Below are 72089 nucleotides of genomic sequence, written 5' to 3'. Positions count from 1 at the left end.
ACCATCGAGTCCAGCCCCATGCCCCAGGGGCAGGAAGTCAGCAGGGATCATAGGATCCCAGCAAGATAAACATCCAAATGTATCTTGAAGGCATTCAAAGTGGGTGCTTGAACCACCTTCGGCGGCAGTCTATTCCAAACCTTGGGGGCTTGGACAGTAAAGAAGTTCTTCTTTATGTCCAGCCTGAATCGGTCGCAGCAGAGTTTGCAACTGTTCGATCTTGTCATCCCTTGGGGCGCTCTGGTGAATAGACGTTCCCCCAGAGCCTGGTGAACATCCTTGATAAACTTATAGGTGGCCACCAGATCACCCCTGAGCCCAGAGTCCCAGGGCTCTCAGCCTCTCATCGTAAGGTCTGTTTTCCTGACCTCTGATCATGTGCGTGGCTCTCCTCTGGAATCTCTCAAGCTTTTCCACATCCTTTTTTAATCGTGGAGCCCAAAACTGGACGCAGTACTCCAGCTGCGGCCTCACCAAGTCCGAGTACAAGGGGAGAATGACGTCCTGGGATTTGCTTGAGAAGCATCTATGGATGCAAGCCAGCGTTTTGCTCACTTTACTAGCTGCAGCATCACATTGAAGGCTCATGTTCATCTTGTGGTCAATCATGACCCCCAAGTCCCTTTCATCTGTAGTGCTAACCAGCATAGCACTGTCAAGCCTATAAGGATGCTGCAGGTTTTTCCTCCCAAATGGAGAACGTTGCATTTTTCAGTGTTAAACACCATCAGGTTCTCATCCGCCCATTTCATGAGCCTGTCGAGATCTGCCTGGATCACCCTCCTGTCCTCAGGTGTGAATGCTTTACCCCAGAGTTTAGTGTCATCAGCAAACTTGGCCAGCCCACTTCTGATACTAATGTCTGCATCATTGATGAAGATGTTAAAAAGTATAGGCCCTAGGACAGAGCCCTGGGGGACCCCACTGGTCACTGCACACCACAACAATTGACTTCCATCAACCACCGCCCTCTGGGTCTGACCGCGGAGCCAATTCCCCAACCAGCGGATTGTGGCAAAGCTGAGGACACAGTTAGCTAGTTTTGCCAAGAGGTGATCATAGGATACCAGCTGGAAGACTTTTTGAAAGTAAAGATATATAACATCAATCTGTTCCCCCTTGTCCAGGTGATAGGTCACCTGGTCGTAAAAGGAAATGAGATTAGTCAGGCAAGACCTACCCGCAACAAACCCGTGCTAGATATCCATCAGACTATTGCCATCAGCTAGTCTGTTAAGGATGGGCTCTTTGATAATCTTTTCCAAGACCTTCCCCGGGATAGAGGTCAGGCTGATGGGCCTGTAGTTTGCCGGATCTACTTTCCTCCCTTTCTTGAAGATGTAGGCACCACATTCTTGAAGATGTAGGCACCAATGTAGGCACCACATTGGCCTTCTTCCAATCTTCAGGCACTTCACCAGAGCACCAGGAGCTCTCGAAGATTTGTGCCAGGAGCTGAGCTATGATGTTGGCCAGCTCCTTGAGTACCCTTGGGTGTATACCGTCAGGGCCAGCTGACTTGAAGGTATCCAGGCTGTCAAGGTGTTCCTTCACAAGGTCAGCTTCGATGGAGGGTAAGGAATCTCCCTCACTCGGGCCTCCCTGACCCACAGTGGGCAGGGGTGTCCCATGGGACTGGTGAAAAACTGACGCAAAATAACTTGCTAAATGGGTTTCTTTTTCATGGGCATTGGTTGTCCATTCTGGTTTAGCAGGGGTCCAGTGTTGCCCTTGCTATTCCTCCAGCTCCCCACATACCTAAAAAAGGACTTCTTATTGTCTTTGATATTTGTAGCTAGCTGGAGTTCCATCACAGCCTTGGCTTTCCTGGTTTGCTCTCTGCAGGTCCGGGCCAGAGCAGAATATTCCTCCTTGGTGGTGGTCCCAGTCCTCCATCTTTTGTAGGTCTTCCTTTTAAAATGCAGGAGGTCCGCTAGTTCCCTGGAGACCCAAGGGGGCTGCTGTGCCCTTTTGCTGCCTTTCCTCTGAGACAGGATAGACTTTGCTTGCGCATCCAGAATTGCTCCCTTGAGGAGTAACCACTTGTATTGAACTCCCCTCCCCTTTTAGTTGTGGCCCCTTAGGGCCTCACTGACAAGCCTCCTTAGCTTGTCAAAGTCAGCTTTCCTGAAGTCAAGGATTTCTGTATTACTGACTGACTTGCCAGCTTTACAGTGGATGGTGAAGGTTCGTGGTCACTGTCACCCAGCTTCCCTTCGATCTATAGGTTGCTGATTAGGTCGTCCCCAGTTGCCAGTACCAAATCAAGCAGCGCTTTACCTCTCATCGGCCCATAGACTTCCTGTGTCATAAGTCATCCACACACGAGAGAAAGCTTTGTGACCGCTCGGATTTGGCTGAGCGCTCCTCCCACGAGATGTCTGGGTAGTTAAAGTCTCCCATGACAATCATACACTGGGAGTGCACGACCTCAGCCAATTCTCTGGCAACCTCCTGGTCAAGGTCTTGACCCTGGGTATGGGGTCTGTAGTAGACACCCACCATAGTATCCCCTGTGCCGTGTTCCCCACAGATTTTAACCCAGAGGGTCTCAAGTTGTCCACCATGGGTGCCAATGTCGGCTTGCAGGAATGTGTAGCTTTCCTTGACATAGAGAGCTACACCCCTGCCCCTTTTGTCCACTGGATCCCTCCTGTGCAGGGTATAGCTATCTATACCTGTGGCCCAGTCATGGGTGGAGTCCCACCAGGTCTCTGTTATCCCTATGACATCATCGTTATTTGTGTTTAGCAGGAGGACAAATTCCTCCTGTTCGTTCCCCAAGCTCCTGGCATTTGTGTATAGGCACACAAGTGTCCTGTTGGGGGCCCTAGTATTGCCTACAGTTCATTCCAGGGCTGGGGCAGGGGTGGGATCCCTTAAGTGCCTTGGCCTGCTGTCTTTGCAAGGGTTGCTCAGCGGGCCAGCAGTGGTTGTAGTCCCCCCATCCCCCGGCGGGCTTAGTTTAAAGCCCGGTGGAGCAGGTCAGCCAGTCTGGCTGAGAAGAGCCTCCTCCCCAAATCAAGAGCCTGCAAAGCAAAGAGTTGTTGGTTGTAACCGTGTTGGTCTGAGGACACAGGTAGGCACAGTTCTTTGGGTAGGTGTGATATCTTTTATTAGACCAACTAAAGAGTTGGAAAAATTGTTCTTTGCAAATTCTCGGGCACAAATGCCCTCCCTCAGACATAGGGAAAGTCTGGGCCCGAAGAAGGGCATTTGTGCCTGAAAGTTTGCAAAGAACAATTTTTCCGACTATTTAGTTGGTCTAATAAAAAATATCACATCTACACATCTACCCAAAGAGCTTTGCCTGCAAAGCAAAATGAGTTCCTCTATCTCCTCCCGTATTGCTAACAGCAGTGCAAATTCGCATGACAGCAGGGAGCAGATGCTGGCACCAGTGGCGCTCCCTGCCTGCTGGGAGCCTTTTGAAAGCCCAGGTCTAATTTAATCATTCACAGCCCAGTCCACAGGCTCGATCTCTGTAGTTGGATGGTATGAGTAATCGGAGCATCTTTGTCATCTTGCTTCAGAAGTCTCTGACCAGTGCGCAGTCCATTTCTGTGCCCACAGCTTGGGCGCACAGTACTTCTTGCCTATCCCAGTCAGTAAGAGGCCAACCACTGGAGCATTTTGTCCAAACTCCCTCACAAAATGAAATCTAAAGGCTATTAATGGGGGCCCAAATCTGGCCCACTCTGTTCTGCTGCCTCTGGTTTGTTTGCAGTGCAAACTTCTGACAGATTGGCAGACCCCAAACTACACCAGGCTCCACCAAAATTCAACAAAACTCAGAGTCCAAAGTAGAAGATAAACCTAAAGAAAAGCATCAGCCACTCCAACCACAACCAAAATGTCAGGATGGAATCTACACAGACACATTGTGAGTACGTGTAAATGCCCTCATGACCCTTTTTAGCAGAGTCATCCTGCCAGCAGTTGCCAAAGTGTATTTTGTATGGAGACTGTTTATGGGTGCCTTGTCTGCCTATGTCCTTAGACCAACATGGCCATAACCTACACCCCTGTATAAATGTATATCTTAGTTTTCCTTCCCCTTCCATTCTAGATGCATTTATGTAGCCTTAAAATTGTTGGGGTGGTATGCTGAGAATTGCAGTTTCCTGCAAGTTAATTTCTCTGTCATCTCTGTGAAATGAGAATTTTTAATGCACAGCGAGGCTAAGCAGAGAACTGCATCAACTAGCCAAGAGGAAATCACAAAGACAGGTATGTCTTTAAACTGATCCTATCCAGGGTTTACATCTTTGCCCTCTGTTGCCCTTTGTTTGGGATTCAGAGTTCTGAATCTTCTTCTGAAGGTAGGAGCTTCTACCCTTGGGAGCCCGTTCCAGACCTTGGCCACTAACTGTGAAGAAGTTCTTCCTAATGTCCAGTCTAAATCTGCTCTCTGCTAGCTTGTGGCCATTATTTCTTGTAACCCCCGGGGGCGCCTTGGTGAATAAAACCTCACCAATTCCCTTCTGTGCCCCCGTGATGAACTTATAGGCAGCCACAAGGTTGCCTCTCAACCTTCTCTTGCGGAGGTTGAAGAGATCCAGGTGCCCTAGTTTCTCCTCATAGGGCTTGGCCTGCAAGCCCTTAACCATACGAGTGGCCCTTCTCTGGACCCTCTCCAGGTTATCCACATCCCTCTTGAAGTGTGGCGCCCAAAACTGCATGCAGTATTCCAACTGCGGTCTGACCAGCGCCCGATAGAGGGGAAGTATCACCTCCTTGGATCTATTCGTCATGCATCTGCTGATGCACGATAAAGTGCCATTGGCTTTTCTGATGACTTCGTCACACTGCTGACTCATGTTCATCTTGGAGTCCACTAGGACTCCAAGATCCCTTTCCACTTCCGTGCCACCCAGCAGGTCATTCCCTAGGCTGTAGGTGTGCTGGACATTTTTCCGCCCTAGGTGCAGCACTTTGCATTTCTCCTTGTTGAACTTCATTCTGTTGTTTTCTGCCCACTTGTCCAACCTGTCCAGGTCTGCTTGCAGCTGTTCCCTGCCCTCCAGCATGTCCACTTCTCCCCATGGCTTTGTGTCATCTGCAAACTTGGACAGAGTACATTTCACTCCCTCGTCCAAGTCGCTGATGAAGACATTAAAGAGTATCGGTCCAAGAACCGAGCCCTGCGGGACCCCACTGCCCACACCTTTCCAGGTCGAAACTGACCCATCCACCACGATTTAAACTCGTGATCTATCAGTTGGATAGCTCTGGGGCAGACCCTGAGCTGCCTAGCCCTGTCAAAACTGAGGCGCCTCTGGGTCTGCTCAGAAATGAAACTGTAGATGCCACTGTGTTAAAAATGTAGAGACCAATGGCCATGAAGCACTTCCAGGGTTAGATGGCAGTTGACTGGGGAGTGTCAAGGATGTAAACTAGTGTGGGTCAACTTTTCTGACAGATGTGCAACAAATTAAGCTTTGCACCCTGCCCAAGTGCCACTCTTATTTTCTCCTCTGCTAGATCTGTTTTCTGCTCTGTGCTCCCTTCCCAATCTACTGCTCTGTCATTTGTTCTTTGCACCATCTCTCACTGTGTTGCCTGTCTCCTCCCAAATTCACCATACGCAGGGTGCCCCTGCCGCCTATGCCACAGGTTGGCCACCCATGATTGAACCGAGAGGTTATCAACCTTTTTAGACTCAAGGAGCCACTCAGGAAGTGCCAGTTCTTAGCTTTCACTTGTTTCTTGACTATGGAAAAATATTAGAGACACTTTTTTGTTGGAAAGAACTCAGAAAGACTGCAGCAGGTCAGAATATTTTGCACACTCTGGACGGTGCCAGTATTACATAAGACTCCACAACACCCTTGGAAGTTTCTTGCATCCCCCCTGCTGAGAATCACTGATCTAAACTTTGAGCTGAGGCACATAAGATCTTTTGTGGATCTAGTACTGAGCTACATCATCACCCGCTTCCTTTCCCTTATTTCCTTACATTTTCCTTCATATTCTATGTACACTTCTGCACTCTAGTTAGTAGGTGTCATCATTCATCAGTCAACCATTTGGAGCAGATGTAGCAAAGCTACTCACCAGCATTTTGATACTGCGGGTATCAAATTATGTAGATGTGGCTGGTTTCAGTGACCTCTAGTGACTAAGTAAGAGCATTACCAGTTTGTTAAATTGTTTTGGGTTATCTGTTAAGGAAGGTTTTCCCCATTCTCTGACTTTGAAATATTGAATATTTGTGCTCATTTTTTGTGGAGGACAAATATAATAAAAAGAATTTATTACATAATTGATTTTGTAGGTGGGAGTGGGGAAGTTTGTTTGCTTTTCTGGGGGAACTAAGTGAAGAAATAATTAAGGAATTATTTGTTAGGTTTGAAGTGGATATTTTCAGCTGGAGAACACTGGGAAAGATGGATGCTAAAGAAGCTGAGTAAGGGTTGTGGGTAGTTTGTGGTGGTATATAGGACTTTAGGGGCATGTCCAGATGAGCGCACAGGTACAGTATGTGGCACCACAGACTTGTCCATGGTGCCACATGCCACACATGCAGGCATTCCCCACATTGCTAATTTGCAGTGGGGGGGGCGTGTTTTTTTACATCAGGAGATGCTAGTGTCAAAAAACCCACTCCTGAAAAAAAACAGGGCAGCACACATAGCAGCAGTGTGCACTTCCCAAAATCAGAGCCTGGCCTGCTGAAGCCATGTTCCAGCTGCCAGCCAGGCTCTCTGCTGCCAGATTGTTGCTGCTGGAGTCCCGGGAGGCACCCAGAGCCCCAGGTAAGGCTACTGGGGGTGAGCCCAGGTGCTGGCCTCAGCCTCCCGTACCCCAACCGGGGTAACTTGCCACACACCAGAGTGCACGTGCATTCACCAGGGACAAGCAGCAGCAGTACATACTGTGCTGCTGCTGTTAGTCTTTGGGGAAATGCATGTGTGCACTCATCTAGATGCACCCTAGGTATTTATTTTGAAGATAGCAATGGAAAGTATTTTTTGTATTGCAAGGGGATGACCAAGAAAAATGTACGTTTTGCTGCACAGGAGAATGTTTTCTTATAGTGTGTTATTCTCACTTTGGGAGGAGACTGATAAAGTTATTTTGAGCTGTTTCTGCACTGAATGTGCAGCAAAAGCACATTTTAAAAAATGGACTCTCAGACAGAAATTCTAGTGATTTGTAACAACAGTTACTAATTTTTGTTGCAGGTTTGAGCATTGTAGCCCACCACAGATATAGTAGTCCAGTGAGACTGCAATTTATTTAATCACTTTCCTCCCTGCGATTCCTTACCTTACACTTTGCATTGTTAACAACTATAACTAGTTTATTCTTTCAGTCTCTTTATCACTTGCATTGGGAGAGTGCATCTACTACAATATATTTTTCTACTCAGGGAAGCATAGCTCCTTCACTTATACCAGAGAAAACATAGAGATGAACTTGTCTCTCAGGGTTTGTCTCAATGGCTCCCGTGTTCTTAGATATATTTACTTATATAAACTTTACAGACAAATAGCAAAGCAATTAGTGTCTTTGAAGAGAAGATATGTTACATAGTGTAACCAGTTTCATTCTCTCCAGCTATAAGCTCCTCAGAGGAGACTAATCTTCTTGTAAGGCTTCAGCTAACAAGCCTTTTTGCTTTAACAGTAAAGCTCGGTTACCTTCCCCCTTTTCCAGGCATTTTGGTCCCTGTTTACTCCTCACCATGTTTGGGAGGTACCTAGTTATATGTTTTAATTTTATACTTTACATCTAGAAATTATTATGGATGCAATAAAAGAGTTTCACTCGTGAGGTTACCCTGCAAGTCAGCTAGAACATAGGGACTGAGAGCAAGATTGATTATGAAGCCTTTGATTTCTTGGGAACATACCTTCATATTGAGATCCTACCTGTTAACTTCCTGACATCATCTGCAAGAATGGTTTTAAATGACAGAAATTTAAAACAGGAAGAGCAAGGTAGGTCTCATATTTGTGTCATTCAGTGATTCCCTAGGTGTTTATCCATCCTGTTCTATCTTCCTGCTGACTATGGGCATTTGTATGTGTGTTTCTGGGTGGAAGGGGGGGGGGGTGCTTTAATTAGAGTGGCTCTGAGAGCCACTGTAATTAAAGTCCCTGCAGCATCATGTGTATTTAGTGTCACATGCTTCAAAATGGTGGCAAGGGTGCTTTAACTAAAGCTTGTTCAATGAGCTTTAGTTAAAGTGCCCCCACTGCCATTTTGAAAGTGGAGACACTGAATATATGTGATGCAATGGCTGCTGGAACGCGCTAATTAGCACACTCCAGCAGACTTGTAGCAGACTTGATTAATCAAGTATGTTCTGATGCGTGCTAATTAGCATGGGTTGGAGCAGAGGTCAGTCACATGTATAAGTGCCCTATAAGACTAGGTACAGATGTTCCCAAAGTCCAAGGCAGAATCAATCTAAGTTACATGGTTTTCTATAAGTGGCATAATTTAGATCAGTAGTGAATAGAACACAGGATGCTGACAGATGTGCAGCTCCCTGCTACAACTCACGGTACTTCACAGGAAGTGCTATGAGTTACAGCATTCCCCACAACCCCACAGAAATTGGCTGTTGGGTCCAGGATGGGGGATTGAGCTCCAGTTTGGAGCGAGTGCATGTCTGCAGCTGCTCTCCCCTAGCCCTGCCCCTCCCCTTTTCCAGCTCCAGTGTTGTCTTCAGTGTGGAAGGCAGGGAAGGGAGCATAGGAAGCTTAGTTTGGGGTCTTCCCAACCTGTGTTGGAAGATGGGGCAGGTGGGTTGGAGTCCCCACTTCCAATCCACCTGCCCCACTCTCCAGCACAGGCTAAGCAAACCCGAAACAGAGCTCCTTCCCCTCCCTTCTCCTTGTCCAATTCTGACGACAGCCCAGCCCAGTGCGTGCTGACAGACATTAATGAAAGTTCTGCATTGGAGCACCTTCCTGTGAATTCTCCTGTAATGAGGGTTCAGATGGTTGCGTGATCACAATCAGGCATTTTTAAAGCACCCTGCAGCTGTGCTCTTTTGTCAGTGGACAGGTGTAGAGAGCTTCAGGGGACAAACTGTCACTTCTGTCAGTGCCCATACATTTACCCTTTGGTGCAGGGGCAAATCTTAAGACCAGATTCTGCCATTTTTAAACCAGTCTACATGTGCTGAATCTCTGTTCTGTTATGGATATAGGCTGGTTTTGTGGGCTGAACTTTTGTTCTGTTATGGTTTCCAAACACATTGACCGGTAAAAGTGTAATGTCTGTACCTGGCCTAAGGGATTAATTTTAACTAAAGACTATGTTGTTTAGTTTATTGTTATTAAACAGTAATAGTTTTGTATCAGCATGAAATAATCAATAACAAATGTAATACTGAAACTGAACAAAGCTTATGTTTATAATGCCAAGAAAACCTCTGAAGGAATCTTTTTATGTACATAACTTAGTGTTGTTCCTTTTTTGGCAATTAGCTTATAGTTTTGACACTGCCCTGTATACTTGTCTATTCTGCTGAAAAAGCAGCAAATTCTATGGAAGGAGGAAAAACAACCAACGTGTTTCAGCTTTGACAACTCAGCTGCAAGACATGCAAGGGAACAGGCTTATCTTCTGTTTCACCACTCTTTTTAAAGTTGTATAGGTTTTGATAATTAGTATCTAAAGAAGTGATTCTCAACCAGGGTTCCTCAGCATCGGTGCTGTGGGGTACCATGCAATATTAGCACTGTTAGGTGTGTAAACAAGATTCACAAGATAAAGTTTTCAAATAGGAATCCATAGTGTTAAAAAATTCTGACCTTTCAGAGTTATTTGCAATATAATAATTGTTCTGTTATTTTTCTGTAGTCAAAAAAGTGTGAAACCTAAGAGCTGGCATTTTCCAAGGTATGCCTCAAGTCTATTGAGGGGTGCCTTGAGTCTAAAAAAGATTGAGAACTACTGATCTAAACAAACAAACCACTCCATAAAACTCTATTAGTAAGGGAATTAAATGTGTTAAGATAAAACAGGTCCTCAGTTTGCTCCGAGAATATATTTGTTTGTCTAAAATGAACTCTTCTCATCGCTATAAGCTCTTATTTAAAAAGGCATTTGGTGAGAAGTACCTCAGTATTCAGGGACACCCCCTGTCCTCCAAACCTTTGTGAAACATGGAGTAAAATTTACCTGATAGTATTTGTGTCCTTGTAAAAAGCCTAACCCAGAAAAACTCAAATTTCTGAAAAACAGTATAGGAAGAGTTGAGGAATGCACCAACACAACTTTAGTTTTGTTTCCAGCCCCATCTTCACTCTCCCTACCCTCAACTAAATTAGAAAGCTGCAAACTATCCAGGTGCTACAACAGGGGTGGGCAAAATGCAGCCTGGGGGCTGGATGCGGCCTGCTAGGCCATTCCATCCGGCCTGCGGGGCCCCTAAAAAATGTAAAATTAATATTAATCTGCCCTGGGCTGCCTGTCATGCGGCCCTCAATGGCTTGCCGAAACTCAGTAAGTGGCCCTCTGCCCAAAATAATTGCCCGCCCCTGTGCTACAAGAATTATTAAGTGCTACAAGATTTAACAAAACAGAACTCAATACATGTAATATATTTATTTGCATTCTATTTTTAACTAATGATGACAATTTTAGGGGGAAAAAATCTAAAAATGTGCCGAAATGCAAACTGTTGAGAGATCTATATGCCATCTATGGTTGGGTGAAAAAGAATGCAGTGACCCCAAATCCACATTTTTTGTGATTTAAATGAAACACCATCTATATCTCTACATATATAGATGGTGTATCTATATCTAGATATCTAGACAGATCTCCCACGGGCCGTATTTTGCCCACCCGTGCCCTGACCTCTCTCTGTGCCTATGTTTGTTTGCTATGCATACCTCTCTTTTACCACATGCACGTCTTGATTGGTCTTAGTATTTACAACTGTTTCTTTGGATGTCTTGTGATTTGGATAGTCTAATGGCTTTTGTAATATCAAATTGTCCTCCACATAATGATAAAACTTATACTTTAGAGACACTTGATAGTTTAGAAGAGTCGGTAACTGAGAGATGATCCCTCAGTTAGGTAGTAGCTGTTAGTGAGAGGGCCTTGTTACACAGTAATTTTGGGTGGCTTCTGGAGTTTTTAACCCTGGATTGTCCGCACATTAACACCTTGAAGTGGCTTAAAGCACTCGTTACACAACTCTCAGTTATGCTACTCCAGGGCAGGGTTATCTCTGATCCACACAACCCAGCTCCTGTTCTATAAGGTGTGGCCACTCCACACAGATGTATTATTCAAGTTGAAATCTTCCAGTATCCCAGGATGCACTGGTCTATCCCAGGGGTGGCTAGAAGCAGCTGTCCCCCACCCGCACCCAGCTCCATCCCCTGTGAACTGTAGCCAAGTTTAATACAGGTAGTCCTCTGACTTATGACATAATTGGGTCCTGAAAACCATGTCTTAAGTTGAAACATTGTAACTCAGAACTGATTTTCCCATAGGAAACAATGTTATAAATGGGGGATTGGTTCCTGAACCAAGGCCCAATACCCTGTTTTCACCAAAAATAACCCAGAATTTTGTAGTCAATCAATTATAGATGAGTAATATAGCTACATTAATGTATTTATATTGTAAATAGCAATCATATTGATTTGGAAAGACTTCTTTGAGGTGACTTTGCTGGACTTTTTGAAGGGCTCTTGGTTGGACATTTTGAAAGGTTCTTGGCTGGAGTCTTCCAGGAGTCTTGGCTGCTTTCTTCATAGTTTCATAGTTGGTAGGGTCAGAAGAGACCTGAGTAGATTACCAAGTCCGAACCCCTGCCATGGGCAGGAAAGAATGCTGGGGTCAAATGACCCCGACTAGGTGATTATCTAGCTTCCTTTTGAAGACCCCCAGGGTGGGAGCAAGCACCACTTCCCTTGGAAGTTGGTTCCAGATTCTAGCTGCCCTGACTGTGAAGTATTGCCTGAATCTACTCTCAGTCAACTTATGACCGTTATTCCTTGTTACTCCTGGTAGCACGCGGGGGGGAACAGGGACTCTCCTATTGTCTGCTGGTCCCCCTTGGCCAGTTTGTAGACGGCCACCAGATCCCCTCTCAGCCTTCTCTTATGGAGGCCGAACAGGTTCAGGTCCCATAGCCTCTCCTCGTAGGGCTGCCTATGAGGAGAGGCTATGCTGCCCCCTGATCATGCGAATGGCCCTCTTCTGGACCCTCTCGATGCTGGCCACATCCCTCCTGAAGTGCGGCGGCCAGAACTGGACACAGTACTCCAACTGCGGCCTGACCAATGCCACATAGAGGGGGAGGATCACCTCCTTGGACTTGCTCGTGATGCATCTGTGGATGCATGACAAGGTGCAGTTAGCCTTCCTGACCGCGTCCCCACATTGGTGGACCATGTTCATCTTGGAATCAATAATGACTCCAAGATCCTTTTCTGCCTCTGTGATGACAAAAAGGGAGTTCCCCAGCCTGTAGGTCTGCTGCTGATTCTTCCTCCCCAGGTGCAGTACCTTGCACTTGTCAGTATTGAACCCCATCCTATTCTCATCTGCCCACCCCTGTAACCTGTCCAGATCTAGTTGTAGCCTGTCCCTCTCTTTTAGTGTGCCCACTTCTCCCCACATCTTAGTGTCATCCGTGAATTTGAACAAGGTGCTTTTCACCCCCTTGTCCAAGTCGCTGACGAAGATGTTGAACAGTGCGGTCCTGAGGACTGAGCCCTGGGGAGTGCCATTGCCCACATTCCTCTAAGTCGAAAATTACCCATCCACCACCACTCTCTGGGTGTGGCCCTCCAACCAATTTGCAACCCATCGGACTGTGTAGGTATCGACGCTACAATCGCCTAATTTTTTAATGAGAATGGGGTGAGAGACAGTGTTGAAGGCCTTCCTGAAGTCCAGAAAGACTATGTTCACCGCGACACCTGCGTCCAAGGATTTTGTGACCTGGTCGTAGAAGGCCACCAGGTTGGTCTGACAGGACCTGCCTGTAATGAACCCATGTTGGTTGCCCCTAAGCATGATCTCCCCTGCTGGTCCTTCACAGATGTGGTCCTGGATAATTTTCTCAAAGAGCTTCCCCAGGACTGAGGTAAGACTAATGAGCCTGTAGTTTCCTGGGTCCTCCTTCCTCCCTTTTTTGAAAATGGGGACCACATTGGCCCTCTTCCAGTCCTCTGGCACCTTGCCAGAGCACCATGAGTGCTCATAAAGCTGTGCCAGGGGTCCTGCAATGACCTCTGCTAATTCCCTCAGCACCCTGGGGTGGAGATCATCAGGACCTGCTGACTTGGACATGTCCAGCCCCACCAGAAGTTCCCTGACTAGGTCCTCACTGACCCTGAGCCTGGCAGTGCCTCCCCTGGGTCCATTGGGGATCCCATTGCGGGGGATGCCTTGGTCCCTGCTCAAAAGATGGAGCCAAAGAAATTGTTAAAGAGGTTAGCTTTGTCGTCTGGTGTGACCACCAGATTTCCAAGCATGTCCTGCAGAGGCCCTATGTTACCCGGTACCTTCTTTTTACCCCCATGTATTTAAAAAAGGACTTCTTGTTATCTTTGATCCGGGTCACTAGTCCCAGTTCTGTCTCTGCCTTAGCCTCCTAACCACCCCCCTACAATTGCGTACAATGGAGGTATTATTCTCCTTGGTCATGGTCCCTCCCTTCCATTGGGTATATGCCTCCTTTTTAGCTTTGAGATGTTCCTGGATGCCTTTGTTGAGCCATGGGGGCTTTTGAGCACTCTTGCCCACTTTGATCCGCATAGGGATTGTCACCCTTTGGGCTTGGAGGATTGTCTCTTTAAGGAACGACCACTCTTCTTGGACTCCCAACACCTGCAGGAGCTCACCGTGCCCCCCCAGCCTCCACAGGCACAAGGCATTCATGTTGGCAGGTGTACAATCATAGATTCATAGATTCATAGATGTTAGGGTCGGAAGGGACCTCAGTAGATCATCGAGTCCGACCCCCTGCATAAGCAGGAAAGAGTGCTGGGTCTAGATGACCCCAGCTAGATACTCATCTAACCTCCTCTTGAAGACCCCCAGGGTAGGGGAGAGCACCACCTCCCTTGGGAGCCCGTTCCAGACCTTGGCCACTCGAACTGTGAAGAAGTTCTTCCTAATGTCCAATCTAAATCTGCTCTCTGCTAGCTTGTGGTCATTGTTTCTTGTAACCCCCGGGGGCGCCTTGGTGAATAAATACTCACCAATTCCCTTCTGTGCCCCCATGATGAACTTATAGGCAGCCACAAGGTCGCCTCTCAACCTTCTCTTGCGGAGGCTGAAAAGGTCCAGTTTCTCTAGTCTCTCCTCGTAGGGCTTGGTCTGCAGGCCCTTGACCATACGAGTTGCCCTTCTCTGGACCCTCTCCAGGTTATCTGCATCCTTCTTGAAGTGCGGCGCCCAGAATTGCACGCAGTACTCCAACTGCGGTCTGACCAGCGCCCTATAGAGGGGATGTATCACCTCCCTGGACCTATTCGTCATGCATCTGCTGATGCACGATAAAGTGCCATTGGCTTTTCTGATGGCTTTGTCACACTGCCGGCTCATGTTCATCTTGGAGTCCACTAGGACTCCAAGATCCCTTTCCCCCTCTGTGCCACCCAGCAGGTCATTCCCTAGGCTGTAGGTGTGCTGGACATTTTTCCTCCCTAGGTGCAGCACTTTGCATTTCTCTTTGTTGAACTGCATCCTGTTGTTTTCTGCCCACTTGTCCAACCTATCCAGGTCTGCCAGCAGCTGTTCCCTGCCCTCCGGCGTGTCCACTTCTCCCCATAGCTTTGTGTCATCTGCAAACTTGGACAGAGTACATTTGACTCCCTCGTCCAAGTCACTGATGAAGACATTAAAGAGTATCGGTCCAAGGACCGAGCCCTGCGGGACCCCACTGCCCACACCCTTCCAGGTCAAGACCGACCCATCCACCACGACTCTCTGGGTGCAGCCCTCTAGCCAATTTGCCACCCACCGGACTGTGCAGTCATCCACATCACAGCCTCTTAGCTTGTTCACCAGTATGGGGTGGGATACCGTATCGAAGGCCTTCCTGAAGTCTAAGTATACGACATCCACCCCTCCTCCTGTGTCCAGGCGTTTCGTAACCTGGTCATAGAAAGAGACTAGATTGGTCAGGCACGATCTGCCTGCCACAAACCCATGCTGGTTTCCCCTCAGCATAATTTGCCCTGCCGGGCTCTCACAAATGTGAGCCTTGATAATTTTTTCAAAGACTTTACCAAGGATGGAGGTGAGACTGACTGGCCTATAGTTGCCCGGGTCCTCCTTCCTCCCCTTTTTGAAAATGGGGACCACATTAGCCCTTTTCCAGTCCTCTGGGACTTGGCCCGTGCGCCACGAGTGTTCGAATATTCCTGCCAGTGGCTCTGCAATGATGTCGGCCAGTGCCTTCAGCACCCTCGGATGGAGCCCATCCGGGCCTGCCGATTTAAAGGCATCCAGTTCTTCCAAATGACTCTGCACCACCTCAGGATCTACGCATGGAAGTCTGGCACCCTGCTGCTGCCTCTCTACAACCCCAGTGAGAGACTTGTTGTGCCCCTCACTTAGGAACACTGAGGCAAAGAACTCGTTGAGGAGTTCAGCCTTGTCCCCCCTGTCTGTCACCAATTGTTTCTGCCCATTTAGCAGGGGTCCTATTCCTCCCTGGGCCTTCCTTTTACTCCCAATATATCTATAAAACAATTTCTTGTTGTCTTTTACTTGGGTTGCCATCCTCAGCTCCATGGTAGCTTTGGCCCGCCTAACTGCCTCCCTACAAGCACGAGCAGAGGAGGTATATTCATCTTTAGTGATCTCACCCTGTTTCCACTTTTTATGTGCTCCCCTTTTGGCCCTTAGGCTGCCGTGGATTTCTCTGGTCAGCCAGGGAAGCCTCCTGGCCCCTTTCCCTTTTTTGCCTCGCTCGGGGATCGTCTTGCTTTGTGCCCGAAGGATCGTTTCCTTTAGGCACAGCCACCCTTCTTGGGCTTCCATCTCTTCAAATCTCCTACTCTGCAGTGCGTCCTTGACTAATCGCCCGAGTTCATTGAGATCAGCTTTCCTAAAGTCTAGCACTTTCACCCTACTAGTTACCTTACCCACTCGCCGTCTTATGGTGAATTCTATTATTAGGTGATCACTGTCTCCCAAATGGCTACCAATCTAGAGGTCCCCTATCATGTCATCCCCTGTTGCCAATACCAGATCCAGTATGGCATTCCCCCTAGTGGGACCATGTACCTCCTGTGTCAGGTGGAGGTCCTGTATACAGGTTAGAAACCTGCGTGAGCGATGGGACCTTGCTGTCTGCGTCTCCCAGCAGATGTCCGGGTAGTTTAGGTCCCCCATGACTACCGCCTCTTTAGCTTTTATGGTCTCCGAGAGTTGCCTCAGGAGCCCCGCATCTATTTCTTCCCCTTGGTGTTGGGGTCTGTAGCAGACCCCTACCACCAAATCCCTTTCTCCCTGCCCCCCATGTAGCCTAACCCACAATCCTTCTACTTCCTTAACCTCGGATTCTGTCTTGATGAGGGTTGATATATATTGCTCACTGACATAAAGTGCAACCCCCCCCCCCCTTTCTTCCCCGACCTGTCCTTTCTATACAATCTATAGCCCTCAATATGTACCGCCCAGTCATGGGATGAATCCTACCAGGTCTCTGTTAGCCCCACTAAGTCATAGGTGTTTAGTGCAAGCAGGAGCGCTAATTCATCCTGCTTGTTCCCCATGCTCCTAGCATTAGTATATAGGCATTTGAGCCCTGCGACTGGTGCCTTTGCTGCCCCCCCGCTCCGAGTCCCAAGGGGCCCATTGTTTCTTACCTTCTTGTTTCTTACCTGTTCTGTAGTGCTGGTCTCCCCATGGCTCATTATCCAGAACATGTAGAAAATCACTCCAGAAGACTCATTAGCTCTGTAGGCTGAGATCAAGGCTATTTGGAAAAGACATCCTGCAGAAAAAGGCTAGTACGTTCTCACCCCTGAGAAAACGCCAGGCAGATGCATCTGGAAAAGGAGGAGGACAGAGTCTGGGATGAGTCATGAGAGGAAGAATATGAAACCACAGGATCATTGTCATATTTGTATGACAATTTCAACCCTTGTATGATATACCATCAATAACAGTAAAAGTGTTCAAGATGTACAATAATTTTTGAGACAGCTCATTGGTATAGCATATGCAAAACCCAAGCCACTCCCGGGGAGTCTTAACTGACTTTTGGGCCTGCTGTCAGCACTGTCTTATGACCAGGGATCCTGGTTTTCTCTAATAACCAAAAATCCCAATTTTTTAAATGAAACACCACGATTATATATAATAATAGTAATATATATGAGCTAGACTGTTCTTAGTGGTAGCAGATGACAGAAGCTCTCAAGCTGCAGCAAGGGAAGTTACGGTCTGATATTACGAAATATTTTCTCACTAAGAGGGCAGTAAAGCACTGGATCATGTTACCTAGAGAGGTTGTGGAGTCTCTATTCTTAAGACCCAGGTAGACAAAGCCCTGGCTGGGATGGTCTAGTTGGGGATGGTCCTGCTCTGAGCAGGGAGGTGGACTGGATGACCTCCTGAGGTCCCTCCCAACCCTAATTTTCTGTGATTCTAAATACATATAAATAAACTGGTCTCTATTCTGTGTTTGGCTCAGGAATGAAGTAAGGAAGAAAAATGTGAACTCTGGCTGAATTAATAGCTCCTATATTTGTGCCTTGACACTCTGTGACCAACACAGGATGCATATAGCCAATCATACTACCAACAGAGCAGGCTTGCCAGAACAACAGAAAGTGATGTAACACTGGATTCGAGTGGTTTGGTACAATGTGGTCCCTGTGGCAAAACTTTTTTTGACCATTGAAATCACTCCAGAAGAATCATTAGCATTGTAGGCTGAAATCAAGGCTTATTGGAAAAGACATCCTGAAGAAAAAGGCTAATATGTTCTTGCCTCTGAGAAAACATCAGGCAGATAAATCTGTGAAAGGAGGAGGACAGAGTCAGGAATGAGTCATGAGAGGAAGAGGAAGTTCTAAATTACCAATTGTATTATTACCACAACACTTAAGAGCCCTAGCAGATAAGGAGTACAAACAGTGGAAAGAGTTGGTGCTTGTCCACAAATGTAGTTTCTGTGAATTGCTGAACTGGTTCTCACTTAAGCTTATATTCCTCCTGTTGAAGAGTACTGCAAAGCAAAAATCTCATAATAAGAATGACATGTGATGTACACATTTCTGAATGTTCCTAGTCTGCTCAAATATGACATAAAATTATGTTTGAAATGTTCCTGCAGTAACTGCTGTGGTCAGAGTTACTGAGCATAAAGCAGCTACAGAGCATAAAGCAGCCCAGGGCAGCTGTGACACGTGGGGCCAGTGACAACATCTGGCTGATTTTCGTGACACCAACATAATGATGCCCTGCGATGGCAGCGTTTTTTTCTGCTTTTGCCTTCCCAAGTTGGATCCTGGGACAGCTCCCCCACTCTAGTTACAATACTGGCTATGGTATCAGAAGTAAGCCTTTGGCTGAATAGAATTAACATAAACTTCTTCAGTCATACTGTTTTGTCGGACTTCAGTTTATGCTAGAGGGATTTTTTAGTTTTGCTACAGCTTTTTGGGTAAAGAGTAAAGGAAGCTACAGGAACAATTGAATCCTGACAATGAAAGGAGAAAAAAAACCTTCCACATAGCACTACTAGTAAAGGTGGCTTATGCCCATAATAGATAAGAAAGGCTTGAAACGTTCCAATGGTTTTGAACAGATACTGATACTAACCACAATATATGATTAAGAAGTTAGGATCTTACAAATACCTGAGAGGCAAGAGAGACTTAGGTAGTAGAACTATGAACTGAAGATTACTGAGATTCAACTTAAAAAGTTAATTAAGTTATACAGAAACAGAGGTAAATCACTGTATAGTTCACAATAAGAACTAAATGTAAGGAAACAAAAACATTGTTTGCAATGTTTAATTAAAAGTGATAAATTAACAACACTTAACCAGGATATACATTGTATCAATTATGAAATTAAACCAAAAAGGTTCAAGTAAAGGAATTTTTTAAGGCCACATAAAAAGAAGCTTTCTACAGTGAAATGCAACAGGGCACATCTACACAAAGCACTTTACTGTGCAATAAAACTGATTACTGTGCAGTAAGTGTCTGCATCTACACGTGCAGATGCTTACTGTGCAGTAACTAGCTCTAATCATGAGTAAATTTGCTACCTGCAAATGCAAGCAGAAAATTTACAGGGGCTGGGGAGTTTGGGCAGTGAACAGGCTCTCCAGCTCCTGCCCTGAGATACAGAGTGAGGGCTGGGAACTGTCCTTGTCAAGGGGCAGGTCTCAGTCCTGTGCCCCAGTTGGCAATCAAGATGCAAGGCTTGGAAAGAGTTGCAGATGTGGGGCAGGTCCCAGCCCTCTGCCCCATCTGCCAGTGGGGCACTAGCAGTGAGCCCCCAGCTGGGCAGGGAATCTGAGCCCCCTGCCCCCAATAGGGGAGCTGGGACTAGGAACATTGTCCCCGCCCTGGCAGCAGGCAGCACCCCTGGGGGCATGAAGCAATGTCCCAGCCCCTGCCAGAAGATAGCTGTCTCTTTTCCCAGTGCTTGCTGCCAGATGCATGGCCAGAGAGGCAGGAGCAGTTTGCTGCCAGGAGCATAAATCTGCTCCCGAAACTGTGCATGTGTCTGTAGATGCCTGCCCAGGAGCATTTACTCCCAAGTAAACTTTTTCCAGATCAAATGCACATGTAGACACACCTGCTGCCAACCTTTATATTCATGCAAGACAAGGGGCATAACACTATACTAATTTGGTATAGGCTCAGAATGAATGTGCTTAAAGGATAAAATGTGACTATTTAATAACATAAGCATGTAGAACAAAAGCTAAACCCTAGCAAAGGGTTTTAAAATCTTGAAAGAAATATCTAGGTGAAAGTATATCATCTAAGTTAATTAGCATAACTATTTCTATGAATAAACTGTTAGCACATTCACATATAAACAAGTATAAACACTAACAAGCTACAAAAACCTTTCTTCTTTTAAGGTCTTCTTAAACCATGTTAAACCTATTGGGATCTGTCTTACCACAAACAAATTAGAATGAAAATTGTGTCAACATTTGTAGGAAGTGTTCACACACAGTTAGGATTTTATAAGGTTAATGATGCTAGAGACAGAGGCACAAAAATTAATCTCAGTGTTGGTAAGCTAGATACATTCTATAAAGACTAGAAGTTTGAAATTAGAAGTAGTTTTCGCTTTTTCCAAAATAGCTCACAGCAAAGGCAGTGAGGGGGGGATGAAGGAGAAAAGCTGAAAGTCTGTCTCACACACAAACATGCAGTAACACTTCCCAACAGAGGGTGAAGTGAACAGATTAGATATAAGTCTGAACAATAATGGTTAATGATGTTTATATCAAGGTCATGCTCTGTTCCTTAGCTGATGCAGTGTTGCTTTCAGGGAAGCACAGGAAATAATACTGCTTCTTGGTCATTCTGATGAACTGAACTACTGAGATCTCAGTTCAGTGTGCCCAATTCCCACCTTAGTTTCTATCATTATAAGCAGTTTAAACCAAGACACTACAAGTTGTCAGAAGAAAGAAAAATCAAACTATGGCCTTCAAGCATGTATTAATATGCAAAAACTGCCCTGCCTATGGACTAAGAAGCCAGGAATACTGCAGAAAACTGGATTAAGTGAAAGGTATTAATTAATAGAGCTGATCTTTGCAGAATATGAGGGACATAAGTAGTCTCCTGCTCAGAAAGCCACTTTTCTGACACGTGTATAAGGCACAAAAGCAAGAATATCTGTAAAGCATAGGTCTCTAATGGGACAGTCATTGAAATAGGTAGGAAAAATCCATACAGACTACTCAGACTATGTGAGGCTTATTGTTTCCAAGGTAAAACAGCTCCAATCAAAGAAATATTTTCTCGGAGAGACATCAGGGACCTACGGAAACAATGAGTAGGTATCCAAGTTGTAGTACATAATAGAAGATTGCCTTCACAAATAGGGATGACATGCTGAAGTATATGACCTAACTTGAAGGAAATACAAGAAAATCATTAATGAAGTGTAGTGATCACACAGGTGCACATGAATGAAAAAACCTAAACAATGAACTTGATTTGTGAAGCAGCTGGCAACCTCTGCAGACCCTTTGAAGCAGCTGGCAACCTCTGCAGACCCTTTGTCTAGCTCTCTTAGGGTCGTGTTACACCTTGCATTGTGAGCTGCACAAATGTTAATTCAGGTTAACGCTAGCTTGGAGTTTTCAGCAGTTGCATCTTTAGTCTAGAAATCTCTCTCTCCCACCTACACAGCTATGACTTGCCACTAGAGGCCTGGTGAGCAGGAAGGTCCCTTCCAGCCATACTTCTCTATGCTATGCTTCTAAGGCAAGGCTGGGAGGGCAAGTGCCTAGCTCCCTTGGGCTAGCAGGGGGAAGCCGAGACTGCTTGCTGCAGGGTGTGTAAGAGCTGATGGAGTTAAAAACCAAAGCAACTCCCATGAAACCAAACTAGCAGCTGGCCCATGGGACTATTTCCATGGGGCTAAGACTTGGCACCAGCTGCATTACAGGGGGCAGCACCCCCAGGACTGGTAGGATGGTTTGAGCTGCCCCCAGTTCCCCTCAGGGGCAGCTGTCCCCATGATCCAGGTCCAGAGGTGGCTTGTAGTTTGCTAGCAGGTAGCTGCACCCACTCCAATGTTGAGGGAGCGAAGGAGCACTGCCAAGGCCAAGGCATGCTATCTCTCCCCCCAAGTTGGTTTCACTCAGCAGCTGGGAGCAGAGTCCACCTGTAGCCAGTTTCTATGTCCACACAGGCAGTGGCAGAGTCCTGTGCCTGAAGCCTGGATCCACCTTCAGCCATCCCATCCTGGAGCAGCGGCTTCCTCCCAACCCAAAGCAGCTGCCACCAGTTCTCACTGCATTGCGTGTGGATCAGGTGCATGCAGCAAGGCACTGCTGGAGCCGTGGGACTGGAGCTCTTTGCCCATCAGGAAAGGTAAGGAGAAAGCTGTAGTACAGGCAGTCTTCGACTTACAACATTTTAAGTTGTACAATGTTTCATACTTACAATGTTTATAAATTGACACCCTGTTTCAGCTTTCTGACGTCAGTTTTGACTTTACAACACTTGATCTGACACCACGCCAGGTGACACAACAAACTTGTTCGCTGGCATATCTCCTTGGAGAACATCTGCCCAAACTTCCTTCGACACTGCCTTTAAGATTTTCTACACATTCTGGATAATGATCGTACACCTGCCAACATGAGTGCCTTGTGCCCCTGGAGGCTGGGGGGGCACAGCAAGCTCCTGCTGGTGGTGGTAAGCAGGAAGCTTCTGCAGGTGGCAGTGGCACTGTTGGTGGTCGGGGGTGGGGAGGTGGCAAGCGCTGACCACCCGCAGACACCACCGGAAGCAGCCAGCAGTGATTGTGGACCGTGTGCAGACGCCACTGGCAGTGTCAGTGGCACCTTTTCCCACATGGTGCGCCGCCACACTCAGGGGGTGCACACCCCCTGCGCATTGCCAATGCCTGCCAACGCTGCCACACAAGTAAGAAGGCATTGGCTGAGGCCAGGTTAGCCCTAGCACCAGGACTTCTGCCCCTCTGAAATGTTCCCCCGCCTGCAGGAGAACTTTGCCCCCTCACATCTGCGCTGCCCTCTCAGAAACCGAGAGAGCAACACTTTCATGCCCAGCCCGGCGTGCTCAGGAGGCGGCACAAGCTAGTTATTAAGGGGCTGCACGGACACATGCGCCCTCCCACCACAGGGCAAAGCCCTCAGTGGCGTCATCTCGCGCTTCTGCGCATGCCCAAGCCCCCGCGGGGCGCAAGCGGTGGGCCTTCTCCGCGCTCTCCACGTGTCCTTAGTGGCGGGGCGGGGCGAGCGGCGGCGCAGCCAATCCGCGGCGCCCACGACCCACCCCGGCGAACTTGGAACGCTGGGCGGGGCGGGACGCGCCGAGCTGTCTCGGGGTTCAGCGCAGGCAATGGTGCGTCCCGGGGTGCGCGGCCGCCCGCTGGGCTCGGCGCTGCCCCTGCTGCTGGTGCTCTTCGACCTGCAGTACCAGGGTGAGGGCGCCGCGCGGGGGAGCTGCTGCCCGCAGGGCCGTGCGCGGCAGCGGCGATGAAGGGCGCGAGGGGCAGAGGCTGGGGCGCGTGTCGCGAACTGCCATCTGGCTCCTGCCCCGCGCCTCCCAGAGCTGTGCTGGGACCCAGCTGCTATGTGCTAGGGCAGCATGTCTCCTCAACCCGTGGGTTTCCGCCCCAAGAGTGGGTCGCAAGAATATATGAAAGCGTGGTGCACATACTTTGAAAACGGATTCCCCTTGAGAAGGAGAGAAACGTGAGACTTTTCCCTTTTAGGCTGGCACCGTTCCAGCCTGCCAGGGGCTGCTTCTCCCCCCCCCCCCCCCTTTCCCCCATGGATGCTGGGGGTAGGGAGCACTGGGTTGGGACTGGCCGTTGATGTTAACAGATGAGTTCTGGTGCAGGAAAGGGTTGAGAAGCACTGTGCTAGGGGGTGAGGGGAGTAGGGCTAAGGGGACTTGGGGCACTAGGAGCCAAGGAGGAGAAGGGGGAATCTGCGGGGTGGGCAGTGCCAGCCAGAGTTGGGCCCAGCCCATTCTTGGCATAGACAAGCTCACCCGGGAGGTGCCCTGCTGCCTTGTGGAGAAATGCACTGGGCTTGGCCTCGCCCCAGGATTGCGGCAGCGGGGACCAGGCTTCTAAGGGGGCGGTGAAGATGGGGGACAGTTAATGTGGCAAAGAATAAACCCCCAGATTGAGCCCTTCCCCAGGTACTTTCTGTAATGAAGACACCAGGCTCAAAAGTGAGTGGAGGCCCTGTCTTCTTAAAACCAACAGCTGCTTTAAAATAAATAAATACATACATACATACCATGTCTTAGTCACACTGGAAAACTACATGTATCAAGAGTTCTGTCAGGGTGGCAGCAAGTGCTTTGCTTTCCCAGTCTTTTGGGAGCTACCAGCAGAAGACCAGTTCCTGAAAGTTGAAACAGCTGCCTTGGTCCTAAACAGTGACTTTATTCAACTCTCACTGACTTTTTCAAGTTAAAAAAAAAAAACAAAACTTTTTTTTTTTTCTTCTCCTTTTTTGCTTGGGGTTTTTATTTGGAAGTTTGCCTAGGTCTCTGACAATCACTTTTTAAAAAAACATTTCCTGCATTGGCACCAGTAATAGGGTTTTCAAGGCAGATTATATTCCCCACCTGTACTTATACAGCCAATTTGCTTTCAGATTTGTATCCTTTGTGACACCTGTGTAATTACGCTTAGGGCTGATGGAGTTGTGCAGGTGTCTGTAATGGCGCAGTTGGAAAACAGATGTTTTACTGGTGTCTTTGAGGGCAGGATTTGATCTTTCTTATTGGTGGTGATGTGCAGAGTAGAAGGAACCCTGTGTGAACCTTGCAGCCAAGAGTAAATCTGTGGACTTCTCCAGCGCTGCATTTGAAATGCGTTTCAAAATTGTGCTTAATAAGAAATCTATAATGGAAATGTGCTTCAGCTGGCTGATGGACAATATAATATTAAGCTGGAACTTGGTAACCTGTAGTGTCTGATTATGTCAAAACTTTGTATTGTATCTTCTGGATACTTCTGCTACAGGAAGCAAACTAATTGTGATCAGAAGAATTAGTCTAAGCCAGGAGTTGGCAATGCTGAATTTGGCCTGTGAAGCTGGAGGGCTTTGCCTTTGCCCATGGTGGCATGAGGAAGAGAGGGGCTGGGCCTTGCCACTTCCAGCAGCCCTCCCAGCTCTGGTCTGATACAGGGTGGGTAGTTTCAGCAGCCTGTCAGCAGGGGGAGGAGAAGGGAGGGATTTTTTCCCTGTGCTGGTACCTGGCAGCTGGGAGCAATGTCCACACAACCAATGCTTTCTCAGCTGTGGCATGGGTACTGCTTCCAGCTGGTGGGGAGTTTTGGCGGGGACAGGCATCTACAAAGTATGGTCACCTATACATGCTGATGCCTGTTCTGATGCTTTCTAATTGGAGTGGTCCAGCAGACTTGGCGTCTCATGTTTTCAGTGTTCCCGTGTTTCAAAACAGTGGTGAGGGCACTTTAACTAAAGCATCCCTACTGCCATTTTGAAGCATGGGTTGCTGAATACATGAGACACTGTAGGTGTTTTAATTAGTGGCTCCTGAGAGCTGCTCTAACTACCGCCCCCCAAAGCATGTGTAAGAATGCGCTACGTCCATGCTGCTGCTAGTTTCCACACCACATCCCCTGCCCCAGCTATGGCATGAGTACAACTTCCAGGCAGTGGGGAGCTGCTCTGCAGCCTAGGTTGGGGCGGGGTAGCATGGGCACAGTTTCCAGGTACCTGGTTCCAGCACAGCGGTAGCATGGGCACAGCTCCCAGCTGTGTGGTCCTGGTGTGGGCACGAGCAAGGCTCCCCAGTACTGTCACACAGCTGAAGCCACCTGGCCTACATTAGACTGGAGCTGTGTTGTTTCAGCCTAAGGTATGTAAAAGATTGCTGGCCCCTGGTCTAAACAGTTGCACGTATTCTGAAGCACTTGGAGATGACATACCATTATGCTGATAATTGTGGATATAGAGGTGCCAGACTATCCCAAGTCACTTTCTTATATATGGCCATAGTATGCATGACCTGGTGCCTTGTTAATTGTGGCTGCAGTAGGCATACATTTCCTTTCTAACACTGGATTTATTTTCCTAACAGAGAGCTGCAGTAGACTGTGATAATCTTGATGGGAAGGGTATTATGCGGAACTAGATTGGACACAGCACTCATAAGAAACAATTCTGCACATATTAGGGTGGCCAGAATGTGATGTAATTGGGCACAATTTCTGAGATGCAATATCTCTTTCAAAGCAGCATTTTCTTTGGTATATGTGAAGCTAACAAAATACACGACTAGTATCTTTTTGTCATACACTAGGTGGTACACTAGGTTCTGTTGACTTGCATAACTATATTGCTGAAAGAATAGTTTATTGGAGAATGCATCATGTTGACGTGTTACTGGGAGCCTGCCTCCTCTGCAACACAGTTCATCCCTTCTGTTCCTCACTGGTCCCAAGCACAACGTCACTGGTTTCAGGAAGAGTTGAGGAGATTCTCCTGAAGGAGGGTGCTGAGGATGGTTGAAGAAGTGATGGGTGAATTTATTGCTGGTTAAAAGACACATACTGTGCAAGCGTGTTTTCTGTGAAACTCATTGAATTGGAAGGATAGAGTCATTTCTATATACCTCATGTTTTTCAGTATTGCCAGTCTTTTAGCTCTTCTAAAAAATAGTTTAATCTTTCCAGCTTTTAACTTGTTTGTAGAAGTCCCCTGATTTAAGAATTTGTGTAACAGGCCAGTTTTAAGCTGAAGTCTTATGTGGATGCTAGTTGATAAGCTTGGTTTTATCTTGTTTGAATGTGAATCATGACTGACTTTGGCAGGCAAGGTTCTTCGAGTAGATGTGATAGCTTTTATTAGATGAACTGAGTAGTTGGACTACGTAGTTGGTCTAATAAAAGAAGTCACATCTACTCAAAGAACCTTGCCTGCCTTCACCTTAGACCAACACTGCTACAACCAAAACCCCCACGACTGACTTTGCCATTCTTCCGCTAGTATTCTGGGAACTGGCTTAAAATGAGCTTTGGCTCTTCTGTAGGATTCTTCTGTTTTGTTATGCACAGGCTTAGGGTTAGCACAAGCCCCTTTGTGAACATGGATATTTGTTCATCCCAGTTGGAATAGGAAATGGATGACTGGGGAGGTCCTGTTTTTCTTCTCGCTCCTTTCAAGCAGCAAGATAAAGGACTTATGTGGAGGGAAAGAAGAGTAAGGCCAACAGGGGCTTTTCAGAGAGCTCAACATTTTTAGCCAGGTTTGCTGTTACCAGTCCTTTGACCTCTTCAGGTCTCTTTTCTCACCACTTACCCAGGGATGGTGTCAAAGTGTTATTTCTCTTCCTGATCTGAGGCTGAAACAGATTGTTATGGAACAGTACTGGTGGGGTTTTTTTGTTTTTCCTTCCCTCCCCCAGGACTTAGGTTTTGGGGAGTGGTGGTAAGGAAGAGAAAGAGAGGGATGTCTGCTTTGTTGCTTAAAGTTACTCCATGGTCTTTTTGGGGGTGGGGGGATGGGGAGGAGGTTGCTGGTGTTAACATTGCCTCCTTCCTTTCCAGGTATCCTCTGGGACCTACTTTTAGAATTATACTAGCCAATGCGTTAATTCAGGGGTGTCAAAGATACAGCCGGTGAGCCAGATGTGGCCAGTGGAGCCCTGTCATCTGACCTGTGGTGCTGCCTGCGAGTCCTGGGCTGGGCCTGCATGTCACATGCTGAATGCCCCAGACCCAGCACTATGCACTGATTCAGGCGTGAAGGGGTGGGACTGCTCTGCTGGGCTGGTCCAGGTCATGTGGGGCTAGCTGATCCAACTTGCAGACTAGCCCCTCACTGGCCGGATGAGTTAGATACCACTGCTTTAGCTGATGGCTTTAAGGGGCTGATGGGCAGTTTGACTTCAAATGTTGCAGTACTTTCAGATGTATCCTGTATTGGTGAACCTCTTTGTGCTATTCCTGAAGGTTCTATGTTACTGGTATCCATTTCCTCCTCTGTAATGCTAGAAATTGTTGCTGCTGTCTTTAACTGCACTCACTCCCTCTTCAGACCTTATGTGGTTTTTTTACATATTCTGTATGCATTACATGAATAATAGCATTAGACCTTGTGATTGCCAGAGGTGTGGACCTGGCAAATACTGTGTACTGGGTGGAGGTAGCACAGGGATTAGATGTTTGCTGCTCTCCTAAAACAAGGTATCCACTATTTTGATGAAAACTGTCAGTGTCTTGGTCAGAGAATCAGTTGTACCCATGTACTGTTGCTGACCTCCCTTAACACTTCCTATCTACCAGCTGTCAAGCCTCAGATTAATTGCTGGAATTCTCCTACTTGAAGCAGGCTTTGGGTTACAAAGCTCTCTGCACCAGCTCTGCCTACCTGGCAGGTCTGAGAGTATTTGGCACCCATGACTCTTCCTTCCAGGAGCACATCAGCAGCAGTGAATGCATTGGACAGACAACCTTTGTTAAATGGAAAATGCTACTTTAATTTAAATAGTAGGTACTAAGTGTTTAGAGCAGCCATTATCAACCAAGGGAACTGCAAGATCCTTTAAAAGGTATTGCACAATATTAGCACAGCTAGGTATGAAAACACTTGCGTGTGATTTGCAAGGTAAGCTCAGAAATTTCAAACAAGAATCTGCAGTGTTAAAAACTTTCTGACCTGTTGTGGTCTTTCTGAGTTCTTTGCAACAGAAGACTTGCTCTTGTCTTTTGACTATGGAAGACATGAGCGAAAGCTGAGAGCTGGGATTTTCAGAGGGCTACCTTAATTTTTAACAAGGTTAAGAATCGCTAGTTTAGAGAGGGGAAAGCATTTTGGAACAGTACGTTGCAGTCATAAATCTCTCTTGCTCTTTAGGATTAGTAAGGCTAATGAAAGCTGTCTTCCTGAGCAGCTCGTTTGGGTTTGTTGTTTGTTTTATTTAGCCAGAGTCCTTTTGCTCTTCCCAGTTGAGGTTGTATTATACAAGCATTATTATAATGGAGGGCAACATATGAAAGACATTGCACAAGAACATGTATAAATGCTATTTTTGGAGCAGCAGTGACATGATTAATGATGCATGAACAAGGAAGCAGAGACAGGTTCTTCAGACTTCAGCACTATTTCAAGGAATGGGGGGAATGCGGTATAAATGTGTATTGTGTTTGCAGTGTTATTGTAGGGTGGTAAGAATAACAGAGAAGAAGCAGGAAGTGTTGTCTCTTTTATAAGTATTGACCTGGAGAATCCTGTTTAATATTAGGCAGTTTGATACCTAACCTTTACGAGTGGAGTTTTATTGCCAACAAACATAATAATTTCGCTGTGACTTGTCATTATGAAGGATGTTTCCAGATTGCTTCTGGTGCGGTCCACTGCCAAAACTTTATTTTTTTTAATTGCAGCAGATACAAAGAGAGGTGATCTAGCAAAACATCTGTTTCTTATCAAAGTTACTTTGAAGTGAAACGTTGTCATTAATTGTTTCTATGCACTTTTGTTTTTGATGTGCATATTTATATTTTATTTTATACTACCACACATTCTCTATTACCTCGTGCAGAATGAATAAAAATGGATGACTTCTTTTTTAAATGGATTTTTGTTTGAAGTATGTTTTTTAGTTTTTAAATAATTTTAGCAATAAATTGGTGACCTACTTTTAAGGTCTAAACCAAGTATAATCTAACATTATATTTTAAATGTAATGAACCTTTCTCAGTATGAAATTTTAACTAAAAAAACTTGACATTTTGTTACAATTTTCAAATTGCTACTAAACTATAGGGGTAGAGGCAGTTGTAATGATCAGTGCAGACAGTCTAGTGGTGCTGTGTTTTTACTTTCTTTGTCTCTGATTGTGGGAGGGTCAGCTAGAAGATAGTTAAGTTTTACCTGTGTGTGATTTTAAATTCTTAGATTTCTATGAAAGTAGTATAATAGGTATGAATTCCCAGTTGTTTTCTACAGATATAGGGACAAAAGGATATTCAGTGAAAATACTTTCCACTGCTACGTGGATGAGGATTGCCATTTCTTTCAGCAGAAATAAGATCAGACTGAGCATTTCACTGTTTCTATTTGGTGCTTCCAGAAATCTGGCATGATATGCCAAAAGCTGGCAAGTGCATCTTATTAAAGTATGCTCCACGGGAGTTTTATCATCGCAGATCTAGTGCTTGGCCCCCAGTTGGCCTTGAAACCTGAATCATCGTTCTAGGCAAGGCCTGTTTGTTGTTTACATGTTTTTCTACAATATCAGCATGTGTCCAATGGCCTGTATTAAGGGACTGATTTTTGTAAAGATCTTCAACCAAAAGCATATGCGATGGGACTGAAAGGAACTTCTGAAATGTCTGAGGGTACTTGGTGAGAAGTTATCGCAGCACAACACATTGACTGTTAAATGAAACTTAAAAGACCTCTTCCTGTTCACTTTGCCGTGTGTCCTGAATGATTCTTTATATGAAGGCTTTTAACTTTAGTCACAAGTAAGGTGACCAGGTGTCCCAGTTTAGCCAGGGCAGTCCTGGATTTCTGAGGCGGGTTCCAGCTAGATGTTGAGAATTATAATAGGTGTCCTGAAAACGAGTTGTGAGTGTGTGTGTGTGGGGGGGCTCAGCCTAGTTATAGGTGGGGATCCTGGTTTTCCCTGATTGAAAATTGGAGATTTTTTTAAATTGGAGAAAACCAGGATCTGTGGTCATAAGCAGGGATCCTGGTTTTCTCTGATTAAAAAAAACCAAAAAAACAAATCCAATTTTGGGGTTAAAAAAGTTAACCCAAAATCTACATTTCTCTGTGATTTTAAAATGAAACTCATCTGATTACACAGATGTGTATATATAGTGGTGTTTCATTTTGATCACAGAAAAATGTTGATTTTGGGTTACTTTTTTTTAACCTGAAAATTGGGGATTTTGTTTTTATCAGAGAAAACTGGATCCCTTGTCATAAGGGAGTATTTTTGGCCAAAGCAGTAGGTGTACAAACTATTGTACGTCCAAAAGATGCATAGGGAAGGAGTGGCAACCTTCTACCCCTGTAGGTCGCTGTTTACCACCCAGTCCCTGCAGAGAGCTGCATTTCTCCCCACTCTCCTGGCGATCAGCAGGAGCTGTAGAGGGGAAACAGGAGGAGTAGGACTCTGGGTACACACCTACTCTCATGCTGTGACCTGAAGTGTTTCTGGTTTCCCAAGCTGCTGTGAGCCAGATCTGGCATGCAGTCCATAGGCTGGTGACCCTAGGGCAGCTAGAAATGTACGTTTGGCAATAGCTTTTAATTTAGTGGCTTACCATATTTAAACAGATATAAGGAATAAGGTGGCTTTGTAGGATCACTAAATTTGGTAGAACATGCAAGGTACTGAGAATTAGAAAATGTAACCCATGTTTCTGTATCTGTGGTGAAGGAGGGACTTCATGGCTGCTGAAAAGCAAAAATTAAAAGTTCATGTCTTGTGTGTTATGGAGAGAAAAAATCTTTCTTTTTTTTCCATTTTTGGTTTTAAGTGCCAACTATACTAGAACCGAACTGGTCCAAAATTGCCTTTTTTTCCCTTTTGTTTTTATTTCCTTAGGAGCCGAATGTGGAATAAATGCAGAAGCAGAAAAACAACTTGAAATGGGCAAGAAGTTACTGGCTGCTGGACAGCTAGCAGATGCCCTGTCTCACTTTCATACAGCTATAGGTGTGTATCTCAAGACAGCTAAATTACTGTACTGCATGTTTGGTTGATTTTTTTTTTTTTTATTGAAGCTCCTCTTGCCCTTGCTTGTGGGGAATAAAAATGTTCCAGTTGTACAAATCACAGCAGGTGGTGGGGGGAGGGCTGCAGTGCATATTCAGGATTGCAGAGATGAGCAGGGCTTTTAGAGCAGTGATAACTTCAGTGAGATCTTCTGTAGTGTAGTGTGCCTGTGCCTTGTCACTTTGAGGTTCCAGGATGAAGATCATATAAATCAAGTGCAGGGGAACACCAAGCCTTGCATATGCAGTACATTCTCTGTAAACAGCTGGACTGTGATATAGTCCTGTAAAGTGTCCCTGGCATTATCAAGATGAGAAATTAAAAAGAAAATTTAAAGCATCTTTTATTTAAAAAAGGATGTAGTTGGGAATGTTTCTTGCTTTCTTCTTCAGTTCTATGGGAATCCAATGCATTTCTCTTAAAGCACTGTACAATTATAGGAGGGGCAATAATCATCATGTTTTAAAGATTTTGTTCAATCTTGAACTAAAACAAAGTGTATTTCTGATTCTTTAATTCTCATAAACTCATTGGTAGAGTAGAAGTTCCCTAGGACAAGAATTATACATTTTGAGTGTGTTCATTTCTTGGATTGCATGCAAACTCTTTTGCTTTGGTGTTTCTCAATACTTAATTACCCACATTAGAGCTTTTCTTGTTCTGCAGGGTGGTGCCAAAGTCTTTGCATTTTATTTACATCAGTGAATGGAATGTGGGTATGCTGCTGTGATTTTCTTTTTCTTTTTACTTAAATTAACTTTATTATAGTATAACAAAATATACATTTTATTGGTAAAAAACAAACTTCAAGATGTTACGCGGTGATAAATCATGGCTTTGAGACCTTGCATTTAGGTCTAAATGCAAAAACTGTGTGTAAAAGCTTGTTTGTCTACTAATTCTCAGTCTTGATATTTGATTTCATTTGTGGCTGTGGGATTAGCCAGGACGTGTCTACAGGGGTCACATACAGGCATTCAGTTTCTTCTACTGAGAGAGCACCAATTCTCCCAGAAACTATGAATGAACAAAAAAAATTTTTTTGCTTCAGGAGCAAAAAATAACCCTGGAACAACCAGGGTTAACCTGAGAGAGTAAATGTCTGTATGCATTTTCTTCAGAAAGAAACCATGGCATGATCCCCCCCAGGTGTTTTGCTCTTTGCCCCACTCAGGGGGCAGTGAGTGCTGCTTGCTGGACTCTACTGTTCCAGCTGATTAGGGAGCAGAACTTGCCCCCTTCCCTGTTCCACATTGTGCTGCAGGGAGAGACAGGTTAACTCTGAACCGATGTTCTCTGCTGCCCCTCTCTCCAGATTCCTGAGAGACCACAGAGGACTCTGAGAGATGTTCACAGAATTCCCCTGGCTGTGCAGCATCAGCATACAAACTCTGCTGGGCAGGGGCTCGGCATCAAACATCTGTTCAGGCATCTCCAGATAAGATTTTCTACCAGGAAAACAAACTTGCCAGAATTTTCCCAAATCTGGATGTCTACACACATTCAAATGAGAGTGCAGTAACTCCTCTATTTATAACCCGGTGTATCCAATTACCTTTCATAGCTACAAATTAAAATTTTACCTTTTTCATTTGGTTTATACTGAAATATATGGTGACATTTCTGCTAACCTCTTCAGGATGCATGGCTAAGGGTAGTAAATTCTTAATGCTAGTAATGAATAACTTATTTAGAATTTGCTGCACTAAAGACGGATCTAAAATTTAAATACTTGAGACTAGTACACTAATATTATTTTGTTTTATATGTTCTGTCCCTTCAAAAAGGACAGGAAAACAAGGAAATTGAATATAAGTTCCTTCACTGAGTGTATCTGTCACCTCACCATGCTGAAGTTAATGGTACAAAACATCTTGAAGTTGTCTTTCCAAATCTCTTCCTTTCTGAGATTTCAAATTTTCTAAGCAAAAATCATCAACTTGGCTGGTGCACTAAGTACTACGTGTACTTTAATCAAAAAAACCTCTTCATTCTCTTAAGGTCTTTGCTTGCTTTAGATCAGGGGTTTTCAACCTTTTTGGGTCAGTGTACCCCTGATGGCCAGTTGACAAGCAGGGAAGGGGGTCCCCCATCAGCTGATCGGTGACCAGAGAGGGGTGGTCCCCCGCAGCTGAGTATGTGGGCGGCACGGGTGGTGGCGGAAGTGCTGGTGGTGCAGCGGTGCCCACTGCCAAATACCCCCTAAGGCCATCCCAAGTACCCTCCAGGGGTACACGTACCCCTGATTGAAAACCCCTGCTTTAGATCACAGGACTAGTAGATGAGGAAATAGCCCCTTTTCCTTTTAGCTGCAGCCAGTGCAATGTTCCTGTTGCAAACAGCTAGCAGTAAAAAGCAAGCTCTTTTCTGCTTTACTCCTTGTTTCTGGTTCTTAACTTCTTCCCCAAGTTGTGTGACTGATGGGCTGTGAATTTTCTCTGTGTAGATATGGGACGCTGTTCATTGCTGTTACTGGGGGGCTCTGAGGGGAAAACCATCTTCTGCCTGCTATAAGATCAGCATCTGGTGGTGGAACACACTTGTTATCAGCTCTCTTGGGTCAGCTTTCTCGCACCTTGGTTGTTTTAATCCTTAAGAGTTTGTGTGTTCATTGATAAACAGCTTACTCTGCTGGGTATAAGAGCTGTTCATTTATAGACTGCCTAAGGCTGTATTAGCTAGAATAGGTTTAAGGATATGCATGTATTCTGTGGAGTAGTACTTAGTAACCGTAAATGTTAGTTAGTGAAGCTTCAGTTTTGGATAATAAAAATAGATTTGGGAAGCCATAGTACTTGTTTAGGGAGTGGCATGCAGTGTCAGGGTAGAAAGTTATTACCCATTCGATCGTTGGCATTTTTCTACTTAGTAGGCAGATGATTGTACAAGGGAACTGAGAACATTTCCATCTAGTAAGGTTACTAGCTGTGAAGCACAGCTACATACTGAAATTTCTCAGGATGTTCTGTTTAATTTGTTAGACTTTAAGCTTAACCCGTAAGATTTACTAAGTGAGGAATAAACCCATCTTTTTTTTTATGTTACAAATACATACATTCCCATCTCTAAACTTTATATAAGTTCTAATAATGCACTACAAAGTTACATACACTTTTAAACTAGAAGACATTATTGTCCAGTGAGTAGCCTGATGGACAGTTTAGCTGCAGTCTCATCATTGTTATTTTCATCTTGGAATTAAGAGCACCATATTCTTCCTGTGTGTACCTTTAGGGTACCATGTTCAGAAACTCCTTTGGACTATTGTGGATTTCTGGTCAGGATTTCTACACTAAAATGGGATTCTAGCAAGAAGCAAGAGAAACCTAAAGAACAGTGGTGACAAAGAGTGTTGGAGAAGAATTGCCTAGTCACTTATTTTTATTTTTAGGATGCTTTAACCTTAATGCTAGGCTGTGTAATCACTCCAGCTTCAGCATTACTGAACAATTTATTTTTGCCACTGAGACTTAAATAAGGGTCTGGTGCAACTGTTGTTAAAATGAAATGCAAAGTTTTTGCTACCTGCATGTAAAGGGTAAGGAGCTTATGAATTGGTGAAAACACTCTGCTAACTAAAATATTGGTCATTTGGGGTAATTATTTATATTGACTTATTTGTGTGCATCTGATGTGATTTATGCAAACCATAATGAAGAATGAAAGAGTTAACATGCGTCCAAAAGTAAGCTTGTAGTTTGTGGTAACAGTTTAGTAGTATGCAGTGGCTTAATTTTACTCCAGAACTGAAATAGCAGTGCACAATCACCTTCAAAACTCCTAATTAGCAGTGTTGCCATCTTCATATCTCTGTACTGATTAAGGTAAACATAAGCAAGATGAGATGTAAAACTATTACTTTGTGCAAATGTTCCTTTGCTACTTGCTTAAAATTCAAGCAACTCTACTTTTTATTCTTATTATAACTTAGCTGTATCCTAACTTTTGAATTGCTTTGAGGCAGTTTTCTCATTTCTATTTCTTCACTTGCAGAGGGTGATTCTGATAACTACATTGCCTATTACAGAAGAGCCACAGTGTATTTAGCCATGGGCAAATCTAAAGCTGCAATTCGTGATTTAAGTAAAGTGGTTGAACTTAAGCAGGATTTCACATCAGTAAGTAATGCTGGATTTGTAGAATCAGGATTCCTTCAGGGTAAAATAAAATCGTGTTTTGTTTCAAAAAATATTCTTTTTTTAGCTCATAGTATAAAAAAGAAAACTTTTTAAGAACCCTGACTTAAGCATTTAAAATGAGGAAGGACAGAATGCTCCTTCATTGGCAGAGGAATGCACTAGTCTTCTTTCACTCTAACTCTTGTTTCTGTACCTAAAATACAGTCAGCAAATCCATATCCTCTGCTAGCATTTATAAAGGTGTGTGGTATATCACAGGAGTCACATGTGCAGTAAAATTAGTTGCCAATCAAGAAATGAATGATTTTTCTAGGATTACCACCAAGCTTACCACAAGCTGTTACTGGGTAGTTTTTGGGAGATTCATAAAGCTGAAATTACCATTGGGCATTTTTCCAAGATAATTAACATCCCTGCCTCATTCCTTTTTCCTCCAACTTCTTTTTTTCTGAGCAACATCTCCTTGGGTTTTAAAATAAATACCCAGAAAGGATTGAGTTGCGCTCAATTTGAACAGTAAAGATTGACTACTTTAGGTTGCAGAGTTGAGTTTACATCATACTTGTTGCCATGACAAATTTGGCAATTTCTTTCTTCTAAGACATGAAATGGATTTTTGCCACAAAATGAACTACTTGTAAGTGACCTTATTCCAGTCAGCATAGGAAAAGAATTTATCTCCCTTTCCTTTCCTCACAGAATTGGATACATAAAAACTGTTTTTACACCAGTCTTGGGAGTTGAACAGTTTTATTAGCAATAAATTTGTCTTGTCATTGGATTTCACTTAATCTAGTTTATTCAAGAACGGGTGGTTGCAGTTCTTAATTGGCATTTAATATAACTTTCTTTATCCTAAACTCTTCAAATTTCAGTCAATGGCCATGCCTACATGAGACACTTATTGCAGAGTTTCCCACTAGGCTCTGCAGTACAATGTCACCATCTACGTGTGTGGTGCTATTAGGACAGAGTAAACTAATTAACCCCACTGTAGGATAGTACTGCCAGACACAAGTACTGTTCTACGGTAGAGTTATTTACGCCACCACAGTGTATGTGCAAGCACTGATGGGATGCTTCAGTGTGGGGGCTGCCTGCTGGCTAGCCCCCACACTGAAGCACCCCTGTACCCCAGCCAGCCCCCCTCCAGCACATTGAGCCGAGTTGGAGCAGCTCTGCTGTGCCTCAGCTCAACGTGCTGCAGTCCTGGGCACATGTGCAAATGGCACACTCAGGAGCAATAAACTCTGGCTCAAACCACCTTCATAGCACGTGTAGACATGCCCTCTAGCTGTCAAAATAATATGCATTAAACTGAAAACTTAATAAGAATTCTGTTGCTGAAGACTCAACGTTAAGGACAGGGAGTTTCCTTTTGCTACAGCCCATCAAAAAGCCATAGATTAATGAAGCCTGAATGTAGAAGTGCTGTCTTAACAGCTAAATGCTTGCTTTGCTGAATAAAGTTCGCTGGAGCCATAGTTTTGTATGCAGCAATAGAACCTGCCATTAACAATCAACATTTTTTTTCCAACAAAGTTGTTTCATTTGGGAATGAGGCACAGGAAAGGGAGGAATGGAGTAGGTGCTATTATGACTGCTTCTGTTTCAGTTTGTTAGATGTGGATGGGATGAAAAAAAATGCCATCCTAGTAGGTTTATAGAAAGCTTGGCTTGATTTCCTTTGATTACCAATACTTATTTGTAAAATACAAAACTGGTCACTGTTTTATTTCAGGCAAGATTACAAAGAGGACACTTATTACTTAAGCAAGGAAAATTCGATGAAGCCGATAAAGACTTCAAAACTGTGGTAAGTTGGAAGTGTAGAGGATTACGTCTGACTAGGTAATCACTTGCTCAGCTGCAGTAGTGCAGAAAAGGTCCTAGTAGTTACACTGGACCATAAGCTGAATATGAGCTCTTGTTACAAAAAAGGCCAATAACATAATGGGTTTTTTTCATAGGAACATTAATTGGAAATCAAGGGAAGTCATTTTCCTGCTCTATTTGACACTGAGGCCACACCTGGAATACTGTGTCCAGTTTTGGGCCCCTTGCTTCAAGAAAGATGTGGACAAACCAGGAATCCAGACAAAAATCATTAGAGGCCTGGGAAACCTGACATACGAGGAAAAACTGAAAGAACTAGGATTGTTTTGTCTGGAGAAAAGACTGTAGGGGTTTTGGAAACAGTCTTCAAATATCTGAAGGATGGTTATAAAGATAGCGTAGATCAGACTATTCTCTGTGGTGTTGGCACAGGACTAAGAGCAATGGTCTCAAATTGCAGCAGGAAGAAATTTTAAGGTTGGATACTAGGAAGAACTTTCTGACTGAGGGTGGTTAAGCATTGGAACAGCCTGCCCAGCGAGGCTATGAATCTTCATCTTTGGAAGTTTTTAAGAGAAGCTTAGTTAAATACTTGGCACTTTATTAATTTATTTTATTGGTTAGGAAAAATCCTCCCTTGAACAGGAGGTTGGACTAGATGACCCCGGCGAGATCCCTTCTAGCCCTAGTATTTTATGTTTCTTTGATCATAAACTTTAAATTCAGATTTTAAGACAATATTTTTCCCTAATCCACATCCTTTTTGTAGAACATCTACATAGGAACTTTGAGTCAGCTTTTTCAAAGATGTTGCAGCTGACCTATCTTGTATAAATAAACTATTGACAAAAGTAACAGAGTAATTTTGGTTTAATTACTGCAATTTTAATGAGCATGAGGTGTATCCTTTTTGTTATAAAGAAACAGTTCTGGTACAGTTATAACTGTTCCTGGAATGTCTTTCAGAAAACATACTTGTAATAAGGTTGCATTGCTAACAGTGCTGTTAAGTAGATTTTATTTTGTCACTTCTAATTTGTCATGATAACAGCATAGTGCAGAATTATGACAAGAATTTATTTTAATATATGAACAATCTTAACATTTCATCATTTTTGCTTGACATTTGCCTTCAGAGAAAGATGTGTGTGTATGTTCAAAAAAGACAGTTTGGGCATGAAGGTAATAGTGGAAAACTTGTGCTAAGCTCTCTATTCAGTCAGACTTCTTGTGTTACTATGAGCAAATTGTGAAGTTTTTGTGTCAGTTTTTCCCATTTTTAAGGGATCCCCTCCTTCAGAGATTCAGTGAAGATAAATTAACGTTTTTGAGGTCCTTGGATACTATGGTAACAGGGCTCATATAAGTTCCATTGTATATAATACTTTTGGTTTATTTTTCATATTTTTCATGAAGGATGTGTTAAGCCTGGAGCATGCTTACATATAAGAAAATATAGCTATAACCCCAAAACTAAACATCATTACCAGGGATCCTGGTTTTGTCCGACATAAAAATCCCCCATTTTCAGTTTAAAAAAAGTAACTTCAAATCCACATTTTCCATGATTTAAATGAAACACTACTAATATATAGATCAGTGGTCTCCAGCCTTTTTAAGTAGGAGATCACCTACTGGCACTTAAAAGCAACCCAAGGTCTACCATGTGCCACCACCCCCTGCCCAGCAGGTAAGTCTGTGAGGAGGGACAGGGGAGGCAGAGGGAGAAAAAATTGTTTGGCGGTGCACCTCCCCAGCAGGTAAGTCCCACCCAGCCAGGGCCCCACTCAACTTACCCCTGTTCCTGCCTCTGCAGCACTGACCCTTACTGCGGGGGCCTCAGTCTAGCCCCTGCCCCTTCCCTCCCCCATGGACTGATCTGCTGGGCTGGGGCACACACTTGCATGCATGCAGGCACTCAGCCCCCCCACCCCAGCCTTGGATAGACTCCAAAAGGCTCTGAGATCTACCGCAAGAGGCTCCAAGATCTGCCACTGATACAGATTTAGATATTAGTGGAGTTTCATTTAAATCATGGAAAAATGTGGATTTGGGATTACTTTTTTAATCTGAAAATTGGGGATTTTTTAAAATTGGAGAAAACCAAGATCCCTAATCATTACAAATACAATTGCTGCTAGTAGTAGCATTGAGTACAGGCTTTTGTGCACATCGGTATGAATGAAGGTTTCTTTAGATGTTTGCTAACAATAACTGAGAAATGCATGTGCTTTTTTTTTTATATAAAAAGGAGTGGTAACATTTTGCTATTAAATAAAAGAAAATGTATATATTGTTACTTTCAGTTTGAACCCCAGCCCAACTTCAAGGCTCTAGAAGAACACCACCAACCTTTGTTACTGTATTTACCTGAATCCAAGATTACTTTTGAATTTAAAATGACCCCACAATTATTAGATTCTGTAAATGGAAAATTTATAAATGTTATAATTTTTCATGTATACAATCAATTTTTTAGGGGGTTGCCCCAAATTCATCACCCGCACTGACATGGGGGAGGGGCAGGCAATTTGGGAACATAGGCAGTAGGGAAATAAAGTAGCTTGAACCACACCCCTTGGGCTGCTTCTCTTCCCCCCGCCCCCCACTTGCCCTTAGTTGTGGTTCTGGCTTCAGTCTCATGGCACTGGGGACATGGTGACTCTAGCCCCTATCCTGCCAGGTAGCAGTGGTTGTGGTGACAGCAGCTCTAGCCCTAGGACCAGGTCAGAATCGGAGCTGGGGGCAGATCTGCTTCCACTACTGCTGCTGCCTGATAGGGTTTGGAGCTGAAGCCGCAACTGAAGGTAAGTGGTGGCCCAGGACAGGTGGAGGGCAGAGGCTGCAGCTCTGACTGACCCTGAGCCTGAGTCAGGGTTGCAGCCACCCCGTGCCTCCCCCCCACCTTGCACTTGAATCCAGGATGAAGACCCTTTCTTCCCACACATTGAATGTGGGAAAGAGAACCTCATCTTGGATTTGAGTAAATATAGTAAATATTTAAAAACATGAAATCTGAATCTTGTACAGTCTCCCTAGCAGACTTGCACTTTGGTTCCCTATTTTTATAGTTGCATAAACAATGAAGAAGATAACATACCATATGTATGTATTCATTTATACTGCTCTGTAAGTCTCTTATGATAAGAGCATGACAGATGATGTCAAAATGCATCCTGGGCTTTTCTATTTTAAAAAGAAACTGTTAATTGACTAGGATAGTGTAGAAGTGATGCTTGAGGGAGTTTTAAATAATTTTTAACTGATCCTCCATATACTGCATCTTTGTTTTAAGTACATCTTTCTGTTTGCAGGGGGGATACTATTTTTTCTGTAAGCCTTAATGGTTTAGATGAATTAGGATGTTCTGCCAGTTATTTCAGATTTAAATTAGGTTTTTACTTGTACCATATATAAATCCGACTTGCTACAAGATGAGGGAACACAGACTCTTTGTAGTGCTCTACATGCTTTACAAAAATGCTTTTATTTAAGGCATGGTTGGTAAATAACTCTAAATATCTGTCTTTGATAATTCCTAGATAAAAAGAAGCAGGGTGTCAAGTCTTGAGGGAGTGGGAGATATTTCGCATTCATTACCAGGGATCTGGATTTTCCATTTCCTGTGAAAAAACGGAGTAAACCACGGATTTTACTTTTTACCAGAGGCAAATGCAGATTTTTCATTGTACTGGAGAAACCCACGGATTTTGCAGTTTTATGACGAGCTCCCTGCAGGGGAGTGGCGGGGGGAGTGGGAGGAGGGCAGCACGTGGCTGCCAGGCATCCTGGAGCACCTCCCACAGCTAAGTTGGTAGGGGCTCGTATTGAGGCCCCCATAGGGAGGGAGGGAATTGAGTGGGGCTGGGGCATGTGGCCCAGGGCTGCAGTAAGCAGCCACAGGACCCCAGCAGGGAGCAGGATGTGGCTGCAAGTGGCTCATCGGGGGGTTGGGGCCAGCTCGGTGCTCACACGTTCCCAGAGGGGGCAAGGAGGAACCCGTGCCTGCCAGATCTGTGCGTGAGGTGGGAGCTGTGCACTGTGGGTTCGGGTTGGGAGGCTGCTCCCTGCTACCGCATGCACTCCTTGGGAGTAGGTGATCTGTACCCCCCGGATCTGTGTGCCTTGCTGTCTGCTGCCTACTTCAGGCTTGTGCTCCCCGCCTTGCTGCCCTCCCCTGGGGTCTCTGCAGCCCAGTGTGTGTGACCCGGCACTGCTGGGAACAGCGGAGCTGTGCAGGAAGCTGCTTGCTGCTGTGAGCTCTGCACTGCCCGCAGTACATGCAGCCCCGTCCTGTTGCTTCTGCTGCAGGCCAGGGACACCTCGCCAGGGCAGCGCACAGCTCTTAGTGGCAGGCAGCTTCCTGCGTGGCTTCGTTGTTCTTTGCACACGCTGGGCTGTGCAGGCACCAGGGGAGCACAGCAGGGCAGGAGCCTGCAGCCCCTGCCCCGCTCACAAAGGTGGGAGGCATGGGTCATGTCCCCCCCTTGCCTCTGGAGCGTGCACTGTATTGGGGAGCAGCCTCCTCCCTTCCCCCCCAAGCCTGCAGCGGGCTTCACTACAGCAGCTGCCGCCTCTGGTCAGGGCAGGGGGCTGTGGACCCGGGTCCCTGGCCCCCTAGCCCTGGCAGCTGGGAGCCCCCCTGGCAGTGCTGGGGAAGCAGGAGCTGTGGGTGGAGGTTGAGGAGCACCAGCAGGGCTGGGGGGTTATTGTGGGGAGTGAGATGTACCAGGGGGCTGTGGGGAGTGGGGGAGTGCAGGGTACCAGCAGGGCCAGGGCATTGCAGGGAGTGAGTGAGAGGCACCATTGGGCGGGGGGGGGACATTTTAATCATGGATTTGAGGAGTTTTATCAGAGAATTGCAATTTATTATCAGGGAAAACCAGGATCCCTTTTCATTACTACGGGGCTCTGAACTTTACCATTCAATTGTTTCCTGGGAAACAAGTGTGGCAAGCTAGGCCTTGATGCCAGTATCTGCAGGTGTTCTTTTGTAAGTAGCTGGGGTTAGTCTAAGGCAGTGGTTCTCAACATCTTTAGACTCAAGGCACCCGTCTGAAAATGCCAGCTCTATTTTCACCCAATTTTTGACCACAGAAAAATAGAGCAATTCTTTGTTTCAAAGAACTCAAAGACTACAGCAGGTCAAAATATTTTTAACACTGTGGATTCCTGTTTGAAATCTGTGGGTTTATCTTGTGAATCATGTTTGTATGCCTAACACTGTTAATAGTGCGTGGCACTGTGACACACTCTGGAAAGGATCTTAAGGCACCCCAGGGTGCTGTGGCACTCTTGTTGAGAATCATTGGTCCAAGGGAAGGCAAGAGAAGTTTAGGTTCCTGAGTCCCTTTTTCAAAAATCACCTGGGCACTCAGGTCTTGTTCTTTCCATTAGGTGCATGCTAAGCATTTGGCCCCTAGTTTTATTTTTATTTTTTCTTCTTTCTTGGAAACAACCTTTGGCTCCCCTTCCATGGGAGGATATGTTGCCTGCCTTCATAATGGAGGAGATACAGGTTTCTCTGTCAGGATATTCTGTAGAAGGGGACAGAAGTCACAAAATGGGAGGTTCTGTACTGAAATGCTCTGTAATGGGGTTCAGTTGTACACTATACAGTGGGTCTCTTCTTGTCTCTAGAAACAATGGTTTTGGCTCCTTGCTCTATTTGGAAGCTCTTCCAGTGGTGTAAGAAGCTGGTCCTAAGGCAGGCAGTTGTGTTTTACCAGCAGCAGTTTTACACAGGACTTTCTCTCCTGCAGACTGTTTCCCTAGCTTCCTGGAACAGAGGGAGGGCAAACCTGACTGAACAGGGATCCTGGTTTTCTTGGATTAAAAAAAAAAAAAAATCCCCAATTTTCAGTTGAAAAAAAAACACAAAAAAACCCCCAAATCCACATTTTCCATGATTTAAATGAAACACCACTATCTATAGCCATAGCTATATCTATATCCATAGATAGTGGTATTTCATTTTAATTATGGAAAAATGTGGATTTGGGGTTACTTTTTTTTAACCAAAATTAAGGAATTTTTTTAAATCGGAGAGAACCAGGATCCCTGTTGATGACGATGGGATGCATTTTGTGGTTTAGAATAGGTTCCTAGTCATTTGAGAGACTAGAAGTTCAGATTTCTAAACTAGAAGTCATCCAGGAAAACTGAGAATGGATCAACATCCTCACTGGGGCCACAGCCTGGCAAAATGCGTAAGTGCATGTTGAATTTGAATACAGCTAACCACATGCCTGGTGTTACCAGAAATACTGGTGTGTTTACTTTGGATCAGAACCTCTGAAAAAGAAGATTCACCCAGTCGAGTAACGTGCTTGCATCAGTATCCTTCTGTCTCTGAATATTTTTGGGCACCCATGTAAAGGAAGTCTTTTCAAACACAGATTGGCAAGTGTAAAAAAAAAAAAAAATGTTTTTTGTTTTTTGGTGTTTTTTGCATTCAAAGGCTCAAGCACAGAAAATAGAGGGTTTTGGAACAGAACTTCGTGCAGCTTGGAGGAAAGAGCAAGAGACCTTGCTTCATAGCCATGTTTAAACTGCTTCCAGTTGTGGAAATCCCTTGAGCAGGCACAGGTGTATATGTTCAATGCAAAAAATACATTATACACACAAATGCCCTGCCTGTCAGGGAGATGAGCACACGTGCTCCTGGGGGTGGTTAAGCTGTAGACATTTTCAAATTCACAAACTGAAGACTAGTGACACCTAGTTCCACTAGGTGTCAGCCAAACCTCACCTACTTGGAGCATCTTGTACTTACGAATATTTATATTCTAGAAGATGACTCCATTTTTATGAAATACATTAAGCAGCATCTTTCCATCATGTTTGTGGAGAGGGTCTCCTTTGGTTGTTTGGAAGCAGGCCATCCTATTGTGTGCAAATATAGACTTAGACATAGGGAACCTGATCCTTGATCTACATCAGCATCGGACTAGGTCCTTGGGTTTAGTCATTTGCAACAGTATAGCCCTCTCCATTTGCTGATGGCAATCTAGACTGCATTTTGGGGGAGTACGAAAGGGAGGAGTTATTGGTAATCTGTCCTTTTTATAAATAGTACAGACTGAAAAAATTTGATGGAGTAAGGGGATTTAGTTAAATCATTTGCTTTGTCACACTGCCATTTCAGGAGTTCTACTTGAGTGTATTTGTTCTCATGATAAATAAATGCTTTGAACACTAGGGCTTCTGCCAGTCTCCTTGAGGGACTATTCAATGGCCCAGTAGATCTTCCCTGAGCTCACTGAGTACTGCACTTGCATTATTTTATTTGTTATTGTTTAATATAAATTTTAAATTTGTATATGAAAAATTATTGGTAAGGGTTTGGAGGAACTCTAGGCAATGTGAAAGAGTTCAGGGAATGGGTTAGAGAAATTTAAAACCCTGGGATTTTTTTAAAACCTCCTTTTTTTAACATTAATGGGACTTCTGAACATGCTGTGAGACTGCTCTGATGTGCTGTAATTACAGTGTATCATTGTAGACTCAATTAATCAAGTCTGCTGGAGTGTGCTAATTAGCGTGGTCCAGCCAGCCTCTGCTTCTTGTACATCAGCGGTCTCACACTTCAAAATGATGGCAGGACACTTTAAAGCTCCTCAGATGAGCTTTAGTTAAAATGCCCCGCTGCCATTTTGAAGCTCAGGGATGGTGATACACAACATGCTGCAGGTGCCTTAATTAGGGAGGTTCTTGGAGCCACTCCAATTAAAGTGCCTCCCCTGCCATCCACAGAGCATGTGTAAAAACAGCCTGTTTTTTCAGGACCTGCAGTTTTCTAATGAGGTCCTCTGTGAGCTTTGGGCTGGGTGTACCCAGGATGGACAGCATCTTCGAAGTGCTCAAAGCTAAGGAGTCTCACTGTGTGCATTTCCCCGCTCCCTCTCCTGAGCAGGGTGGATTTTTGCGAGGACAGCAAAAGGCGCATCTCTATGACATGCAGGCCCCCTGGCATGTTCTGAAGTTTTTGCCAAAAAACCCCAAAGGAGTGTAAAATCTTTTCAAGGGAAAAAATCACACTATTTAATATGGGCAAAATGTACTCCTCCATCCCCCTTCCTCCCTATCTCAAAAGTGGCTAAATGGAAACAATCCAATTAAAATTTAGCCTGAGGCAGACGCTCAGTATGCAAAACTTCAGCCCAAATATTTTAAGTTTAGCACTGGTATACACAACAGAAAGCAAGGTCTTAAAATGGGAAGCGTTTGGCTCCCACCTTGAGCCTTCCTTCCTTAGGTACTGTAATGATTTGTGTGTGGATTTTTTTTTTTTTTTTTTGAGAAACTTCCCTTCATCCCCACAATTATTGGCAGAGTTGTGGAGCTTTTCCCAATAAGTAACTCTCCCCTGCCCCCAAGTAACTGAGCTACGAGGCAGAGATGGGCAGAACCTAATATAATAAAGAGCTAAATGAATACCGAATGGCACATGTTTTTAGTTTAAGTGGCCTGACTGCACAAAATGCAACTACATCATGTGTAGATTATAACTTGAAACAATTTCATGTGTGCTCTTTTGATTATGTTAATGTTAACAAACTACCTAATCTGTATTAAGTAATATTTACTTCTTGCCTACGTTTTTCCTCTGATAGAACTGTTGCTGCAGTACATTTTTATAGCCTTGTGTGCTGTTGATACAGTCAGACTTTTTAGCCATAAATATAAAGGGACACATTGGAGAGAGAATCTAGGCATGGTAGTAATCCTAAAATCCATTCTTGTGAAAAAAGCATAAATTTGTTGGCTTATTAAAAACTCTCTTACCAGGGCGAGATTTGAATAGAGGTTGAACTACTGTATTTTGTGCTCCCTCAGTGCAGGTAAGCCACTATTGTGTTTGAGATCAGTCCTTCCTGTATGTAACATTAACAGGTCTGCAGAATTTTGGCCTGATGTAATGAGTTATTACTATGCAGCTTTTCCCACCTAACCAAGCATGCAGGATGTAGTACATTGTGTTACCGTAGCAAGTTGTGGATATGATTCCTGGTTTCTTGCAGCAGTGAGAGATGAATGATAAACTACAGATCCCTACAGGTAGTAAAAATGTGGCATCTATGCTGCAGAATGAGAGAGAGAGACCCGTGTGTGCATCCCTGATGCTTTGATAGGGAGATGGGCACTCTACTTCTTCCTGTAGCTCCCTACCTCACTCCCCTACTCTCTCCACTTCTTTCTTTTTTGGCAAGGAACACAAACAATTCTTCACCTGTTTGTTCGAAAGAATTGGAGGATAACATTTCTTCTAGTCTGGTCCTCACTTGAAGAAAGGTGTTCATTATGCCCACCACTCCCTCATGGACAGGATGGAAAAATACTGAAGTGGGACAACTAGTGGTTTGGAACCACTGCTGGTGGCTGCACCCTGCAACTTAGCTGTGATTTAATGAACTCTGAGGGTCTTACCAAAGCACTTGGAGGGCTATTTGTAACAGACCTCTATCACTAGAGGTGGTGATGGCTATTTTCCCAACATTTAGTCTTTCCTTGCAAATCTCTGGGCTCTGGAGTTTTAGCCTTCCCCAACCAGGTTGGACTCCATTTGAAGTCACAAGGGCTTGTTTGTGATTCCACACCTGCTTGTCCCTACATGATGGTAGTAAATGGAAGCAGGACTACTTGTCATTATTTCATTCTTGTTTGTGGTTAAGGAATTCCACTAATTTCTGGGGTGGGAGGGGAAATAAACTCTCTATAACCACAAGTCCAGGATCTCAAAAGTTCTTGAGATCTGGGAATGTTAGAAGTAAAAAAAACAGGGTCTGAATAGCAGTTGCAAATTTTTTTTCTAATTTGCTTCCAAAACTTGATACAGAGGTAACTTTACCTGGACAGTGAACACTGCTATTAAGTGCCACTAATAAGTGATAATGTTACTTATTTTTCCTATTTAAAACACTCTTGCATAGCAGTTTACCCCATTTACTTGAATAGAAGATTACCTTGAATATAAGATGACCTCCCAATAGATTCTATATATGGAAAATGTAAAAATTTGTTATAATTATCTAGGTATAAAATCAAATTATTGGAGGTTTGCCTTGAATTTGTCATTGCCCCCCCCTCCCCCCCCCCACAGCAAGGAAAATAAATTGGCGGGGGAGGAGAGGGGGATCAGGTAGCCCTTTGCTTTCTGCTTCCCTCCAGTTTTTTCCCCATGCAGCCCCTTCCCACTCTCCTTGACTCTCTTTCCCCAACATATGGAAGTGAGGAGCAAATTTAAAAACAATAACCTTTAAAATTAAACATGGCTGTAGCAATTTTCATTATAGTACCCGTACACTTAGCTTATTCAGAATTGATTTGTATTACCTTTTTTTGAATCTACTGCAAGTTTTAGCACAGGTACTTCATAAACACACTTTTGAGCAGCACTTTGGCACCTACTTATATGTAGTACAGACTATGCATGATATTGGTCCAAAGCCAAAGGCTTGTGATTTACCAGGTGGTTTCTTGGGCTGGGCACAAGCAAAGCCAACAGCATTTCAAGCGATGGTGATCCCACAGCTCAGCACTGCTCAGTATGTGCGTGTACTCCAGATACCCTCCCCACACCACCATAAAGGACCCATGTGCTAATGAACCCCGACTCATGACTGGAACAGGAACTGGGTGTTCTTGTTATGAGTCCTGGGATGGTCCATAATGTATATGCAGGTGGGGAGCAGAGCAATTTGGTCTGACTTCACCTTGTGGAGGCTGGGGCCACACTAATCGTATGTGCCAGGCTGAGAGAGGGGCCAACGGAGGGATTCTGGGTGAATTGTATGCAATGCTGTGACCTACCATGACTGGAAAAACGAGTTGGAGGTGAGGGGGACTGCACTGAATTGCCACTTCTACATGTCTTATTCAGGTGGGCTATACTAACCAGTTCTTGTGGTAGGTTTCCATCAGCATGTTTGTCCAATATGGGCCATATGGTTTATAGTTGTGCTCAGTGTTGGCTACACTTTCAGCAAGGGAAGTTTAGGTTAGATATTAGGAGGAAGTTTTTCACTAGGAGGGTAGTAAAACACTGGGACAGGTTACCCAGAGAGGTTGTGGACTCTTTGGAGGTTTTTAAGACCTGGTTAGACAAGGCCTTGGCTAAGATGATCTAGTGGGGATGGTCCTGCTCCGAGCAGGAGGTTGGGCTAGATGACGTCCTGAGGTCCTTTTCAACCCTAATTTTCTGTGATTCTGTTTAATGGCTTCATAGTCGGTTTCCCTTGCTGAGCACATGCTGCCTTTGGCAGTAGTTTAATGACAGACACTGTATTTAATGAGATTTAATTGTATGTGCTTATAAAGTAAAAGGGCTTCCCCCACCCCTCATGCCAATTGGGGGAGAAAAACCTCATCTAGTATTTCAGTAAATACAGTAATTCCTTTGAGTGCAACACCTGAATGTGTGAGACCAGCTCTTACTTGGAAAGGCTGCCTCAGTGATTTTACTTTCCTCTGCACTGCAGATGTTTTGATTTTTAATTTTCTAGTTTATACTTCTGAACATTTTAAGGATGCCATTCAACCTGAAAGGTGTTCTTTCCTGCCCTCAGCTGAACTCTTTCGGCAGTGGTCCTGCAGAGAACAGTTTGCTGCTTTAATCTACCTATGTAATTTGCTCAGAGAAGCGCACAATTTCAGACTAGCATATCAAAAAGAAAGGAAAAAATATAGGGAAGGTAGACGAAGAGGTTGTCAAATCTTGTGAGATGGAAGAAGTTGAGATTAGGCTAGGAGTATGGACACTCCTAGAATTTGAGGGTAAAATATTGGGAGATACTTGTATACCTAGTACACAGGAAGAAGGCAATGATGTAAACAAGGCCAAGGCAGCAGATGAAGGGGGGCAGCCAGGGTGGCAATTAAGAGTGCCGTACAGGGTCATCTGCTTTTGTCACGGTAACAGTGGAGTTGATTCTGCTTGTTGCCCTTACTACCGATAAGGGAAAAGATAACCCCATGTTGGCTGCTGCAGAAGGGTGCTATGCAGGGCCATCTACTCTGTACAATAGTACCACATTATTTTGACTGTAGGTTGACCGAGTGTACAAACTGACTGAGGCTTTTATGGCTCTTTCAGAGGGGCAGGGCAAGGTTGACCTATAATTGGAACAGTATTATTTCAGCTAAAGAACAACAATAGATGTGAAAAATTTAGGCTGAATGAAGGAAGTTACTAACTCTTTTATTAAGGAGGCTCTGGAACAGCCCCCCAGTCACTGTAGTGTAAGTGAAAAATCCTAACTTGTGTAAAGATAGAGTTTGTTTGCATGTGAATGATGTGCAATGTACTGTCAAATAGCAGGGACCTGACTTGGTAATGGTGGGGGGCATTTCTTGTCCTGTGCTTCTGACAGCATGTGCTAAACATTACACTAGTAATGCTGGAGTATTACCATCCATTTGAACGGGGCTAGATTGCACTCCTGAATCTTGCTTTGCTGAATCTTTTGGAGGGTTTTGGATGATACAGATACAGGGGCAAAACATTAATGGGGCCTTTTCTCCAGCCCCAAATGGAATGTGCTTAATGCTGAGGCTGGGGTCTTGTCTAGGCTGAAGCATACTCTGCTGCATTTCATGGTAAATGGGATTACATCTAGGTGGCCTCCCTGTTTAAGAAGTCAGTTCTTTTCATCCCACTGCTGCTCCTGTTGTTTTGAATTTAGGTCCTGCCTGCTGCCAAGCTGAAACCATTACTTTGCTCAGAACGCTCCATCCCCACACTGACAGCTTCCTGGGTTTTAAAAGGGGATGATCTCAGTGATGTCTAGGAGAATCTGTACTCGATGTCCTCTGGTGGCAGAGAGGGTATCTTTATCATTTATGTCTGTAAGGTTTTGTCTGTAAAAGATTTATGTAAAGTTTGACTTTTCTTGACTTCTAAACTCCATGAGTTCTCAGATGATCCTGTTCCCCATCCTCCAAGTCTAAAGCATTTGTATCTAATGCCGTGGCCAACCTTTCTAGGAAGATGTGTGAAAACTGAATTTCAATGAGAACACTAGCCACAGTGCTGAACTTTGTATTAATGAATTCACACCTGATTTGCAGTGCGGCGTCTAATCAGTCAGCGGGTACATCCTCTCCTGCCCTTGAAGCATCCGTGCTTGGTAGCTGCCTAATGGGGAGAGATGGATTAACCGGGGTACAATTGAAGAGGTATATTACTTCCAGGAGGGCCCAGGTTAATGGGAATGAAGTGTCAAAGTGATGAATTGTCAGCCTGGGAGAAAAAAAAACTGGAGTTCTTTGGGTTACAGCAGCTTATGCAGCCGCAAAGAACTTTCTACTTTCATCCAATTAGAAGAATTTCCAAGGGAATTTTTAAGACTTGTTCCACTTCAGCAGCATCTGTAGTTCGTCCTCCATGGTATAGGAGGGTTAATGGAACAAAGAAAGAGCCTCAGACCCCATGATTCACTCTCTACTCATTAATACTTGCAGCTCAAATCTAATCCCAGTGATAATGAGGAACAGGAAGCCCGGTCTCGGCTGATGAAATCCGATGAGCTGCAGCGACTGCATTCACAAGCCCTTTCTGAGTACCGCCGGGAGGATTACGCTGCTGCCATTACTCTCCTTGATGAGATTCTTGCAGTAAGTGCGACATGGAAAAATATAGCCAAAGAGCAATGAGTGTCAGTGGTTTATATGCATGTTCCCTTTAACAAAGAACTTCTAAGTCGCATGTTGATGTGAAAACACCAGTAGGATTGAGCAAGTGATTAACAAGTGCTCTTGACTCTCTTTGGAGTTGGTGGGAGCTGAGATCGCTTGTCACAGTAGTATCCTTATAGGACCCTGAAATGGGAAACTGTATGATTAGGTTCACCTTCTGGTGAATGTCATTTAAACTTGAATTGCTTCTTTTATTGTTCTTGAGCTGAATGGAGTTTTAGTAAATAGCATTCTTCAAGGGATGCCAAAATTCTAAGCTGGGAAGGACAGAAAGCTTCAACAAAATGGGTGTGTCAACATGTCACCGTACGGCAACATTGCTACAGTGCCGTACTTTAGGACTTCCCTTTGGAAGTACTAAAGCATGGCGCAGTAACCGCCTGTACTGCACGGTTAAATTTCAGCACTATATCGTCATAGTGGCGTGCTAAAATTGGGGCGTGTACTACTATGGCGACCTAGCTGCCAATCACGTATAGACCCACGTGATAACAATGTTGCTGTAGTGCACCTTATGGTGATGTAGCAATTGCTACATCGCTGTAGGGCAATGTGTAGCTCCGCCCCATAAGTGGCATATGACTTTGCAAGTATTAGATTGCACATTTAAATATATGCGATTCAAATATACCAGCATCTTGTTTCTGTCCTTTTCTTTAAGAAAACATGCAAAAACTTGTTAAAGGAAAACTTATGGATAAGACTTTTATATGCAAAGTGAAGATAGATGTTTTGGGAATCATAGCCAAGTATAGCTATGTCCTGTGGTATATGTTAAGACCATTGCAGCAATAAAAGCAATACATGTGACAAAGTTAATGTCGCTCTGAGATCCATAACAGTATGTGGGCCCAGAGCAGGCACCACATGGCCACCTGAGCTGGAAAGGGGAGGGGCTGAATGAGCTTGCAGGCTTTATAGGGACTGTAGGCCACCGTGGGGTGGATGCCACCGAAAGTGACACTTATGCCCCTCACAGACATTATACGTAAGATATGATTAACCACTTAATCACTTCTTAAGTAGTACCCTGGCTATGCGTTAATGCATTTGATGATGTGATAAAACAAGGAATAAGCTCCAAAATTATTATGCAAAGTATGTATAATAATTTTGGCTGGTTCCCATTGCACCTTAAACTGCACATGTGGGCAGGCTTCAGCTGATCACAGCTCCCAGCATCAGGAGCACATTGAATAATGTGTGGTATGTTTGTTTTGGAGGTGGGGGGAATGATGAGTGAATTTTGGGAGACAGCTGCTGCTCTCCATGTGAGAGAGGGCAGTATGCGCTTGAGAGGGACACTTAATGGAGTGGGAAGAGGACTCCCCTGGCTGTGAGGTAGAGTAGTGCTTTAGGTTTTTCCCCCTTTTGGTTGGTTAGTTTTTAATATAAGACACAAACCTAATTGAGTATAAATGAATCCCCCTCAATTCCCTGTGGGGAAAAAAAACAACTTTAAATCAGCAACTGAGCATATGCACTCATTAAAACCAGGCTGTACATAGTCTGCACGTGCTTGTTTACTTTTTTCATTAAATGTTTAAAATAGCTGTGTCAAAGCGCATACAGAGTGTGTGTGTGTGTGTGTGTGTGTGTGTGCGCGCACACACACACACACACACACACACACACACACACACTGTATGCAACTTCAAATACTGTATATTCTACCAAATCCTATTTTTGAACAATCATAGATGAACTATGGTGGTTTATCTTTTTAATGGAAATGTTACTGGCTTCATGCTCCCACTAAACTCTTAATTTTGTCAGTATAACAATTAAGGCTTAAATGCTGCCTTCCCAAGTCCTCTGTTCAAATGAGAAAAAATGTGTGGTAATTGAAGGTAGATCTATTAAGCTCAGTCACTTGTTTTGTTTTTTTTTAACAAGTTCTTCTTGTAAGACAGTTGAAGTATGGGAATTTGGAAAAAAAGAATTATTTAGAATGAAGTCTAATCCTTTAATGCATGTAAACATGAATAGATAATATATTTATTATAGTAGGATAACTTGTTTTATAGTCTGGAAACCCATTTAAAATTGAAATACAGTTATTTGTTTGGGCTTAAATGTGCATTATCAATAGTATTAAGGCCTGACCTCCAATAGGTGATGTTCCTGTTCGAGATCCCTTCAGGCACCCTTTTAAACAACAGAGGCTTCTGCCCTCATAATTCTTACCCTTTAGGGTATTGGAAAGAACCTGTTATTTTTCATGGGATTCCAGTTTTCTCTCCTGAGGTTGAATACTGACCCCCCCCCCCCCCCCCTTCTTTTTAGTTCACTTCCCTGAGAAGGCTCATCTGCTTGGTTACACATTAGATTCATAACAGGCTTGTTTTCCATCTCTCTGCTAAAAGATGTGCATTCATAATAAGCATCTCTGCTTTCATTTTGGTTTCTTAAGGTTTGTCTTTGGGATGCTGAGCTGCGGGAGCTTCGAGCTGAATGCTATATGAAGGAAGGAGAACTGGGCAAAGCCATTAATGACTTAAAGGCTGCTACCAAACTGAAGAGTGACAACACTGAAGCCTTCTATAAAATCAGCACAATATACTATCATCTGGGGGACCATGAGCTGTCACTCAGGTAAGCCTTTACCGTTTGTTTTAATAGTAAAAAACTAAAACAGAAAGCACTTGGCAAACTGGGCCAGCCTCCATGCTATTGTAAAATGCAGCAGCATTAGTGGTCAATGTAGTGACTGAGTAGAAATGCTCATTAGCTTGTATTCTTCTGTTCTTATTCTCTTATCCGTGTTTGGCACAAGGCATGGAATCTGTGACTCAGTATAACGTACACACTAATAATTAGCCTAATACAGTGTGGCATCTGTTGCAGTGCTGTGGGTATAGAGTGCCAGCCTCTTAGAAAAACTCTGTCAAATGAGCCAAAATGGGCAAATATGAAATAACAAGAATGGAGGAAGAGAGTGGCCAGTTGGCCAAGAATGTACTGATCCCAGTATGGGGGAAAGGGCTCCTATAAAAAAGCTGCAAAGGGCTCTCACAGATCATAGGATTATAGGACAATAGGGCTGGAGGGGTGAACCTCAAGAGGTCATCTAGTCCAACTTTCTGCTCAAGGCAGGGCCATCCTTTACTAAATTATCTCAAACATGTTTCTGTGTAACCAGATCTTTAAACTTCCAAGGATGGAAAGGCCACAGTTTCTCTAAATAGCCTGTTCCAGTGCTTGTCCACCTTCATGGTCAAGAGGTTCCTCATAATTGCTAACCTAATTTCTCCTGCTGCAGATTGAGGCCATTGCTCCTAGTCCTTTCCCCTACAGCCATAGAGAAGAGCATATCTCCATTCTCGCTATAATTGCCTCTGAGGTATTTGAAGACTGTTATCAGTGTATTTGAAGGGAATGTTTCATGGGCAGTCTTTAGTTGAAAAACCCATGAACATACAGAAACAGGTGGAACCTGATGATTGAGAATAAAGAAAATCCAGACAGTTTCAATTGGTTTGAAAAAAAAAAAGTTAGGATCATACTAGAAAACAAGTTATCGTGGATACAGTTAGTTGTCTCAAACAGCCATCATAAATGCTGGACAAAGCAATAGTATGCGCTGTAGAATAGCAGATCAGTTTCGTAAGTGCAACTTTACATTGAGTATAAATTTTTGGCAATGTAAAGTAATAAAAAAGCTGTAAATTCAGGAGGGTTTCCCTTTTTACATTTCACACATGGGTAATACTGTCTTGAGTACAGGAGAGAGAATGCAGTGCAGCAAATCTATTGTTATTTAAATTGCTGTTAAAATTTGTGTTCTGTTTCCTATATGAAATCTTATACTGTTTCTTTTTCCTATGTGAAAAGTGAAGTCCGAGAATGCCTGAAACTTGACCAAGACCATAAACCATGTTTTTCTCACTATAAACAAGTAAAAAAACTTAATAAGCAGATCATATCAGCAGAAGACCTTATAAAAGAGGGAAGGTAAGTGCTAATCTAATACTGCTGTGTTATGACTCATTCTAAACAAATTAAAATCACAGATTTGGAGGCTGTCTTTTTATATCTATTTTGCATTATTTTTTGGCTAAAATACTGAGCTTGGCCACCAGATTTAATTTAAATAACTGCTAAATTGTGTACCCTCAGTAGCAGTCAGGCCTTCCTGGATGTTCCGTCTCACCCATATGCCTCCCTAGTCACTATGGTCTTGTTGACTTTTTTTATTTTGCTCCCATCATAAAACAGAAGGTGAGGTCAGTGGTGTTTATGGCGTCTTATCTTTTGATTTAATAAAAGTCAATTCTGTGAACTTTGTATAGGCTGATCTAGGAGTTTCTGCCACCCATCCCAGCTCTTGAGGTGATGATTTTTATTCTCTAAATTCTTCCTGCTTGCCTCATCTCAGTTTGGTATGTTTTATTGGCAAGTACATAGCCACAGCTTTGCTAGAGGCTATGCAAAATGATAAATGAAAAGCCACCTTTGTTTTAACCAGATTTAAAATTAATTGTTATAAGATTATTTTTTTTTTTTTTTTTTTTTTTAGTATAAAATCTAGATTACTTTTAATTCTCAAGTGTGCATTTCCTATTATTGATGGGGATGCATGTTTAAGAACACCATTTTAGTTTACAGTACTGCGAAAGTGACAAAGGAAATAAAGTTTCATTATCAGCAAAGTTGCTGATAAATAAAAAGGAAATCAATAACCTTTTTGAGTAATTATCTGCTTACGGCATGGTCTCTATGGAAAGCTTGACGTGGTTATTCATCTCGCTAGTAAATTGGAGTGTCAGTGATGTTAGTTTTAGTGTTTATCTCTTGTATAACACATTCTAATGAATCAGCATTTAAATGTGGAGATCACAGCATATTTGCAAATAAAAATTCTGCTGCCTATAAATAAAATATTATGGTTTATCATTATTCTTGAAGAAAGAGAGTAAGTACTTGAGCCTTGTAAACTGTTATACGTCTACTTTTAGAATCGTCCTTCATCACGTTGCTGTCTTACATATAATATTATCTAGATAAACATATATATAGTAACTTCTTCCTATGGGACAGAGGAGTGGGATTGTCATCCTTAATCCATCTCTACTGTGCCTAAGTACTACAGGAGCTGATGATCAAGTTGTGGACAACCTTTTTGGCAGGTGTGCCACAATTCATACTCAGTCTACTCCTTGAGTGCTGCTCTAATCCCTGCTGCCTGGAGGCATACCTGGTAGTCTGGACCGTGGTGCCAGAATGGAGGTGGGGATCTTGAGCCTCTGGCCAGGTAGATTACGGAGTCAGGATGATGCCGCAGGACTAGGTTTCACTAAGAGCTGTTTTAACCCTTCCTTAGCACCGAAACAGTCTCAGTTGTATATGGCGTGTAAGAATCCAAAGCTCTGAATTTGTGGGTTTAGCTTGGCTCTTGGCTGTGACACCTGACACCTCTCCAGTGTCCTGCCCTTGCTTTGCTCCATGGAGTGCTCTCCTCCCCATCTCCATCTTAGTGCCTCTCTTGAGTGCCCAGTGCTTATGCATCTCACTCTTATGCACTCACATCTCCCAAGTGACACTATGCCTGTGTCACTTGGGACATGCATTTTGCAGGTTGGCCACCACTCCTGGTATAGATGATTTAGTGTTTGTGCTGCAAAATGTAGGCACTGCTCACCAGTTTAGGGATGAATGTTTTCATTTATCTATCAAAGATTAATTTTAAATTTGTTTCACTGGAATTATCTGTGCCATGCTCCTTGTTCTGGAGTCTCTTTAGGCACAACAATATCCAAAGGAGTATTCTCCTGACACTATGGGAAGAGAGATACTAGGAACATAGTTTAGCTAGACAACACTTGCTTAAAGTTGTAATTTGATGTATCTGATGGAGGTTTGCCATCAGACACTCTCTATTCCTTGACTGCAGCCTTGTTCCTGGGACCTGCCTTTTACTTGTAGCAGGGCAGGGAAAGGGGTGGGTTGTCTCCCTGTTCTACCAGACATAAGGAGCTCCAGGCCCAATACCCATTTTCCTTAAAATCAAAGAAAAATAGGGCTAGAACAGACTTCAGAAGATCTAGTCCAACCTCCTGCTCAAAGCAACTATTCCAGCCAGTTGTATGTCAAATCCGCACTTATGTCCAGTAATAATGATTTCACTACTTCTCTATCTGTTCCAGGTTAGGAATCGATGTTTCTCCTAACCTAGGAATACATTCTCCTAACGTGTTCCAGTTCTAGTGTATTAAAAAAATGGACTACATAAGGCACACCAGCCTGCATTGGGTGTATGCCAAATAAATTGCCCAAAACCTGGACCTATTTGAATTCTGAGAAAGTAGGGAAACTCCTCCCTGTGCTGAGTAGTGCCTCTGGTCAGGGGAAGGGCTTATAACAACAAATTGGTTGTACAGAAGTGGGCAGAACAAGCCAGCCAGACAAGTTTTCTCTTTCAGGCTTGAGCCCCCATAGAGGTGGTAGGGAATATAACTCTTTAATTTCTCCAGAATTTTCTGTCTTTTTTTCAGCCTAGACAAAGTCGCTGAGGCTACTTGATGGGGGATGCATTTTGAGAGGGACTTGTAACTCTGTAAACAAGATCCCTGACGACACTTCTTCAGCGTAGCAAATCTTTGTCGGTACATATATTTCATGGCTGGGGAAAAACTGATACAAATCTGATACTACTGCTTTAGAATGTTTTGGGTTATTTTTTTCTATTAAAACAGGTACGTGGATGCCATCAGTAAATATGAATCTGTAATGAAAACTGAGCCAAATGTCCCAGTTTATGCTACTCATGCCAAAGAAAGAATCTGCCACTGTTTCTCTAAGGTAATATATATTTTTACACACACACACACACACACACACACACACACACACACACACACACACACACACACACACGTGTAATACATATTGTTTTTCTCTCACCTAAGAAAATAGTTAAATACAACATACATCAACCTCCTTTTCTTTCCCTTTTCAGGATCAGCAGTCTGTTGAAGCCATAAAAGCTTGCACAGAACTTCTGCACCTGGAACCATCCAATGTAAATGCCCTAAAAGACAGAGCAGAAGCCTATTTATTAGAAGAAATGTATGAGGAAGGTAAAATTGGCATGAATGTGTGTGGGTTAAAGTGTTCTAAGCCCACTGGATACATACAGGACTTGTGCATCAAGGTTATTTGAAACAGTGTTGCTACATCTGACAATCTTGACAAGTGTTGTTTTGTGGCATCCAATCAGTGCTGACATATCTGTTTGGAGATGAATTTTTCTTGATTAGCACAGGCAGCTCACACCTGGTTTTTATCTGCAGCTAAATTGTCTTAAACTTGAGCTAAATTCAGTGTTGGATTAAGAAGATGGTGTCATTGGGTTGTAAAGATGGCATTCCTTTCTGTGCTGGGATGAACATTGTCACACCTTCTGTATCACATTGTGTATCGCTGTCTCACCCACACACATCCACTCACATATAAATAACAAATCTATGTAACACTCGTTTTGGAAATGTTGTGTGGATGCACAGCAGAATGCAGATGTGTGGGATAAACCACATCTTCATCTTTAGCTTGCTTTCTCCACATGCATTTGGTTGATAGGTCTAATCTGGAACTGCTCTGGGTCTCCTGGAGCAGGCAGCCCCAGACTACAGCATGCATATGTTTTGCTACATGTAGAGAGTTCTGGAGAATGGTGATATCAACAAGTTGTCATCTGTATGAAACTTCAGCTCCTAATGTAAAAATTGGAGGAAGAAGAGAAGAATGCAAACAATAATATGAATGCCAGGCTAAATCTTAGTCTTGTAGTCTAAAATAGTAAATGTTGGATGATGAATGTATTTGGGGCAGAATCTCTTCCCTCCCCCCCACTTGAAAGATGTTGCTGATTCATTCAGCTGGCAACGTGGGGGGGGGAGGGGAGGAGAGGGAATTAATCTACAAGGTGTGTGGGGGGGGGTTCTTTTGTCTTTTTTTAATTATTTAAAAATATGAGTATATTTAAATTGAAAGAAAGTTAAAATTGGTTGTTGCAGGGAAGCCACAATACTTGGGGTGAAAGCTTGTAGACCTTGTAATAAAACAAGTTAAAAAAACCCATCAGTCTGCTGGGATTGTAGAACTGAGCTAACAAGGCCTTAATTATATGTAATGTAGGGCCTTAAATCATGAAAGCATGACTACTGCATGATTGGGGTGAGTAGTAGAGATTATTAGAGGAGATTTGGCTTGCAAATTCTAGCCACAGAAGAAAGTCAGCAGCAAAGAGCATTTGTAGTTGTATTGGCACTTCCCAGTGTAGTGAGAGTACTGGGCATTGGTTAACACAGGGTCTTAATTAGAAGGAGGACATTTCTGGAGCATCCCTTACAAGATACCATGTGCACACAGGGTTGTGCAGGGCCCAGAACTAAGTAGAACAGAATTTCCACCTCTTCTGAACTCCAGCTGGTTGCGATGATGCAGGTTCATGAACTTCCCTTTTGAAGTAATCACAGGTTGGCAACAATTATTCTTTCTACTTATGGTTGTCCTGCATGCCGTGACCTTGCAGATGGGCAGACATACCTGGCTTAAGTTTGCCCTGGATTTACCCAAATCGTAATACCTAATACTACCACTGCCCAGTAGTCTTCAGGGGCTGTAATGACTCCAACTGCCCTTTGGAGATGCAGAAAGAAGGGTCTTTCCTACCCTCTTTTTAATAGCACCTGAAGATAAAGATGTCCTAGTTGCTCTCCTCAGAGGAGTGGGGTGATATTGTCAGCCACATTTCTTGGATGGTGAGAGGCTTAACAACTTCAGTGGTGGAAAACTATTTTTTATTGATGTGTGAGACCTGGAGGTGGGAGGCTGGTATTGAGTGAACCAAAAAAAAAAATAGGCAAAAAGGGATTCCTCTGAATTATGTTTTTCACAAACATCATCCTAAACACTAGTTCTGTGTATTATTGTGGTATTTAGTGCAGAATTGTGCCATTCAGTTTCAGTAGTAGAGGAGTCTGATAAGTAGCAAGCTATAAGCAGACAAGTCATGTAAGCCTATCCAGATCTCGGTAAGAGTCTGATTCAAGGGAGCACTTTCTTTAGCTGGTGATAGAGAGTGTACATACTTCATGTACTTCTGCTTTTTCATTATACTGAGGTTGATAATTGGCAAGGACAAATGCAAAGAAAAAGCAGACCCCAAAATATGAAGCTTAAGAATCCCTTATAAATTCTGTCAGCAAGGACATGGCTATCCTAAAATAGATACAGCACCATGCTGGTGCTTAAAAATTGATTACAGATGAACCCTCAGATGATGTTGAGGATTTGCTTATGGTTGTAGGGTCATGTGGCATTGTGCCCATTTTGTTCTCTTCAAGTGCTCTTATAAGCAGTACTTTTACCACCAACACTGGAATCGCATAGACCTAGTGGTTCAAATTCCACAAATCAATCTTTAAATTGAGTAGAAGAACCCAGATGAGGCTTACAGGCAAGTTTCCTTTTCTCCTTCCTACAAAGTCTCAAGAAATGGATGCTTTTACTTTACAAGCTCCTCCTTGCATTTTTTATTACTTGCTCTTAAGGCCAAGGTAAAGTTGCATTACAACATTAATTTTTTTCAGGGACTCAGAATAAGTTCACACTTAAACCATGTTGGCCCAGTTATGACACCTTCCTGCTGCTGCTGCGCGCGCCCCCCCCCCCCCTGGATTTGAGCAGCTAAGTCAGGGGTGGGCAAAATGCAGCCTGTGAGTCGGATCCATCCCACCAAGGGATTTTTGTCCATTTTGCAGTGGGTCCTTTGGTCCTACTTGGCCTAGACACGGGGGAGCAGTCTGAGCAATGACACATACAGCTGCCCCACTGCCACCAGGTGTACAGTGGGCCTGGGGCAGCACGGCTGCTGGACTAGCTTCCCAGCAGCCCCTGTGACAGCAGCATGTTCTGGCAGCTGCTGCTGCCAGACCCAGCCCTACTGCCCAGGCACCCTGGCCTGTCTGCCCTGTACCCATTGCCAGGGCTGCCCAACAGCAGGTGGGTGGGTGGGCAGGGCATACATACTTCCTGTACTTCTGAGGGGCTGTGGCCAGGCTGGGAGCGGTGTCTGGGAGTGGGATGGGTGGATGGGGCTGGGATTGCAGGGTAGTGACAGCATAGGGTCAGGGCACAGGGCAGAGCTGTGATCCATTGCCTGCGTTCCCCGAGGACTAGTGCTGGTCCACAAGCAGAGGCATGTGGAGAGCAGATTGTGGCTCTGGCCCAGACCCTAGCACTGTGCTGTCACGGCCCCAAGATCCTGGACCCAGCTTTGCCTGCTTTTCCTGTTCCTGGACACTGCTCCTTATTAGCCTGCGGCCTCATCCTGCCTGCCTGCGACCCATCCCACCTGCCTGGCCATGCACCCAGCCTGTGGGTCCTGGCTGGTCCATGGAGACCCTAGGATTGTTGGGTGGTGACAGCATGAGGCCAGGGCCCAGGGCAGAGCCAGAATTCACTCCCCACTGCCTGCTCATGGAACTGACGCCCATCACAGGGGGCTTGCAGGCAGTGGATCATGGCTCTGCCCTGGGCCCAGCCCCGTGCAGTCACTGCCCCATGATCCTGATCCCAGTCCTGGCCCTGCCCACTTGTCCTGCTCCCAGATGCTGCTACCTGTCAACCTGCGGCCTCATCCGAGCTGCCTGGCTGAGCACAGAGCAGAGCCCCTTGGGGAGTTTTGGTGAGCTGGGGTGGGGGGGTGCTGAGCGGCCTGTGATAGCTCACCAGAACTCCCTAAGTGGCCCTTGGCCCAAATAATTGTCCACTGCTAATCTAAGTGCTATTTGCATGTCCAAACAGAAACACATAAGTGACTCTAAATGCTAATTATGCAATTTTTAGATTCTCTTTGGCCCCAGCTGCCCCACTCTGGCTATACCTTGGCTCGCCCTGAGAAGGCTTAGAAGGGGTTGGTTCCCTGTGGACACTTGTACTCTGGTTCTGCTCTGCCTGGAGAGGAGCATAGCTGCTTGCATCTCACTGAAAGTTTGGTCCTAGTGTCTTGTCAGCTAAGCTGGTGGTAAGGGGACTTGGTCAGGGAAAGGAAGATGGTAGTTCTGCCCCCTACCACTTCAGGGGGATGGTTGAACTCGCATGTTTACGTCTGAGCAAACTGCTATAACCACCACCAGGTTCTCTTTACTGCCTCCTGTTGAAGTTGAGTGCAAAGGGAAGATAATCTAGAGTGGGGAGAGCTAGTCCATGGGAGCTTTGCTCTGTGACTCGGCAAGATGGGCACTACTTTGGAAGGGAGGGGGCTGTGAATTCTGCCCCACCCCCAATGGTGTGTCCGTGTTTTGTATTAAATTGCAGAAGTCTTATAAGTTGCTGTGTATCCAATGACAGCCTTTACAAGTTTGATTTCTATAACTTGTCGTATTATAATTAAGGTAGTTAGTGCAACTGTAAACCGCAACAGCAGCAATAGTATTCACAGATTTATGGATCCAATAGGGCATCTCTGAGCATTTTTATTCATTAGTATCAAAATGAACCCTGTTTTGACTGTAGGCTTTTTTTACCACTGGAGAGCAGGTGGAGAAGCAAGTATTTTGTGTGACGAAGTAAGCCATAGTTTCATTGTAACAGTTTCCCTCTGAAAAGTCCTTTTGGATTAAGAATTTCTTCACTTTAATCTATAGTAAAGACTGTGGTATTGAGAGAGCTCATGTATGAAGAAGACCAGGTGAAGTGTACAGAACTACATAACAGTCATCCAAGGCAGGAGTCAACAGTCTTTTAGAGTAACAGGCTGGTCACTTACAACCTGGCTTCTGCCAGCCATCATTTCCAGCCATAATGCCCAAACTGCCTGCATCCCTGACTCCCAGTGGACAGAGCTGAATTCAGCAGCGATGGTAAGCAGTGTCTGCCCCAGAGGAAGATGGCAGAGAGCAGTAAGGATTGAGGGCTTAGCGGTACAGTGCAGGGCAGAGAAGGGGAATGTCAGGTCAAGCTGTGCGCCACTAATTACCCTTTGCCACCACAGGCCAAATTTAGGCACATCATGGTTGTAGGTTGCTGACCTCTGCTGTAAGGTTGAGGGGAGGGAGGGAAGGGCATAAAAAATAAAAATGCAAAATACATAAAGTGAAATGCATCCTGTCCGTAAGGAAGGGCGGGGGACTTCAAACCTGCTTTTGACCTTAGAGTTGCAGTCTTTGGGTGTGGACAGAAATAACAAGGGAAGTGTTTCAGATGCCTTTGAAACATTTGAAAGGGCTGGCTGTACACGCATACAAGCCTTTGAAACATTGCAAAGAGGGGTAGAGAGAGGCCTTCCAAAATAAGACTTGAGCAGGGGAGAGAGGGCTAGACATTAACAGCCTACGTGAATGTCCAAGCACTGGGTTCTGTTCCAGTGCCTGGGATACTGCTGACTCTCCTCTGTAATATTAATAAGTACATACATGTGTTGTTTGATACACATTTACCTGCATTTGCCAGTAAAACCCTGGAGTTATCTCTGAACTGTACCTCTGGATAATGTCCAAACTTGGTCATTTCATCTTAAAGATACAGGAGAGACTAGAAGGGGAACTTAGATGGTTAAAGGTGTAGCAGGAGGTGTTTGAGAGATTGTGAAGACTTTTTTAGCCAGGAAAAGAAGAGGTAAAGACTTGGGATGCTCAAAATTAATAAAGGCTCTTGGAATCCGACAACATCTTTGTCACTTATCCCATCATGCAGTATGAAATAAGGGGTATTCTTGGAAATAAATACAGAACTAATGAAGAGAGAGGGTAAATTATGTATTGGCATAAAGAGTTGAATAATGTTGCAACTTTTTAATAACGTTTTGAGCTATGTAAGAGAAGATGCCTTGGGCTTTTGTAAGTTAACTTTTCTGTAGAGGACCAGATGCTTCTAACCTGCTTCAAATCAAGCAGAGCACAGTGACTGTGAACACTATGGAAAAAAAGACTAACCTTTCTCTGAGGGGTTGCTTGGAGGAGGACTTTGAGTAACGAATCAATGCATAAGTAGCAGGCACTAGATTGATTATACCTGTAATAACCAAGTACAGGGAAAGAGACTAGCAGCTTCTGGAAGAGGAGGGTGTACTTGTGGCCAACATTTATTACCAGTTGAGAAAAGGGCCGTACCCTGCTGCCAGTACTTCTACCCCCACAGCCTTTTGAGCGTGTGGTACTAATTGTTCCTTCTCCCCTGCATACTGTCCTTTGAATCTAGCAATGAGTCACTTTAATATTAAACATATTTAAAGAAAGACTGCTAATGTTAATCTTTTACATTCTAAGTGGCTTGAGTTGCCAGCAGTGCTGTGCTGTAGCTGCATGTGGCATTTGATGAAGGTGAGCAATCTGTTACATCAAGTCCGCAATATGCATTTATTAGAAATTCATAATGGGAAATGCCCTTTTTATTATACAGAGCACTGGTGCTTAACATTACAGGCACAGTAAAGAATTGTGATAAAGTCCCTGCATTTTTATTATCCCCATTAAATGTGGTAGTGTATATTATGGGCATGATCTGGTATATATAGCCTGCTGTGTCTTTAAGTGACTGGACAGAATACTGCATACAAAGGCATTAGAACATAAGAATTGCTATTTACTGTGTTAGATCATAGGTCCCTCTAGCCTAGCATCCTGTATCTCACTGTGGTAGAGAGTGGATGCTGAAAGGGAGAATGAATTGAGTATGACCAGGGTTTTTCCACTGTTCCTTCTCACTTGCAGTCTCCAGGATTTACAGTCTAGGAAGTTCTGATTCAGAGACTGTACCCCTAACTCCTGTGGTCAGTAGCTACTGATGCTCCTTTTCCTCCAAGAATTTGTCCAGTCTCTTTTCTGTCAGCTTCCACAACACCTGGTGGCAGTGAGTTCCACACTTTAGTTGCATGCTGTGTGAAAAAGAACTTCCTTGTGTTAGTTTTAAACTTACTAGTTTCATTTTGTGACTGCTAGTTCTTGCATTGTGAAAGACCGTAAATAGTAAATCCCTATTTACTTCCTCTTTGCCATTTAATATTTTGTAAACCCTTATCTTGCCTCCACCCCCCAGCTTTTCTCTAATCTGCATAGGTCCAGCCTCTTTAGTCCCTCCTCATATATATGGAAGCTCTTCCATATCACCAATCCTTGTTTCCCTTCTCCATGCCTTTTCTAGTTCTTCTGTATCTTTTTCAAGATATGGGAAGCAGAACAAGGTGTGTTGCCCATTCTCTCAGTTATGTCAGATTGTTTTCTAGGTCCTCATAGTCTGCCTTGGTCACTCTTTACCACTTTGAATAATTTTGTGTTGTCTGCAAATATGACCACTTCACTACTTGCCCCCTTTTCCGAATCACTTTTAACATATTCAAACAGCATTGGTCCCTAGTAGGATCCTGCTGTTTTTACTACTTTCTGTCCTGAAAACTGACCATATTTACTCACTCTTTGTTTTCTATCTGTGGATGTTCCCTGTAATCCCGTGACTACCTAATCTAGTTAAGAGTCTCTGATGGGGACCTTGTCAAAGGCTTTTGAAAGTCCAGATATACTATATTAATTGGATTGCCGTAATCCACCTGCTTATTGACATCTTCAAAGAACACTAGGAGGCTGGTGAAGTGTGATTTCCTTTTGACAAAGCGGGGTTGATTCCTTCCCAGCAAGTCACGTTCATCCATGTGCTGAACAATTTTTTTTTTTACTATTGTTTCTACCATTTTTCAAGGAGCAGAAGTTAGGATAACTGGCCTATGTTTCCCAGTGCTCCCTCTACAGCCTTTTTAAAATACAGGAGTCGCATTTGGCAACCTTCCAGTCCTCTGGTACCAAGGTTGTTTGTATTGATAGGTTGCATACTACAGTTAGAAATTAGGCAGTTTCCAATCCCAGCTCCTTTACAACCCTAGGGTGAATGCCATCAGATTTACTGCTGTTTAGTTTATCAATTTCCGCTATGGCCTCATCTATTGAAACCTCAGTTTGGGTCAGCTCTACTGACTTGTCCCTAGAGAGGAGTGAATCTGGTGAGGGAATCTTGCATACATCTTCCATGGTGAAGACATGCAAAGAATGTGCTTAGTTTCTTGGCAATGGTCTGTCCTCTTTTGTTTGAGAGAGAGAGTTGAATCTCTGGGGCATCAAAAATATTATTTCTAATTTACTTCAAAACTGCTATGCTGCTTTCAAGTGCAGGAAGTTATAGAAATGGGTTAGCACCTCCTGCTGTCTTGCACAGAAACAGCAAAAAAGGTGCATTTAGCACATGCTCAGAAATAACATCTTCTTAAATAATCTGATACAAACACTTTGTCTTCTTTCTGAAATCTTGGCATCTTAAACCTTCAATGAGACTTTCAGGATTATAACAGTGCAGGGATATGTGCCTGTTACATGCAGAATGTAAAGCACAAAAAATACTAGTATTAGACTCTAACCACTGCAGTTATAGTTAAAAAAGAAGTAATGCCACTTCCTTCTTTAAAAAAAAAAAAAAAAAAGAGAAATTCGGCTTCTGAGATGCTTTACCCCTTTGCAAAAAGCATTATAGTACCTCCCTTCCTCTGATCTCTTGGAAATTAACGCAGTAACTGTATGAAGCCAAATTTAGCATGCATTACACAATGAGATTAAAATACAATGTTTTGGGTATATATTTTTCTAACAATTTGTCTAACAGTAGTATTCTAGCAGAATAATATCAGTTGCATAATGCTTTGAAATCTATAACTACTATAGTAATAAACCACAAAAAGCAGTTAATGAAAGGGCCTTTCCCATGTGATATTTGGGCACAAAGGTGAACAATTCAAAATGTAGAATACATCCTTCCAGCTTACTTAAGACCACTTCCAATATCGGTCATTGCAGCCATCTTTGTCTGTATTATTCTCATTTATTCTATTTCTCTTTAGCTCTTGAAACATCCCAGCCCACAAAGACATTGTTTTGTTCTGACCCACAACTATGTGTAACTCACTTTCTCCATCCTTTCTCCACACGAAGAAGTGTTTGTTCCGGACTCCTTTTAGACTTAGTCAAGTTCCATTTCAGCCAATGATTGAAACAAAAGGTTGGAACCTTCCAGCCAGTCTTCTTGGAGCAAGTCTTTTTTTTCCTTGACCACAACCCAAACAAAACTAGATTCAATCTTTCCTCCAATCTCATTAATGCTAGCCAGTTTTCAGATGTCTTCCCAGCTTTAATGTTAAAAAGCCCTAATTTTCTTGCTTTTGTGAATTAGGCTTTGTCCACCCTGCATTTACTACTGGAGCCACTGTACTAGCAGAAACACATAGTGTAGGCTTAGTGCAGCACACTTTACTCCAGGGACTTTGTAGTATTGTGAAGTACAGATGGGTAAACTAATAAATATCAGTGGGTAGGAGGCATTTTACAAATGCCAAGAAAACTGCAAACAAATCTGAAAGGCTTTTTCATAAAGTGACATCAATTTTAGTGGCCAAAATTTCCAAGTTTGGGGGTAAGGTTAGTACTTAAACAAATTCATGTGATGTATAATTTTTTTTAAGTGATTAAACTTCTTTAATTACGTCTTATGAACAGCTGTTAAAGATTATGAAACTGCTCAAGCCAACAGTGAAAATGATCAACAGATTCGTGAAGGTCTGGAGAGAGCCCAGAAGATGCTGAAGCAGTCTCAGAAGAGAGATTATTACAAAATTTTAGGAATAAAAAGGTAAAATGCCAATTTTCAAAATGTTTACCAGTGTTGGTTCAGTAAAATAAGTTTGAAATTTGCGGTTTGAATTAGTGCTTTTTTGTATGTTTAAATATTTATGCTTTTTTTTTTTACCACATTTTGATATTGTTTTATTGTAACTTTGTTACCGTGGTCTTAAGGCTTTATTAGCAGTTATAACTGATATTAACTTAAATTCCCTACTTGTGAGCATTTGATTGGAAAAGCAAATTTCTGAAGATAGAGAAAATAGGGAATTGTATTTAAAATAACCTATTTCATACTGCTGCTACTAGAAGAGTTCATTATTGTCTGAAGTCAACTGCCAACAACAAAAGGTTAACTAATGGATATTCAGTTTTCCTAGTGTTCTCCAGTCTGCTTTTATACTTTTATTTAAGATTCAATAGTGTGGCATGTGAACAGCTGGTAATCTCATCTTAATTTTTTTTCCATCCAGAAATGCTCGAAAACAAGAAATAATCAAAGCATACAGAAAGCTAGCATCACAGTGGCACCCTGATAACTTCCAGAGTGAAGAGGAGAAGAAGCAAGCAGAAAAGAAGTTTATAGATATAGCTGCAGCTAAAGAAGTCCTTACTGACCCAGGTAGTGATTATATTCATGTAGTGGTTCTTTTTCTTTTCAAAATACAGGATGTAACAAATACAGCTGACTTATTGTATTCTTGTGGTGGCCTCAAAAGCAGATAAAAGAATGAAAAAATAAGATCTTCTTCCTTTAATGAATAGGGTAATCAAAGGCTTTAAGTATAGCACAGTAAATGTAAGAGTGAACTTTCCCCTATGTCAGGGGTTTTCAGCCTTTTTTAGTAAGTGTGCAGGGGGGCACTGGCACACAGCTGGACGCGAAGGTCAGGGTGGCATGTGGCCAGACACAGAGCAGCTGCAGCGCAGTGGTGGGAAGCAAGCTTTCCCTCTCCCCCACAGCCAACAGAGGGGCACTGCTGCCCTCGCCCCGGCCCTGGTCTTGGGAGGCGGAGGCGCAGGGTGGTGGGTGATTGCTCCGTCCCTGCCTGCCCACTCGTACCCCCCCCCCAGGGCCCTCCCAAGTACCCCCAGTTGACTACTCCGGTCTATATAAACGATATGAGCTTTCCTGTATTTTACCTGCCTTTAACTGAGACCTAGATTCTCAAAAACAAATTATTTTGAAATATCTGATGTATCCTAAACTAGGGAAGAACTCTTTTCTGGAAAGTTGGAAGGAAATTGTTAGAAGGGCTTGTTCATCTTATAGATGAACACTCCAGCTTGTTCTAGAAACTTCATTTCTTTTGTACTGTCTGCAGCAAGACAGGGGTCTTTCCATAGTTCAGCAGGAAGGTCATTACCTTATTATAATGAATTAGTGCAGTATGTGCAAGCATAAGGGAAGCAAAAATGAAGCACAAATGGTGGGGAAAAGGGTGCTGGCTCTTACCGGAGGTTGGAGTGCCAAAACTTTCACCAAACTGTGAGAACGGTAGTGGATTAGCTGTTGGGCTAGTGTTAAGGAGACTAGCTCCATCACAGTATAAAAAGGTTTAGAGAACACTGTTTCCTGAAGTGTTCATTTAAAAAAAAAAAAAAAAACAACAAAAAAAAAAACCCAACAAAAAATGGAAGGAAATACCTAGGCATGTGAAATGAGTGCTGACAAAACAAGGGGAAAGTGAAATACTCTTAGTACTACCTAGCAATACTGGTCTGTTTGATAACAGAATAGAAGGGAGACTGGCCCCCTTTAGAAGTATTTTAATTCCATACCATTGGAGGCTCAGGCAGGAAAGACATCCCTCTTACAGATGAATTGTTTAACTTCCATGTCTAGACCCTGGCCCAGAGTAACAGGATTGTTTTAACATTAACTCTGATCCTTTGGAACAGAAAGGACACTAACACTTTAAAACGGTTCTTACTTATTTACCAATCTTTATATAGAGCATTAATGTTTTTCTGGGTTTGTATTTCATTGTCTGTTTATAAATGCAATGTGTTTTGTAAGACGCAAGGAAATATGCAGAATAACTTCAACCAGTAGAACTGTGCATTAGAGAGACAAAAACACCACCCTGGAATACCATAAAGGTGTTCTTAATGTCTCCTTCAGAGCTGAATAAAAGTTACATTTTTAGATAACAGTAAAGAACTTCAATGAGAAATCATTCTTCTCCCTGTCCCATGAATCTTTGACCTCACTATGATGGAAGCTTATGTCCAAAGGCCAAAAAAACAGTCTTTAAAACTAGATGACTCTCACATAGTTTTTAACATGTTTTAAAGTCTTTTGCCTGCCCCCCTTTTGTGCACTACCTTTTAAAATGGTATTTTCAGTTGTATCTTGCTCCGTTCCTTTTAGCCCATCTTTTCCCAGGCTGTAGAGGCTAAATCAGGAGTTCATATTTGTATTGCATTTCAAAAAACATAATACAATCCTGAACTGAGCCCACTGCCCAGGAATCGAAGCTGGGACTTGATCTGAAGTCATGTAAGACCCTCAACCTCCTTGCCTAACTTCAAAAAGTGAAAGATGGCCAAGGGACTGTTTAGAGTTAATAGGTAAAATCAGAAGGGGGAAAGGGAACAAAATATATTTTATTTAAAAGTAGGAGACAGTTTCTTGTGACTTCTGCTGGTTACCAGGAAAAAGCTGCTACAATGTCAAGCAGAAAAGGTAAATAAGGAACATCGCTTCCCGACCCCACTTCTCAAACTCCGCTGAACAAATGGAGCCATTTCCAGTAGTGGTACTATGCAGGGGCCTGGGCAGAAAGCAGTGCACCTGTTAAGTTGCTTCTCCTTGCTGCCCCTGCTGTCCCTGGAATCTTCAGGACTGTGGGAGCTGGGAAATGGAGGAATCTATTTGAAACTGATGCCAGTTGCATAATGGGTACCGGTTAAAAAAATGGATCTCATATACAGAGTAGAAATAATTAGTGTGATACCAGCAAGAAGGCCCAGCCGGCCATTCAGAACACTGCCTTGCAGAGGTTCTGGGTTTTTTCTTGCACAGTTTCTGTCCCAGTTTGTTTTTAAGGTTTTGAAGTTGTCCTGGAAAGATAGGAGACTTTAATATTGTCTGAAAAAGGCCTGGGTGGTGTTTACAAGCCTCAGGTCTAAATCGGGAAATAAAAATCTTATGAGAAGCTAACATAGTAAATATATGGAAGGCTTTCAAAGTGCTGCGTCTGGAACTACAAATCTGGCCCAGAGTTTTGAACTCGGTGCATACTTTTGAAAGCTGACAGCGACTAAGAATAAATCTTCTGGCTAATAATCTACTTATCCAAGTTGACTAATTTGATAGAACTTGAACCTTAAGGGAACATTGTTATACAAGTTAGTTCCATTTTCTGTATAAGTTGATTTCTTTGGAGTTGACAGACTGCTCTTGTAAGCTGCCCAACACTAAAGACCAAACCTACTTGGTTAACACTTTTAAAGCACAGTAAAGTATTTAGAAAGTCTCCACTGATATGTCAAAATAACCTTTGATTTCTTTGTAGATATCAGATTAGTTTTTGTAGATGAAACTATGTTAAATGGATAAAACTTTATTTGGGCATTAAACTATCAAGTGCAGAGATACAATCATTTAAACCAAACTGATCTGTAAAACTGTCTGTCTAGTGCTAGGACTCTAAAGCTAGGCCTTGTTTCTCTTTCTTGTCTGGATCCAGCTACTGAAATACTTTCAATTGAACTGTATTTATCTGTATTGTGACTTGAATGATAGGTGGTGTCCTGTTCTCACTACGTATGTATGCCTCTCTTTAGAGATGAGGAAGAAGTTTGATGCAGGAGAGGATCCATTAGATGCGGAGAGCCAGCAGGGTGGAGGACACCCTTTCCACAGAAGCTGGAACACATGGCAAGGATTCAACCCGTTTGGTTCAGGGGGACCATTTACATTTAAATTCCACTACAGTTAGAACAAGACTAGTTTCCTGTGGCTGCTGCTTTACCAAACTGTAAAAAAAATAAAACTCTCAGTTCAAGACTCTAAACATATGTTATCTTTAACCAAAGAGTTTCTTACTACAAGAAAAGTTCACTTTTAATATTGAAGCAGTTTGCTGTATTGTGTTGATAGTGGTGAGTGGGCTGGACAGGATTCATTAGTGCTGTTATATTTGCACAAGGGTATATGCAGAATAGTCATTCCTCCGAGTGAAAAAGAAACAGTAGGATACTATTCAGGAAAGCACTTAATCACATGCTGAAATCCTCCTGAAGTTAATGTGATTTAAGTCAATGTAACGTAAGCCTATGCTTAATGTTAAAGATGCATTTACATTCTGTTTTAATTAGGACATTATAGAAGT

The 72089-nt window shown here is 43.6% G+C and overlaps 1 protein-coding gene across 1 annotated transcript; it reads left to right on the top strand.

Moving 5' to 3' along the window:
• The first annotated feature begins 22977 nt into the window (after positions 1-22977).
• On the top strand, positions 22978-71771 carry DNAJC3 (DnaJ heat shock protein family (Hsp40) member C3). The gene is made up of 12 exons (XM_006258989.4): positions 22978-23118; positions 31251-31361; positions 35415-35539; positions 37302-37376; positions 50858-51010; positions 53505-53686; positions 54926-55045; positions 57787-57892; positions 58050-58170; positions 67627-67759; positions 68223-68371; positions 71542-71771. Exons 1-12 carry the CDS (start codon positions 23037-23039, stop codon positions 71694-71696), a joined length of 1512 nt encoding a protein of 503 aa, XP_006259051.1. The 5' UTR covers positions 22978-23036; the 3' UTR covers positions 71697-71771.
• The last annotated feature ends 318 nt before the right edge of the window (positions 71772-72089 follow it).

Source organism: Alligator mississippiensis, chromosome 1 (genome assembly GCF_030867095.1).
Source record: "Alligator mississippiensis isolate rAllMis1 chromosome 1, rAllMis1, whole genome shotgun sequence".
Lineage (NCBI taxonomy): Eukaryota > Metazoa > Chordata > Crocodylia > Alligatoridae > Alligator > Alligator mississippiensis.
This window is presented reverse-complemented; position numbering and strand designations above follow the sequence as displayed.

Bases quoted from the DNA above. Each gene is read 5' to 3' on its own strand.
- DNAJC3 (XM_006258989.4), top strand. From the start codon at position 23,037: ATGGTGCGTCCCGGGGTGCGCGGCCGCCCGCTGGGCTCGGCGCTGCCC. The intron at 53,687-54,925 runs GTAAGCCTTTAC...CTATGTGAAAAG, and splicing joins GACCATGAGCTGTCACTCAG to TGAAGTCCGAGAATGCCTGA. The intron at 58,171-67,626 runs GTAAAATTGGCA...TCTTATGAACAG, and splicing joins AGAAGAAATGTATGAGGAAG to CTGTTAAAGATTATGAAACT.